This window comes from Acinonyx jubatus, chromosome E2 (assembly GCF_027475565.1).
Source record: "Acinonyx jubatus isolate Ajub_Pintada_27869175 chromosome E2, VMU_Ajub_asm_v1.0, whole genome shotgun sequence".
Classification (NCBI taxonomy): Eukaryota; Metazoa; Chordata; class Mammalia; order Carnivora; family Felidae; genus Acinonyx; species Acinonyx jubatus.
In genome coordinates this window covers 38,038,125-38,110,213 of record NC_069396.1, presented here as the reverse complement: position 1 = coordinate 38,110,213, position 72,089 = coordinate 38,038,125, and the positions used below count along the sequence as shown (strand labels likewise).

The 72,089-nt window shown below is 41.0% G+C and overlaps 1 protein-coding gene across 1 annotated transcript; it reads left to right on the top strand.

Moving 5' to 3' along the window:
- The first annotated feature begins 44,589 nt into the window (after nt 1-44,589).
- LOC106975763 (cytochrome b-c1 complex subunit Rieske, mitochondrial) lies at nt 44,590-50,022 on the top strand. Its single transcript, XM_015073099.3, has 2 exons — nt 44,590-44,878; nt 49,141-50,022. Exons 1-2 carry the CDS (start codon nt 44,665-44,667, stop codon nt 49,749-49,751), a joined length of 825 nt encoding a protein of 274 aa, XP_014928585.2. The 5' UTR covers nt 44,590-44,664; the 3' UTR covers nt 49,752-50,022.
- The last annotated feature ends 22,067 nt before the right edge of the window (nt 50,023-72,089 follow it).

Genomic DNA, 72,089 nt, shown 5'->3' with positions numbered 1-72,089 from the left:
GGGATGGGCATTAACCCTGAGCTGACTTGTACTGGGGCTTGCAAACTCTGGCTGCAGTGTCCTGGCTGTAAATAAGAGAAGTGAGGTGCCAGGTTCTACGGCTGACTGGGAAGACAGGCCAGAGCAGAGGCACAGCAGGCCCCATCTGGCCAGAAACTCATTTTACCAAAGAAGCTGAGAACTTGAATGTTTATGGTAAGTCTGCAGATATTTAATGTTGACAATGAATTCAAATTCAAAGATCCTTTATGGACCAGACATAATCCATCTGCAGACTGAATTTGGTCTGTGGGTCTCCACTGTGTGATCACTGCCTGAAGCCACATTTCACTGGTCTCCAGGACAGAAATGTAGCATAATCAGTGTAATTCATTCCAGCTAAAAAAAAAAAAAAAAAGAACCCTACTGAACAACATACCCTTTCCTCCTCCTTCGTGACCTGTGAGTAGAGGCACGGAAGGCTCTCACAGGAACTCAGAGAAAGCGACCCTGTCAATCTTTCTTTACAACACCCTGGATGCAGTGGATGGTTCAAGAATGTGACCCATTCTACCAGAACCAATGACATGTAATGAAACTTTTTCTAGGAGCCCTACAGGGGAAATTCACTTTGGACTCTGATGGGAGTCGAGAGCATTAGTAACAATCTTGCAATTCCTAGAGGACAGTTTATCTGAGAATTATGTCTGCATGACAGACGACCCTAGAGGAAAAAGCCAAATTTTGATGACATTGTTCTAGCCTCTGGATCCACCTATGCCTGAAGTCATACATCTGAACATTTCAATGACAAAAATCCTTTATTTTTTTGGTTTAAGTTCCTTAGTTTGAACTGTTTCTTAGAACCAAAAGGAATTTGACAGGTATAGAAGGACACATATCCATTCAAGAATAGCAAGAAGGTGGGCCCAGTTGGGGCTACAGACACTCGTCTAGGCACAAATAATAAACACAGAAGTACTGACAGAACTTCAACCAATGGTGAAGAATATGGCCAGCACTGGAGGCCAAAACTTGGATGCCAGTCAGACTACCAGGAGGAATAATGAGCAGGGTGTTCACACCCTGGCTCTGCCACCGATTTGTGTGCGACTTCCAAAATATCACCCTCCCTCACCGCTGGACCTTGGTCTCCTAGTCTGAGGCTAGTAAGTCATCCTTGTTGAGGGCTCACAATGTGCCAGGCACTCTGTTAAGTGTTCATTCATGTCACCTCTTTGGATCTTCGTGAAGAGTAGCAGGTACTGGGATTGTGCTTCACACACTCCTCCAAGGTTCTCCACAACAAAGGGAGAGAATTGAACTGACTGCAGGAACACATAGCTCTGAGACCTGAGGTATTTGAGGCAGGAGGCCAGGGCAGTCTTGGAGGACAGCTGAAAGCAGGGGACACGCTGGTTTGAGGGAGGAGCTCTCGTGTCAGCTCTGAAGCTCCCAGAGCTTGCTGCACAGACCTGTTCATTAAAACTGTGCTCTGACAGCATTACACTTACGGGATCTTGTGTGCTCTTTTTGGGGGGAATTTTTGGAGCTGTCACTGGGTTAAGCTGAGAAGCAAAAAGGATTTGGGGAAAATCACACCATTAAATCTTAATATTTTTTCTTTGTTTTAATTAGATTCTTTCCCCTATAGGCAGGTAGAAGGACAGAGCCTTCAGAGGGCTGTTTGTTGTCTTCAAAAACATGTCTCACAGAACCAGCACAATAATTAAGAAGCACTACTTTTTCTTAGCAAAGGAAACTAATTATTTCAGCCTGGTGCTGATTGATCCATTTTCATGAGCAGTTTTAAAATGTTAGATGCATTTTGTGAACCATTTACGAACAGTCCCAGAAATGATGTGGTGGGCACCAGCTGTTCAGGGATGCTGCCCAAATGGAGACACGAAAGATCAGTTCCAGCTTCACCCATGAGCCTTTTGACCTCAACCAAAAGGAAGTTCCTGATGAATGTAGAAAGGTGGCTGCAGAGAACTTAAGATGCTTCAGACTTAAGCCTTTCTCTTTTCCTGAACTGTGTCATGAAAATGTCCTCAGTGGGGCTAGGCCTTCCATCTGATATCCACGTGGGCAAAGTCTACCATCCTTCAATGCCCAGATAAGTGGCACCTTGGCCATAAAGCCTTCCAGGATACCAAGGTGGAGTGCTGTTTCTCCTCTGGGCCCTTACAACTCTAGGCCAAGGAAGGCAATTGTATTTGGCACAAAGACTGACCTGGGGTCCACTCCTACCCTTTGCTTGTTGAGTATCACATTGGGAAGGAAGCAGGGGAGACAGGGAGCATGGGGGCAGGGGAGAGAAGCAAGAAAGAAGGAATACGGTCTGTTATCTCCTGATATTTTAAAATCAGAGATATTTAGGCAGGGAAATATTTATTAAGCATAACCTCTCCTTTCCAGGGAGGTTAGGTCTAGGTGAGGGATGGTGTTATTTGTTGAGTGCAGTACTAGGTATGTCGCTGCAAATGAAGAAGATGAAGGAGCCCCAGATTTTCCTGACACAAGATAGGGGAATGCGGGGGCTTACTGGGGGTTTTAGGGGGGAAAGGAGATTCAAAGTGGAGAGAGAAGAGGCCCAGAGGATGCAAAGATGGGTGTGTGAAATGGAGACTCAGGCTGGCAGGTAGAGAGGGACTTGAGAAAGAAAGGACTAGTTTCAAACTTCATTTTATGAAAGCATTTCCATTATGTGTAATGTAAATTCTCTGTCTGTCTTCCCACAAAATGTCCTGCTCCTGTCTGGTGAAGACTTGGGGTCTGTGGAGGTGGGGAAGGCTGTTTGAACAATTGACGCTGACTGAAGTGGGCCCAAGCAAGACACCACACAGAAGCCTGCTGCTCTCTGTTCCCAATGCTGTCTCCCCTCATTCAGCTCCTTGGGGGCCCTGCAGTGCCCCCACATTCTAGTTGGGTACTTCTGCGCATTTGACTTACCCTCACCTACCTCATCTTTCTCATCTGCAAAGCAGGACTAAAGATAATTCCTCACCTTTGAGGTCGACACAAGGCTTAAACGTACTAATGTGTGAAGTGTTCAAACAGTGCGTGGCACAAAATAAAATGTTAGATGTTATTCTGTCGTTCTCCTTCCTTTCTAACCTGAGGAAATGTTTTAGAGTAGACAGGGCATGTGAAATATGTATGGAAATCTTTAAAACTTTCCTACTAGGGTTGGACTCCCAGTAAAATTTGAATTTCAGATAACAAATAATTTGAAATTAAGATTTAACAGAACACCCTGCATTTTTAGCTGTTAAATTTTGCAACCCTAATTTCTACCCTATGACCCTAAGATTTCACTTCTGGGAATCTATTCAAAGTAAATAATCTTTGATAAGAAAAGCTTTATGCAATTTTGAAAATATGTTGAAAAATTAGAAACAAACCATATGTTCAAAGGGAGGAAATGACTAAGGTAATTAGGAAAGATCTCCATGACTGAATATTATAGTGTCATAAAAATGATGTTTCTGAAGAATACACAATAACATGGAAGAATGCTCATGAAATAACGGTAAGAGGAAAAAAAAAACTCAGGGAATACAACCATGTAAACAGAGTGTTTACAGTTCTAAAAATTATCCTTGAACAGAAAAATACTGACAGAAAAACTGGTGAGATGTAGTTGTAGAGGCTGGTGAAATTATGACTTTTTTTTTCTTTCTACTTATATACAGATCCCAAGTTTTCTGTAATGAGAAAAAACTCTTTAACTTATAAAAGCTGCTCTTCTTTATTCATGACTTGGGGAAAAGAAGAGAGTGCCTGGACTCCAGGAATCTTGAGTTCCCATGCTGGTATCTGCTGGTAGGGTGGCCCTGCAAGAGTTACTCCAAATCTCAGGGTCTCAGTATTGTCATCTGTGAAATGTGAGACATGGTACACAGGCTGGCACAGCCCCAAACTGCTCCAGGGTTCTCTTCTCCTTCCTCCATCCTCCTTCTCCTCCTCCGCCTCCTCCTCCCCTTCTCTTCTTCTCCTTCTCCCTCTCATCTCTTCTTTCTTCCTTCTCCCTTCCTTTTCTCTTTTCTCTCCTTAGACTTTCCCATTCTCTGACTTCCTCAATGTCACAACTCTTTTTTTTTTAAGTTTACTTATTTATTTTGAGAGAGATAGAGTGCGAGCAGGGAAGGGCCAGAGAGAGAGGGAAAGAGAGAATCCCAGGCAGGCTCTACACTGTCTGGGTGGAGCCCGATGCAGGGCTCTATCCCATGAACCATGAGATCATGACCTGAGCTGAAACCAAGAGTCAAACACTTAATTGACTGAGCCACCCAGGTGCCTCAGTGTCAGAACTCTTAATGTGCAAACATTAAGCAACAGCAAAATTCCACCCAGCCTACAAAACAAACAGAATTTATTCCTACTGAAGTAAATTACTGGAATTCAAAGGAAGTACAGCTTTAAGAATGGCATGATCAGAGTACTTCATTTTCCTGCAGTTCTCTCTGGGCTCTTCTCTGGTTTTGTCACTGGGAAAGCTTCCTTTCTTTCAGCCACAGTGGCTCCCATGATTCTGCACACCACACAGTCTTGATGGTGAGAGTGTTTCTGTCTCAACATTTCATAAGAGTCCTGAGATTTGTTCTGATCGAGTAAACCTAGTTTATATGTCACCTCTCTAATAATGGCCAGCACTGGTAAGTGAGATATCTGAATTTACTTAAGCCACTCAAGATCCCAATTTGGAATTGTGAGTAGGGCCATGAGCTGAGATGGATACCTGAAGAAAAAGCTTGGTTTTGTTAGGAAGTGGACAGGAGAAAAAAATTTTAGGATGGCATACACCAAATGCCCACCACATCAATCAGCAGGCATCTTTCAGGGTCAGCTGATTTCCCAGAACAATGGTAGGTTCTGGAATATTTTGAAAAGAGACCAGATTATTACCTTCTTCAGTGGCATCTTCGTTCACCTGCTGAAAGCAAATGTTGAAGCATAAGGTGGGGAATGGCACACTTTAGGCCATTTCTGGGTCTTGAATCACATTTGGGTTTATGTGTCTGGATTCTCTGGGCAGACAGAGACTACCATTGTCTGACTGGCTTTGTGTGGTTCTAACATGATGGACTCAATGGAGTATGAATGAATAGGGATAGGGGGACTCCTAAGAACATTTATCTTCCTTTCCACATATCTGAGCTGTCCTGCCCAGTTCTTGAAGCTGCACAATCAGACAAGGGTCATGTTCTCTCTCCCCCCCCTCTCTTTTTTCTTTCATCTCTCTAATTTAAAAAATTCTTTTTTTAAAGAAAGTCTGTGTCTCCCTGATGAGACTTTGCCTAATGAAGTATTTTATAGTATTCTTTCCTTTAAAAAGAATAAGGATGAATCTTTATTAAATTAATTTTTGCTTTAATGCATTTCCTTCATATTTCATGCTGTGGACACAACTGTTTCTGCAAATGACTTTTTCCAAGATGCCTGATTTATTTTTAATTGCCTCTGTCCCTCAGTTTGATTCCAAGCTACACTTGTTATTTCTATTTGTTTAGTAGTTAAAGCCTGCAGATATAACAGGTAAAGTCTTCTGCTTTTGGCAAAGCAAGGGGAAGACTCAAAAGGGTGAGAACCTATCCATCCTGAATAGGTGGTACAAAGTACAAGTGACTTTCCTGTGGCTTCTAGGGTTGAAATACAAAGGACATTCTCTTCCATTTGTAAAACATTCTATGCTATAGAATGCCTGTTTACATGCCCTATTTCTGATGCTCCACATTTTGGTAATCATATAAAATTATTTGCATCATATAAAATTATTAAATCATGGGCTATTTCCATTTTTAGAGCTAAAAGAAATAGTGATTTACTAACTGGCAGGAACACCTCTAAACTATAAAGATAAACATCTGACCTTAAAGATAAACATCTTTCCACTATATTACTGTATTTCTCAAAGTCTAATTCCTAAATGCTTTTGTTTAAATGCTTTTGTCTTAAATATTTGTACTTTTAAAGGAAATATTTATACAGATGTAATCTGTATTCATTGTGGGGGGAAAAAGTAAACACAAAGCAGTGTCTGTGTGTGCAAACGCGCCTATGTGTACAGGTGTATACATTTTCATTCATCATCCTCTGGTCACTGGAGGTGACCAGTATCTGGAAGGACAGTGTCTGGAAGGACAGGAGTTATGCTGTGAGGCAAGCCCTAACCTGCTGGGGCCTCATCTACTTTCAGGACCTTCCACTCCCCTCCCACCTCCTGCACTGCCGTCTTTAAGCCTCACTGATGCAGACAGTGCAGGGAGTCATTACTTCCTGTCCAAATTCATTCCCTCTTCTTCTTTTTTTTTAATGTTTATTTATTTTTGAGAGAGAGAGAGAGAGACAGAGACAGAGACAGAGACAGAGGGTGAGTGGGGGAGGGGCAGACAGATAGGGAGATATAGAATCCGAAGCAGACTCCAGGCTCTGAGCTGTCAGCACAGAGCCAGACACGGCTCAAACTCACGAACTGTGAGATCATGACCTGAGCCAAAGTCCGATGCTTAACCGACTGAGCCACCCAGGCACCCCAATTCATTCCCTCTTCTTAACCCCAATTTTCCTCTGGGAAAGCACAGGCTTACCATTAAACGCAGCAGTGAGTGGCATCATTGACTTGTAACTGAATCCAGGGAGTCACGTGGCCTACGCTTAGCCAATCAGAGTCAATGATACTGAAAGGATGTTTGTGGTGCATCTTGGGAAATAGAAGGTGTTTCTGCCAGCTGTGAAGCTGAAGGTAGCCATCTGGGCACCAAAACACGTCGCCTGGGAGGGAGCCCACCTAGAGAGAGCAGAACTTGGAAGCTGAGGGCCAGGGACCACATCCTCATACAGTGCTTTTCTGTTACATAAAGAGTTCATTTTTTGCTAACTCCAGTTGGAGTCATTTTCTGACAGTAGCTCAAAGTTGGGAAATGAATGTCCATGTGCTTATCAGAGTAGAAATAGGACAGTTGAAGATAAAATTATTTTTAAGTGCCTTGGTTCAGTGCTTACTGGAAAGTTGGAGAGGATGAGACCATTACCCCAAAGTTTCTAGGGATGCTAGACAGTGTAAGATTTCTGCTACTGACTGAATTCAGTTAGAATTTTGAGTTTACTTCCTTTGTGGCCAGAGAACATACACTGTAAGATTGTGTTCTTTTGAAACTTATTGAAATTCATTTTATGACACAGTATATACTCTACTCGGTGAACATCTATTTGCACTTGAAAAGAATGTGTATTCTGCAGTTGTTTGGTGTAGTGTTCTATAAATGTCAAGTAGGTTTAAGTGGTTGATAATATTCTTCAGATATTCTATTTCCTTACTGTTTTTTTTGTTTGGTCTAATTGTTTTATTAGTTCCTGAAAGAGGTGTGCGAGAATCTCGTACTATGAATGTGACCTTGTATATTTCTGCTTTTAATTTTGTCATTTTTCATGCATATATTTTGAAGATCTGTTATTAGGCATATAGGTAGGTAAGTGTCATATCTCTTTGACTGTACTGAACATTTTATAGTAATGGAAAGCCCCTTTTTGCCTCTAGTAATACCCTTTGTTTTGAAGTCTATTTTGGCTGATGTTATTATAACACTCCCTGGGTAGCTCTTTCTTCCATAAGCACATTTCTTTCTTATCTCTGCCTGCTGTTTTTGCCAGGCTATCCAAGTCTCCATCATGTATATGTAATTTCGCTGTCATCAAGGGTTTGCTTCCAAGATTTTGCCTCTTTAAATTTTCTAGGCCTGAACTCTGACCTCTAGCACCTGTATCTGACAAGGTTTCATTTTTCTATTGCCATTTTTATTGTAGCCATGGTTGCCAGATTGACAAACAACTTCACTTTAGATCACAAAGCCACCAATTCAAAATTCTTACCTCTTACAGATACAACTTTTTGAGAGTAAATGTTTCTCAAGTTCTGTCTTTTTTAGATGATTTTCCATACTATTAAATAATTGTTTTGTTTGAATTATTTTATCAAGTTTGTATTATTGTTATCTTGGGAGAATTCATGTAATTACATCAATCCTTTATCATTATTTAAAGTAGCTCCTGGACTTCTTTTTAAACCTCCTGAGGTTATTCTGACATCTACACAGGTTTGAGAACAACAGACCAATAGACCACTTTGCCTTACTGAAACATTGGCCTTATTCTTACTCTATTCTTGCTCCACATGCTATATAATTAGGCTTAAAAATTTCCACATTCTGGGCCCTATAAAAAAGACTGAACATGAGTTCAAAATTCTGTAACAGTGGGGTTTGAATAAAATAATGTTGACAGCATTGGGAAAAAGATTTTTAGTGTTTCTCTCAGTTGTAAAAGTCAGCTATATCTGATCCTAAGCCAGATATCTAGGGCCCAGAGCTTGAAAGAATCTTCTAGAGCCAGGGAAAGTAAGCCTTGGGATACTGGCAGCCCAGTCAGATGCAGAGGGTCATTCTGGTCCCAAGTGAGAGGCCTAAGACATTGCTGTCCCTCAGAAACTGATGAAGAATGGACAGACATATCCTTGGTCCTGATTCTTCTTCACAAGACTATTTTGATTACACCACAAACAATAAAATATCTAGGAATAAACTTAACCAAAAAGGTTAAAGACCTGTACTCTGAAAACTATAAAATATTGATGAAAGAAATTCAAGATGACACAAAGAAATGGAAAGACAGTCCTTGTTCATGGTTTGGAAGAACCAATATTGTTAAAATATCTATACTACTCAAAGCAATCTACAGATTTAATGTAATCCCTATCAAAATAACAGGAGCATTTTTCACACAATTAGAAAAAATAATCCTAAAATTTGTAAGGAACACAAAAGACCCCGAATAGCCAAAGCAATCTTGAAAAGGAAAAACAAAACTGGAAGTATCACAATTCCAGATTTCAAGTTATATTACAAAGTAGCAGTAATTAAAACAGTATGGTATTGGTATAAAAATAAACACATAGATAAATGGAACAGAAACGAAAACCCAGAAATTAACCCACAACTATATGGTCAATTAATCTTCAACAAAGGGGGAATAAATATACAATGGGAAAAAAAGTCTCTGCAACAAATGGTGTTGGGGAAACTGGACAGCCACATACAAAAGAATAAAACTGGACCACTTTCTTACATCATACACAAAAATAAATTCAAAATGGATTAAAGACCTAAATGTGAGACCTGAAGCCATACAAATTCTAGAAGAGAACACAGGCAGTAATATCTCTGATATCAGCTGTAGCAACATTTTTCTACATATGTCCCCTGAGGCAAGGGAAATCAAAGAAAAAAAAAACTATTGGGACTATGTCAAAATAAAAAGGTTTCTGCTCAGCAAAGTAAACAATCAATAAAACTAAAAGGCAACCTTTTAGTGGCAGGAGATATTTGCAGATGACATATCCAATAAAGGGGTTAGTATCCAAAATAAAGAACTTACACAACTCAACACACACAAAAAACCCACATATGATCCAATTAAAAATGGGAAGAAGCCATGAATAGATATTTTTTCTAAAGTAGGCAACTAGATGGCCAACGGATACATGAAAAGATGTTCAGCATCACTCATCATCAGGGAAATGCAAATCAAAGCCACAATGAGATATCACCTCATACCTGTCAGAATGGCTAAACTCAAAAACACAGGAAATAAATGTTGGCAAGGATATGGAAAAAGGGGAATCCTTGTGCACTGTTGGTGGGAATGCAAACTGGTGCAGCCACTCTGGAAAACAGTATAGAGGTTCCTCAAAAAGTTAAAAGCAGAACTATCCTATCATCCAGGAATTGCACCACTGGGTATTTGCCCCCCAAATATGAAAGCACTAATTCAAAGGGATACATGCACCCCTATAATAGCAGTATTTTTATTATAGCCAAACTATGGAAGCAGCCCACATGTCCATCAATAGATGAATGGATAAAGAAGTGGTATACATACAATGGAATATTATTCAGCTATAAAAAATGAAATCTTGCCATCTGCCAAAATATGAACAGAGCTAGAGAGTACACTACTGCTAAGTGAAAAAATCAGTCAAGGAAAGATAAATACTGTATGATTATGCTCTTATGTGGAATTTAAGAAACAAAACAAATGAACAAAGGAAAAAAAGAGAGAGACTAACCAAGAAACAGACTCTTAACTATAGAGAACAAGCATGGTTGCCAGAGGGGAAGTGTGTGGGAGGATGAGGGAAATAGAGGATGAGGATTAAAGAGCACACTTATTAAAAACAAAGCAAACAAAAAACTACCTCTTGGATGAGGTTGTGCTGTCAGGGACCCACTCAGATGTAGGTGAGGTCATACATGTGCACTCTGTCTTAGCTCAGAACAGATACTGTGGCACCACTACCAAGAGTCTGGATAGCTACTCATTCCTTTCTTTACTCAGCCAACACTTCCTGAGTTTCAACTCCATGACAGAATCTAACAAGACTCTGGGGATGAGGGAGGGAATTGATTCATAGACACTATCCGTGAAGGTACCAATAACCCACTGTAGAGAAACACAATGTGTAGTGAATGCTTGTGAATTTTAATATAGAAACATATTTTGTTTAGTTTGAAAGGCAGTAATATGGAGAATAAAGCAGAGAACATTTTAGAAATAGGCTGTCTGGGTTTGCCTTTCAGCTTAGCCACTGACTATGACCTTGGGAAAGTCATTTAACCTCTCTGTGCCTTGTTTCCTGGAGGGTAATAATAGTACCTACTTCAAGGATGTTATACAGGCTAAATGAAGTAATATATGTGTGGCTTTTAGTACCTTTTGAACTAGGTGATTGTAATATAAAGTGTTCTCTTATCTCCTGGGAGGGTATAATATGTAAGCTATCCTTGCTTTCTAGGACACTGTTTTGTTTTGTTTTGTTTTCCATTACTAATAATTCAGGTTCTAGGGATAATAAAACATCATGGTTTACTGTGAAAGGAAAAACAGAGAGTAGGATTTGAGGCAATAATAAAGGATAAAGTATCTTTCAGAAAATTAGGGAAGAAAAGTTCTCCTAAGATGAAAAAGGACGATAGATAATGACAGAAGAGGGAGGTTACTGCAGGGGTGAGGTGTGCAGGCTCCTAGACAAACTGTATAAGAAGATTTCCCTTAATGGGAAATTACAGGGGCTTCAACCTAGCAAAGATCTTCAAGAGACCCCACATGAGTGCTTGTGAAAGGCAAGGCAGCTAATTCCTGCAGAGACTACCCAGCTGGAGAACTTCCCAACCCTGTGCTCCAAGACCATACCAGATTTACTTTCTACTTTCTTTGGTTTTAAAATCAATATTTCACAGAAGTCAGTATTTTATATTGTCATTATCCAGCACCTGGCTCTTTGGCCACCCAGTAGGGATGACATGCACACTGTCCTAGGATTCCATTTGGTCTCAGATCACAAAAAACTTCAGGACACTATAAGCCCAATAGAAGGATGTCCCCTGCCTACCCTTGGTAGGGTGGTTCTGAGTTTATACTTGAGGACCCCTGCCATTGGGACAGTTTCATTGACCTCTGCCCAGTGACATGGTGAGTTCTTGCTCCCAGTTAGATTACTGAACTCCAGTGATGACACTCCCTTCAGGAAGAGCATCTCACAGTAACCTGGAGAGGTAGGTGTTGTTTCTGTGTTAGAGAATGTAAGTGGAAGAACAGAGTTTCAAGGGCTCAGTCTCACTGCAAGTCAAGAGGTAAACCCAGGGAGTTTGGCTACTGGGCCTGTACATCTAACCCCTACACTTTCTGCCTGCACTGGAAGAACCCCGAATAGACTTTCCAAGTTCAACTCAGATTTTGTGTCTTATTTTATTTTTTAGCGTTGAGTAAAAACTGCAGCTACTACCCAGTGTGGAGTTAGTCACATGAATTTACATGCATTCCTAGGGAAACTGATTGGGCTACCCTGGACACTTTGTGGGAATGAAGGGAAGAAATGAGCCAATCCAGTAGGGTTGCCCTGGAGTTTCCTGATGGCTCCTAGGGAAGCTGCCATACCTATTTGAGAGTGTTGGCTCATAGAATGCACAGTCTGACTTGAGCCTTAATATCATGGGTGTGGAAATGAAGCTAGTGGTTGGGATGTGGCCTGTTGGCAAGCTATTGGTAGATCCAGGTCTACAACATAAGCCTCTCTGCAAGCATGCATATATCCATGCATGCATTCGTCTACTTCTACATTCATCCATTCAACAGATACTTGTTGAATACCAGGCACTCTCTTAGAAGCCAGGGATTCAGTGGTAGACAAGACAGATACTCCTGTCCTCATGTAGTCAATGTTTGGGAGGAAGAGGTTTTTGATCTGCTCTTTTCCCAACCAACCCAAAGCTGTGTCCACAGTATCCTTTGCCTTAAATTGATTCTATAAATGTTATTTCTTATAAATAGTATGAAAGCCTGTGCTTTCCCCCACTTCTGGTGTTATGAGAGCTGTGTAATGGCAGAGAAGGCCCGGGCCTAGTGTCAGGCTCACCTAGGTTCAAATCCTGGCTTTACCACTGACCAGTCATGTAGCCTTCAGCCAATCATTCAACTACTCTTTGACCTGATTTTTCACCTCTGAAGCAAAGATGACAATATCTGCCTTATAATGTTGTCATGAGGACCAGAAACACTCAACTCATGTAGATGATTAGCCCTGATGCATCTATGATGAGCAAGCAACACAGGCATGAACTTTTCCCTTGGAATGCAACTCACCAAGGGTAGGGGTGCACAGTGCCTGGCACCCAGTAGGTACCCCATACATGGAAGCTCTTTTCCATCACACTGGACAGACTCTGGTGGCACTTACTCAAAGAGACCTGATTTGGCTACGTTTTCTCTGGCTAAGCATGAACGGCTTTTGCCATTATGGCAGTTGTGTCCTTACCTCTGGTGTTGTTCACATGGGGTCTCCCTTCTGCCCTGCCTTACTTTTCAGGCATCACATCAGCTTCATTTAGTCTTCTTTCCTCAGGTGGGCAGCTGGGGGACCCTTTGGCAGGGGTCCCCAAAAATACTTTTTACTCTGAGACTCAGCACTTATGTGTGCACACATACATAACACTAAAACAAAAGTTCATGAAATGATATCCTTATAATGGTGATCCATTCATATTTTCTTTACTATTCTATTGTTTTATTTTTTTTAATACTGATTAAAAGACACAGAACTGAACTTATGACCTAATAGTGGATCCTCATTTAAAGTTTGAAAAACACTGCCTTAGTAGTTGGTATGCTTGTTGGCCCACTCTTGCCCCCACCTCTCCCTCTTCTTCCATTTCTATTTACCTCTGTTCTCCTAGCTTTGATCTCAGCTGCTCTACTCAACCTCCAGAGTGAAGGCATGAGTGACTGACCAGTGACACATCTCAACGAAGGCAGCAGTAACCACATAACATAAGGGTGGAAAGCTGAAACCCAGAAGGCCAGACACAAAACAAAGTTAAGTCCACAGGTCTCTTGTGGGTTGTGGTGTAGCAGCCAAGAATGAGGTCAGAGGGCAAGAAGTCACAAAGACTGCTGGCCAGAGCAGAGCAACAGGACCTGGAGGAGCAGCACAGGGAGCTGGCTTGGCCAGAGCTGTGAGGCCAAGGTAGGAGTCTGGAAGCTCTATAAAGGTATGAAAATGAAGCATGCACTAGAAATCAGTGTCACTGTTGTAGACCCTCTCCTGTTGGACTCTGGGCTTCTTAGACAAAGAGGGTATTCATCGCTGTGGGCCCAGGATCCGGGTCACAATGTGGAACAAACAGGGGCTCAGAGATGATGTTAAAATAATAAATAATAGTAAGCCAGAATCTCTACCTCTGAAGCTTCTTCCCACTGATCATTCATTCACTCATATTCCAACTTTAGGTCAGGCCCAGCATTGAGCTTAGGGAGTCAGAGAAGTGTCAGACTGTTCTGGGCCTGAGGACCTCACATTCTGAGGATGTGATGAGGGACTGACAGGCATACAGGCAGTTTCAGTGCCCACAGTGCACAGAGAGCTACAGTATCCCTTAAGTGACTTCCCTCATTTGTTGTTTTCACCTCCACTCATTCATTAGACAAGCATCTACTTGTTACATGCCAGGCTTAAGGTTCAACAGAGAACAAGACAAATGGAATCTATGTTTGGAGAGCTTACCTTCTGGTGGGGGGCAGACAACAAGGAGCTACACACAGTTGGGCATCTGTGATATAGTGAGTAGGGTACTCTAAGCACTGCTGATCTTGTTGCCTTCTCCCTTACTGAGTGCCCTTAGACCACATTATCTCTGGTGTGTTATTAGGTTAATGTCTTATTCCAGCCCCTCATCTCCACCTTGTTACTTGATCTCACTCCATTTTCACTGACCATCTGCCAAAGGCCCTTTCTCAACACCTTCCACACCCTGGGGGATCAGATACAGATTTGGCTGCCTAGCCCAGGCTAGGAATATCATGAACAAATTGAAGTTTGGTGTCATCTATGGCTTTTCAAATTGTAAAGACTGTGAATTTCCCATTTATATTAAATATGAAGTTATTCAAAGATGAAGGAGGAAGAGCCGACATAAACTACAAGGAACCCAGTTACTGATTTCAGGTATTGACTCTGACAAGTTGTGCCCATTCATGGAGGTCATTGCCTGTGGCCATGGATAGCCAAGCTCGCTCTTGAAAGTATAAGGGGAAGGGAGAGGGAACTCCCTGGGAAGCTCCCATTTTCTTTGTTCACTCATCCATTGACAGATACCTAGATTGTTTCTGTATCTTGACAATAAACATAGGAGTTCAGATATCTCTAAGTTTACTGATTTTGCTTCCTTCAGATATGTTCCCAGAAGTGAGATTGCTGGGTCATATGGTAGTTCTATTTTTATAATTTGGGGAACCTCCAAGCTGTATTTTATAATGGCTGTACCAATTTATTTTCCCACCAATAATGTACAAAAGTTCTTTTCTCTGCACATCCTTGCTGACATTTGTTATCTCTTATCTCTTTGATAATAGATATCCTAATGGATATGAGGTGATATTTCATTGTGGTTTTGATTTGTATTTCTCTGATGATTAGATGTTGAGCACTTTTTCATGGACCTGTTGGCCATTTGGATATCTTCCTCAAAAAAATATCTATTTAGATCCTCTGCCCATTTTTTAATTGGATTATTTGTTTGTTGTTTGCTATTGAGCTATGTGAATCCCATATATTTTTTGGGATAGCTTATTAGTTCTTATGGTTTGCAAATATCTTCTCCCATTCGGTCAGTTACTTTTTCATTTTGTTGATTGTTTCTTTTGTGTGCAGAAGGCTTTTAGTTTGATATAATCTTACTTATCTATTTTTGCTTTTGCTTTTTTTGTCTTTGCTCTGTATGTCATATCCAAAAAACTGTTGTCAAGATCCCGGTTAAGGAGCTTTTTCCTATGTTTTCTTCTAGGACTTTAATGGTTTCAGATATTGTGTTTAAATCCTCAATCCATTTTGTGTTAAATTTTGTGAATGGTGTAAGATAAGGGTCTAATTTTATTCTTGTGTATGTGAATATACAGTTTTCTTGAAACCATTTCTTGAAGAGACTATCCTTTCCCTATTGAGTATTCGTGGCCTTTTTTGTCAGATGTTAGTTGGCTGTATGTGTGGGTTTATTTTTGGGCACTGGATTCTATTCCATTAGTTTATATGTCAATTTTTATGCCAGTATCATACTATAGCTTTGTAATATAGTTTGAAATCAGGAAGTATAATGTTTTCAGGTTTGCTTTTTACTGAGGATTTCTTTGGCTATTAAGTACCTTCTGTGCTTCCATATAGAATTTTCTATATCTGTGAAAAATGCCATTGGAATTTTGATAGAGATTACATTGAATCTATAGATTACTTTGGGTAATACAGAAATATTAATATTGTTAATATTTCTGATCCACGAACACTGGATATCTTTCCATTTATTTGTGTCTTCTTCAATTTCTTTCATCAAAGTCATGTATTTTTCAGTGTAAAGAACTTTCACTTCCTTGGTTAGATTTATACCTGAGTATTTTCTTTTTTTATGCTATTGTTAATTAAATTATTGTCTTTATTTTATTATTTTTTCAGATAGTTTATTGCTAGTGTATAGAAACATGACTGATTTTTGTATGTTGATTTGGTATCCTACAACTTTACCCAATTTGTTGATTAGTTCTAACAATTTTTTGGTGAAATCTTTATATAAGATCTTAACTACAAACATAGCAATTTTACTCATTTCTTTACAGTTTGGATGATTTTTAATTTCTTTTCTTGCATAATTGCTCTGGCTAGGACTTCCAGGACTGTGCTGAACTGGAGTAATGAGTGGGGCTTCCTTGTCTCATTCCTGATCTTGGAAAAGTGTTTCCACAATTAGGGAGGATGTTACATATGTACTTGTCATATATGGCCTTTATTATGTTGTGGTATATTCCTTTTATATACCTTCTTTTTTTTTTAACGTTTATTTATTTTTGAGACAGAGAGAGACAGAGCATGAATGGGGGAGGGTCAGAGAGAGAGGGAGACACAGAATCTGAAACAGGCTCCAGGCTCTGAGCCATCAGCACAGAGCCTGACGCGGGGCTTGAACTCACGAACCGTGAGATCATGACCTGAGCCGAAGTCGGATGCTTAACTGACTGAGCCACCCAGGCGCCCTGCTTTTATATACCTTCTAATAATAATTTTTGAGAGTTTTTATCATGAAAGGATCTTGAATTTTGTCAAATGCCTTTTGTTCATTTATTGGGATGATCATATGAATTTTTATCTTTTAGTATATTAATAAGGTATATTACATTTATTGGTTTCCACGTGTTCAACTATCCTTGCATCTCAGGGATAGATTCCATGGTGTATGATACTTTTAATGTGCTGTTGAATTCAGTTTGCTGGTATTTCTTGAAAAATTTTTTATCTATATTTATCAGGGGTATTGATCTGTAGTTTTCTTTTCTTGTAGCGTTCTTACCTGGCTTTGGTATAGGGTAATGTTGGCCTTATAAAATGAGTTTGAGAGTGTTTCTTTCTCTTCAATGTTTTTTGAAGAGTTTGAGAAGGATAGACATTAGTTATTCTTTAAATGTTTGGTACAATTCTCCAGTGAAATCTTGTCCTGGGCTTTCTGTGTTGGGAAGCTTTTGATTACTGATTCAATCTCTTTACTCATTGTTGGTCAGTTCAGATTTTCTATTTCTTCATGATTCAGACTTAGTAAGTTGTATGTTTCTAAGAATTTGTCCATTTTCCATAGGTTATCCTCAAGGGAGTTTTTAAAAAGATGGCAGTTACAGCATGTTTGTATAGGGGTATTATGGCCAAAGGTAGAGGGAGAATCTGATGATGTAGGAAAGTGGAGGTAAAAGGGAATAGGACCCTTTGAAGGCACAGGGATACATCAACTTTATTAACAGGAGAGAAGGCAGAGTATGAGCACAGATAAAGGAGGTTTTTGGATTTGGTGTTGGGAAGATGAAGGGGTCTCCATTGTGTGTTACCATATTGGGTCTCTTTTGTCACTGTTTCACATCCTTGCAGCCCACCTTTTGTTGCAGCTCTGATACAGAAGTTTCATATTGGCTCTGGCCAGCATTGCGTGGATGCATTCTGACAGCATGTCACCTAGCTATATCTCTTGTTTCTGCCCCAGGATCTCTCTAGCTCTGAGATGTTAGACACCCCGGAATATGCTTGACAATTATGCATATTAAGCCCAGAAGCTCTGAGAAGTTAATGTTTGTAGGACCACACCTGGCCTATGTGGGATGGAAGCCAATGAGTAACTGTTTTGCTCTTTTATCTTCTACATTGACAGTTCTGAGGCACACTTGAAAAGGTTTCTTATCCCCACAACAGACCAACTCAATAATGTATCCTTGTACTGACTTTTTTTCCTTCCATGTTTCACTTCCTTCTCCCTATTTCCAGGGATCATATTCCCAAAATCAAGTACCTGCACATGAATCTCTGTTTAGACTCTGCTCTTGGGGAAATTTAGGTTGACAATGCCCTGCCTGACTATTCAGTCCCCTGCTCACTATTCTATTCTTTTCTTGTGCTAGTTCCTGAAAGCCCATCACCCTGGCTTTCTAACAGAGCTAACTTTATGACCACTTCAAGGCCTTTGAATATATCTTGAATATCTACCCCAGCTCTTCCTGTGCCACCTCATCTGGTCTCAGCTTACATGCCATCACAGAGAAACCCTCACTGATCATTCAGTGAAAGCAGACCTCACTCCCACCACGAGGCCTTCCACATCTCATTTCCCTGTTTAATTTCCAGTAGCACCTACCATGCTCTAAAGTGCCCCTTTTCCTTATTGTTTACTTGTGCATTATCTGGGTGATTGGATTACTCATTGGAGGTCTGCCTCCCTGGACTTCACTGTGCTTAGATTCACTTTCTGGCTCCATGGAGGTACAGATGAGGCTCTGCTTTCTCATAAAATATCCCAGTTGCATGTGCCATGGAGTTTCAAATAGATCTGGTATAAGGTGATCTATGCATTCAACCTCTGTTTCTAGAGGACAGCAGGAACTGGTAGGGATTATAGATAAGCCCTAGCATGCAGGCCCTGTGCAAGCAGGAAGGGCCTCCACATAACTTCTTGTTATTGCCAGCCTGGAATGTGGCTATGCTGTTTGACTTTATGATTTCTCAAGATAAACCAGATATCTGGTGTGTGTGTGTGTGTGTGTGTGTGTGTGTGTGTGTGTGAAACCTCCAAATTTTTAAATATTGGCCAACAGTTCCATTTTTCAACATCTTCTGGACCAAAGAAACCCAGAACCCATGCTCTGCTCCAGATGTGTCAGCTTTGGGCTGGATTTGTCCTGCCTTGCTTACCTGGATCATTCTACATTAACTCACAGTCAAGGCAATGAGAGTTGGTATTTCAAGCTCTGGACAGTAATTTGCCATAGTCAGAAACAAAGACCTGCTAACAGAGATCCACCTGATACTGGCAGAACTCAAGAGGAGAAGAGTAACTTCTGGGATATAGAAGGGAGGGAAATTGGACTGATTAACTTTCTACTGTTTATAAACATATAAATCCCAGGTGCCAAAGAAGTAGAATATGTGACCTTTAGATAAGGTACCATAAACCTGTCTTGGATAATTAACCTTTTTAAGAGCAAGCATGTTCAACACTTAATATCTGAAAAGGTGTAACATAGCAAGAATGAGCTATAAATAAAAGAGATGGAAAGCACAGTTGAGTTTCATTGTGGTGGGCTGCAGCTAATTAATTCATAATGCCAGTGAATTGATACTACATTATTTGTGTTCATTCAAATTACCTCTTAGCTCACGTTTACAGATGAACATGTTGAACGAGTTGAAATTTCAAAAAAGCAAAGATTAATAGAAGACAAACTAATAATGGTTATGGTTGGTTATTCATGCTGCTATAGATAAGATCATGATGTCAACATTTCCATTTGAAACTCTTATTTTCCACAATTTATAACTTGGTCATAAAAATAAATTCACTGTGTCCTAAGTTAGTGTTATGGTATCAGCTGGGAAAGGATTACTTTTTCTTCTCCATTTTTAAAAATAGCTTTACTATTTTAACAGCTTAAGTTAACAAGTTAACAACTTAAGATTTCCCCACATACAGAAAATGGCTTTAGTGCCTGGGTGAACCAGGCTATTGCCAGGGATGGTAGCTATCTGACCTGACTGCTCTAGGAGTCCGCCTGGGGGTGACTCTCAGTCTGGCTCAGGGCTGGGTGTTTCTTCTCACCAACCACACACCTGCTATTGTTTCTACCTGTCCAGAGACCCTTTCCTCTCGGAGGTACCCTCTTCTGCCTTCCCTTTCCTTCCCTAAGCCTTGGTAGATATGTATTCATTTGCCTATTCATTCACCAAAGTGCATTCACTGAACATATACAGTGTGACCAGCCAGGTGTTGTGGGTCACAGTGATGAGCAGAGAAGATATGGGAAAATTAAGAAACCACCAGAGTTCCTTACATTAAAATGTAGTATTGTTTAACAGCTTAGAGTCCAGAATTGTGATGCTCCAGCTTTGGTTTTCTTTTTCAACATCACTTTGGCTATTTGAGGTCTTTTCTGGTTTCATACCATTTTAGGCTTGTTTGTTCTAGTTATGTGAAGAATGCTGTGTTATTTTGATAGGGATTGCATTGAAAGTGTAGATTAGTCTGGGTAGTATAGACATTTTAACAATATTTGTTCTTCCAATCCATCAACATAGAATGGTTAAGCTGTATTATGAAGCTCTAATCATCAAGACAGTATAGTATTGGCACAAAAACAGACACATAGATCAGGAATAGAATAGAGAAGCCAGAATTGGACCTGCAAATGTATGGCCAACTGATCTTTGACAAAGCAGGAAACAGTATCCAATGGAAAAAAAAAAAGTCTTTTCAGCAAATGATGCTGGGAAAACTGGACAGTGACGTGCAGAAGACTGAAACTGGACCACTTTATTACACAATACACAAAAATAAATTCAAAATGGATGAAGGACCTAAATATGAGATAGGAAACCATCAAAATCCTACAGAAGAAAACAGGCAACAACCTCTTTGACCTAGGCCACAGCAATTTCTTACTAGACATGTCTCCAGAGGCAAGGGAAATAAAAGCAAACACGAACTATTGGGACCCCATCAAGATAAAAAGCTTCTGCACAGTGAAGGAAACAATCAACAAAACTAAAAGGCAGCCAACAGAATGAGAGAAGATGTTTGCAAATTACATATCAAATAAAGGGTTAGTATCTAAAATCTATAAAGAAACTACCAAACTTAACACCCCCAAAACAATCTAGTGATGAAATGGGCAGAAGGCATGAATAGACACTTTTCCAAAGAAAACATTCAGATGGCCAAGAGACATATGAAGAGATGCTCAACATTATTCATCATCAGGGAAATACAGATCAAAACCACAATGAGATACCACCTCACATCTATCAGAATTGCTAAAATTAACAACTCAGGAAACAACAGATGTTGGTGAGGATGCAGAGAAAGGGAACTCTTGCACTGTTGGTGGGAATGCAAACTGGTGCAGCCTGTCTGGAAAACAGTATGGAGATTCCTTAAAATTTTAAAAATAGAACTACCCTATGACCCAGAAATTGCACTGCTAGGTATTTATCCAAAGTATACAAAAATGCTGATTTGAAGGGGCACATGCACCCCAATGTTTATAGCAGCACTATCAACAATAGCCAAAGTACAGGGAGAGTCCAAATGTTCATCAATTAACTGATGAAGGGATAAAGAAGACATGGTGTGTGTGTATATATATATAATGTATACATATTACAATGGAATACTACTCAGTGATCAAAAAGAATGAAATCTTGCCATTTGCAGCAATGTGGATGCAGTTAGAGTGTATTATGCTAAGTGAAATTAGTCAGTCAGAGAAAGACAAATATCATATGATTTCACTCATATGTGGAATTTAAGAAACACAACAGCTGAACATAAGGGAAAGAAAGGAAAAATAAGATAAAAACAGAGAGGGGGGCAAACCATAAGAGACTCAAATACAGAGAACAAACTGAGGGTTGCTAGAGGGGAGACAGGTGGAGGGATGGGCTAAATGGGTGATGAGCATTAAGGAGGGCACTCGCTGGGATGAGCACTGGGTGTCGTATATAAGTGATGAATCACTGGGTTCTACTTCTGAAACCAATACTACATTATATGTTAACTAATTTAAATAAATAAAATTTTTAAAATGTAGTATTGTTTTATGTTAGATTTCATGGTGGAGTCCATGTTTTGGTTCCTCAGAGGTCCTAATCTGGTGGCAGGAGATACCCTTAGCTATCTACAGTAGTAAATAAAACAGACTATAAATGATTAGGCAAAGAAATAAGCCTCATCATTTCAGGTGGTGTTGAGTACAACAAAGAAATGAAAAAGATGCCTGATTGAGAGTGACGGGTGTTGTGGGTGAGACCAGTTTAAACTGGGTATTAATTGCAGGCTTCATGGGGAAGTGACATTTAACTTGAGAATATGGCAAAAGGGCTCAAGCTGTTTGAAGACCAGGGGAGTGGCATGTCTAGGCAGAGGGACAGCTGGTGCAAAGGCCCTGTAGCTGAAGTGAGTTTGGCATGTCAGATGACAGCAAGGTGCCCAGGAAAACTGGAACACTCAGAGCAGGTGAGGCAGTGGTCTCAATGGGGCAGGACCTCGAAGGGCAAGTGAAGGAGGCTGGCTGGAATTTTAGGTCCCCTCCCTTGGAAGCCTAGGCCCTTATCCGTAGGATTCCTTCCTGTCTGGTCTTCTTCATTCAGTTGAAATAGATTTGCTTTTTACCACTTTTCTTAATTTATATTTTAATTGTAAAAAATAGTAATATAAATTCAATGTAAAAAAAGTCAGATAATATAGAAAAGATGATACTATTTGAAGTTCATCTCACTAGAACTTTATTGTTTGCAAAATAGGTATTTACAGACACACACAAATACATTTAACAAAAACATGATCACATACATCTGATTTATAAGCTGCTTTTTTCACTTAACACATTGAATGTCATTTACCATCATTGAAATGTACTACAATGTAACTTGAAGTGATGCAAAGCCATTTTATGAGCATGCCCTGATTTACCCAATTCTGCAGTGAACATCTGTGCACATTCATCTTCAAGCACTTGTCTCATGGTTTATTTTGGACACATACCTATAACTGGTGTGGATGGGTCAGTCTTTGGGTTGTGCATGCAATTGCAGAGCCCTGTTCCTAGAAGATGTGAGGGTACTTGGTCAGGCCTCCCAGAAGAGCAAGAGAGCTTTCCTCACTCCCCTGGTGGGCAGAGCCCCAGGCCATATCTGCTGTCTCCAGCTCCATCTGTCTTGACCAAAGTTCAGAGCTCGTGTGGCCCCTGTCTTTAGTTGTCACCAGCAAGACAGGCTGGGTTCTTTTATGATCTAGATTTTCTTTCCACAGAAGTGCTGGGAAGTCATTAGTGTCTGGCAGGGTATTTGGCCTCACCATGAGACAAAGTTACAGGGAAAGGAGGTGGTGAGCCTCAGCTGGGGACGGGGTAGACAGAGGGAAGGTGAGACTTGACCTTCAGAACTTTCAGATGTTCACATCCTGTTCCTGGGAAGAGGTCTACCAAGTGTTCCCATCTCTTCCAGGCCAAGCCAGAGGGACACCTCTCACTGCAGGAGCTGATGGGGGAACCAGTGACTCCTTCCACAGAGGCATCTGCCCAGTGCTTGGCTGCCACCCATGTTTGCTCCATCCTGATTAGTGGCATTGTCCTCAGGCCTGCCTTCTCTCATGCACCCACCTGATCTTTCTTGCCTTCCTTTCCTTCCCTGCCCCACCTACCCCAAGCACCTCAGGGTTCCTTCCTCCCCCAAGTATCAGGCTCTGTCTCCAGTCAGGGCAATCACTGCCTGTACTTCTCTATCTCTGGAGCACAAGAGCCCACATAAGCATTTGCTAACTTTGCTTCAACCAGCACATATTTCTTGGGCTCCATCTGTGTGTATAACATGCCATTATAGGTTGAATAGAAGGAATTCAGTCATTCTGCTGCAGCTGTGGACAGAGCAATACTTCAGTGGGGGAAACTCTAGTACAAGACTCAATCCCCACCCTAAGGAGTCTATTTAGTGGAGACAGAATATAGGGTGGTGCCTTGGAACCTAATGAGAGTATCAACAATACATCCTACAGCAGTTCAGAAGAGGGAGATTGGTGAGAATCATAGTGCTAAAATACTAATCAGCATACAATCTGCACTGCTGACTGCCTATTGAGCCCTTGCCCTCCCTTCCTGTGATATACACTCTCTTATAATCTCCATTTTACCATGAGAAAGCTGGGACCAGGAGATATGGAATGAGAAGCAGAGGCTGGGCATTGACCCAGGTCTGCCTAAGCCTTCCAGGGCTTCCCCAGACATAGAGCTTGCACTGGACCTAGACCCAGAGGAGATGTGTGAGAGGACACTGGTGCTGCAGGTGAGCACCCACAAAGGCCAAGCCAGGGGATTGGAGTAACTCAGGCCTTTGTGCAGAGCCACCAGGTCCATGGTTCTAGCCTTTCATCTTTCATTTTCCCCATCCCTTCCAGCTCTACATTAACAAGACAAATCATCAGTTATTTGGATTCAAATTTGACAAATCAAATTGCAAAGAATTAAATAAGTTGTAGATCAATACCATCCAAATGGTCAATTAATCATTCCATGTAATTAAAACTACCAATTCTTAATACCTTTCAATTATATTTTATTGCACAATTTGTAATTCAGAGCTTGTAGGCAATTGTATTGATTGTAGGTATACTTGGTAATCAAATAATTTATTAATCAGCACACCTAGTTATGGGAGATCCGGTTTAATTACCATCACCTAGACACAGAAGGCAGGTTTAATTCTACTTGGGCTTTTCTTAAGATGTTGGAGGTTTACCATTTCATTTTGCTGTGTGTGTCACACAAAATCCCTTATTTTGTGAAAAAGAGTTATAAGAAAAATAGGCAAGGGTACTTACAGAACAGGTAAATGGACAAACTCAAGTGGTTCTTCAAAATTATGTTTTAACTTTAATCTTTTTCATGGAGGTTTTACAACTTAATTTATTCCTGGTATGCTTGTGAAACTGCTCTCAAGATTTAGGGATGAAAGGGCTTTTGGACGTAGAAATGGGTACTGCCTTCATGATTACCTTGAAATAAAAATTAAATACCAAGCACTTCACACTTCCTATGTCCATCAATTCTGAAATAACTGCAAGTAAAATTTCTTATTTAACATGTGAATTTATTATCCCAGTGGCAATGCTGAATAACTGGTGGTTTGATTTAACTTCCTCAATGTTTTCTGAGCATCATTGTAAAAGGGAAATAATAACCTTGTAATTGTGTCGTGCAGATCCTGCAGGAGCTCTGGGTGGGCCTGAGCCTCCTTCTTGCTTCACATTCAAGGTCTCAGGAATGTCTTGGAGTCTCAGGGCCCAAGATGAAGGGGCTTCTCCTGGGCCTTTTTCTGCAAACATAGGGCGCAGGCAGTAGTCTGAATCTCAGCTTCTCCTGAGTAATGGGCAAAGTTTCCACAGAGGTTTTGAGTTGAGTCCAAGCTGAGTGGGTCCAGAACTTCATGCTTGGAAACAAGATGATAGAAGGTACAGAACTCTGATACCCTGGGGCAGAGGGAGGAGACACTATGGAGGAGGGAGACACTCTACATTAATACCTCCTTTGTCCTCTACAGGCTGCCCAAGGTTTTTCAGCTTATCTGTTCACTTATGCCCCACTACTCTTCCCTCCAGAAAATGTGTTAATTCTCCCTGAAAAGAGTTTATCCTAAAACCATCTCTCCCAAGGTTCTTCCCACTCTGCAGGTAGTGGGAAGAAAGCCTTAATATGACACATGACACACGACACGTGGAAGACACAGTGGACCATGTGCCAAATGCTCCCATGTGAGAACACATTTTCACATGGGAGTTCATGTGAAAATTTTCATATTGAGTTCTTGTGGAGTCATTGTGGAGTCATTGTGGAGCTCAAGGCGAGCTGGTGAGAAATGAGACAGCACCATCCCATGCTGCTGCATGCTGTGTGCATGGCTCTTCATGATGGGATGCTGTAGTAGGCAGAACTCTAAGATGACCCCAAGATTCACACCCCCATATGCTCTGTTCACCTTGATGGTGGGCGGGCCTGACCTAATCAGGTGAGCCCTTGTCAAAGAGCATCTAGAGGTTGGGAATGGAAGAGATCAGAGAGATCCAAAGACAGAGATTCTCCTGCTAGTCTTGAAGGACAGTTGCCATGTTGTGGAGAGGGCTATGTGGCAGGGAACTGTTGTGGCTTCTAGGTAGGTGCTGACAGCCTCAGTCCAACCACAAGGAACTAGGTTCTGACAGTACAAGTGAGCTTGGAAAAGGACTCTGAGCCTCAGATGAGATCACACAGCCCTGGCTGACCCCTTGAATACAGCCAGGAGAGACTGAGAAGAGGACCCAAATGAGCCATGCTGGACTACTGACCCACAGAAACTGAGATAATAAATGGACATTATTTTGAATGGCTATGTTTGTGATATTTGCTACACAATAGAAAACAAATAAAGGACCCAGAGGTGGAGACCTCCAGGAGCCTCTTCTCTCCCACATAGCTTCTATTCTGCCCACTGGAAACTATTTCCCTCTACCGCTGCCTTCAGGCCTCTGGGGATGTGAGGTTCCCTCTGCCTGCTCCCCTTCTCCCAGAAGCTGACCCTGAGACAATTTGAGAGCATGATGTTTATCTGGGAGGTGGAGAGAACACCATTAAAGAAGGGAGGAAGTGAGACAAGGATGGGAAGACAGCCAGTAGCATTATCAAGCCAGTTACCACCATGGGCAACTGGGGCTGAATCCTACATGGAACCCCTGGGGGACAGTGTAGAACACAGTCAGAGTTACCTATTCAAAGGAAGCCAGTGAAGAAGCTGCCAGCCAGTGTTGGAGGGCTCCTGGGGATGGGATGGGCTGGACAAGAGAGAGTTTTCAGGCAGAGAGATTCAGAGGCTGGCATCTGGACGTCCAGGGAAGGGATACAGACAGGACCTTGCAACACCTGCTATACTTGATTTTCTACCTACCTCCTCCTCCTGCATCTTCATCGCTCCAGTCACATCTCCCCTTCCCAGGCAGCATCCTTTGGGCCCTCCTGTTTCATCATGCTCTGCCGTGGAGGCTTTGTTCCTTGGCCTTACTCCCTACATCTGGTGGTGTTTTCTCATTGTGTGTGATGCAACTTGGCACACAACATGGCTGTTTCCCCCTGAAACCACCGACCTTTCCAGGTCGGTGCCTGAGTCCCCAGCTTTAGCTACAGTCTTAGTATCTAATAGCTTCTCAACATTCATTCAGTGGATGGATACGTGAATCATATTTTTTCTGAGGTACATAGGTTGAACTAGGTGATTTCAGATCCCTTCAGCCATCTCCCATCATCTCAGTCCTCTCTTCCCCTCATCCTGCTCCTTCTTCTCCATGGAACACATCGCCATCTGGTATATACATTTGTTGTCTAATCTCCCCGCACCTAGAATGTAAGGTCCTAAAGGCCACTTTTATTTATTTTGTTCACTGCTGTATTGCTAGCAGTGGTCACACATCATTGCCTAGAAGTCACTGGGTAAAAATCTTTTAAATGAATGATACTCCAAGAGCCCCTAATTACAATAATATTAACTTATTGAGCAATTCCCAAACTTTATTGTATCTTGACAACAAAACTCTGAGATAACTATCCTCATCCATTCTCAGATGAGGAAGTAGACTCAGACAGATTCAGCTACTTCCCCAAGTGACTCAGGCAGGAAGTGGAGTTGGGATCAAGCCTTGTCAGCCTCACTCAGGAGCCTGGGTTCTTAGCAAGCATTCTATATACATGAGTTTAATTAACTCAATAAATTTTTCAGGGGGTACATAATACAATGAAGGTATAAAAAAGAAGGGAGTAGTTTTTGGTATTACTGCAGCAGCTTGCTTGGCAAAAGATGGATGTGTGGCTGATAGGAAACTGATATGGTTTTCAACAAAGCCTGCAAATTAATCATACTTAATGAATGTGACTAATGTGTTAAAGGAACAAGCGATTAAAATATTAGCACGTCTGAACTTCTCCTCCCTGGCTAATTTCTTCTCCTCCCTAGGGTTACCATCTTTCAAAGAGGTAGGGACACAGGATTACGGAAACAGATTTTATGGAACAGAAATGTATTTTAAATGGCTTAAATTGGGGACAGTCTGTGCAGTTCTCAAGTGGCTGTCAGTCTTCACATCTCGCTGCTCAAGTGAGGGATGTGGGCTGAGGGGAGAGGCTCAAACTGTTACAGCAACTGCAACTGGAAATGGGAAGCCAGGCATCTCCCGGGGTAATGACGTGGAAACAGGAGACAGACGTGGGGGCCCTTCAGCAGGAGGCTGATTGCCTTTCCATTTAGGCACAAGGTGAGATGAAAGTGGCTGAGGAGGCATGTCTCCTGAGGCAGGCCACAGGCGGCTCACTGGCTCTGCACACTATCCAGGATCATAGGCAGAATGGCTGGGTTATACCTGTGTTCTGAGGACGATCTTTGGAGCACCCAAGCACAGTCTTCTTAGAACACACTCCCCTCCCAGACTCCACACATACACACCCATTTCCCAGATGGAAACATCCAGACTATAGGGAACAAGACATCTCAAAAGACTAGGGATGGGGAGAGTCCCTTGTGTTTTGACATCCTACTACTCTTGGCAACAGATCAGGTTTGTTCATGGAATTATATAAACCTGAGGTCCCACACTCAGAGACCTCAGCAGATAGGAGGATAGGAGGCGATATAATTCAGTGAAGCAGATAGGGTAAGGAAGAACCCTGATCAGCAAGCAAGTCCTTACCTCACTGTTTTTCTATGTGAGGATCTGGGACTAATGTGGTGGTTAGATCTTCAGTTTGTGTGTGTGCATGTGTGTGTGTTAGTTTCTTATTGCCACTGTAACAAATTACCAAAAGTTTAGTAGTTTAAAGCAACACACATTTATTATTTTACAATTCTGGGGGTCAGAAGTTTAAAATGGGTCCACAGTGCTGTTACTTCTGGAGGCTCTAGGGAACAACCTGTGCTAGCTTCCAGAGGCTGCCCCAACTCCCTGGTGCCAGGCACCATTCCTCCATCTTCTGTCAGTAGCATAACATCTTCTCTCTCTGATAAGGACGCTGTGATTACACTGGGCCCACCCAAACAATCCAGGATAATCTCCCCATCTTGAGATCCTTAATCATATCTGCAACATCCTTTTGCCAGGCAAGGTAACATATTCCCAGATCCTAGGGATTAGGACACATGCATCTTTACTGGGGGGCACTATTCTATTACACTGGGTAGGTAGAAATACTCAGAACTTGTAAATGCTAGCAAATAATTTTGGGGTTTATATTACTGAGTATGCCATATTGTCACCAGCTGGACCCCAAGACCTGGCCTTTACTGCCCACCTGCTTGTATTCACTAACCTTCGTCTTACATTTTCCCCTAAGCTCTTCTTTTTGGCTTTCCTCTGGACTCAGACAAATGAAACCTAAAATGAAACTCAGGCAAATGAAACCTAAAACTCCCCAGATGAAGGCGATTGCCCTGATAGGACCTCCCTCAGGCTCAGACCACTCAGACCCTTTGAGTTAAACCTGTCTGTACAGATGGGTGAAGTGACCCCTGGAATGACCTACAATTACCTTTGCCTTATTATAATAGTAAAATCTCTGCCCATGAAGGAGGCTCAGCCTCATTTACATACCATACATTGTATGTGTAGGCATGTTTCCTCCCTGCGCATGTGTGACCTTACTCCCATCTCTACATAGGATAACAAGGCTTCCCTATCTAAATATTTATCCTAACCCTAAAGAAAAGGAATCCATCTACTCTCTCTGAGGGAGTCATGACTTTGGAAGCTATTCCCCATGATCTCTTTATTTCCTGCAAATAAAAGTTTTCTTTGTGGGGCAACTCCACCTGGTGCAGTTTCTGACTCACAAAGAGGGAACTCATGTTGGTTCCTTCATCTGGAAAGGACTGAGGAGGGGAGGAGAGTGTGGGTCTCCAGTCTTTGACCTCTGACCTCTGCTTTAAACAAGCCATTCATTTGTTAAAAGGAGGGCTTTGTGTCTCCTCTCCCCCTTCTGCTTCTTTCTTGTACTTTGCTCTTCAGAGTGCCTGGGGGCCAGAAGGTTACCAAACATTTACACTTCTTGGTCCCTGGCTATTTCCCCCCTATCCCAAATTCGCTCCCACACCCTGATTTATAAAAAATAACACTAGGCTCTTGCTGTGTACCAAAGATTAAGTACTTTATTCGCTTTATTTCTTTTATTCCTCACAGCAATTTCATTTTTATCCCCATTTTACAGATGAGCAATCTGAAGCTCAGCATTGCCCAAAGTCACACAACTACAAGGTTCAGAGCTGGTATGCAAACCAGGTTGTTTGCCTCTAGAGTCCTTCAAGATGTAGATTCAAGGAAAGAGAAGCTGAAGCATGAAAGCTAACAGCCCCTTCGGTTAAAAACAAAACAAAACAAAAAACTAGCAAGTGGATGAACTATATAGGTCCAACTTCCGATATACCTGCCATTCCTGGATTCTACCCTCCATCTTATGTGAGAGGATCAATATTCAGCCCCAGAGTTACCCCCTTCCCTGCTACAATTCTGGACTGGAACCCAGTGTTGGAGAAGTGAATAAAGTGTGCCAAAGATGGCCAACAGGGCTAAAACAGACTCTAGTCTCTAGCTTAGAGACCCTCTTCCGGGTTCTTCTTCCTTTGTTTGTTGTGCATGGGAAAACCCCCACAGATATGGAAGCTGATGACTATAAATTATCCTCCCCACTTGCATTCGGCACTCAGACCTTTGGAGAAACAGTCTCCTCTGAGCCCACCAGTGTTAAATAAATCTCCAATGCACCAAGATCTCTGAGTGCCGCTTGGTTTTTCCGCCAGCGTTCCAGCCTGGTTCCATGACATACTTGGTTCCCTGACAGGGAAACCCAACCGCGCTAGCCCATTGTTGCCACGGGTTTCAGAGAATGGCCAGACGGTCATGGGGCGAGGGATCGCAAGGGAGAAGGCATGTCCTGCCTGAATTTCGGCAGTCTCCTTCTCAGTTGTCACGGGCGGGCCCCACTCTGTTGTACCCTGCTGGACTCAAAGAGACCTGGTAGGTGAGGACCTGGACCCCACATTGGAACCGGTGAGCCTGGGGCCCCAGAGAAGTCAGGCCCACCCAGAAGGGTGGAAGGGGACCTGATCAATCCCCAGAGGTCCTAATAGGTCTCACAGGTAGAAAATTTTGCAGGAGGGAATGTAATAGACTCTGGTGCGTGCGTGCGTGCGTGTAAATGTGTGGCTCAGAAAGGCTTGCCAGTCGAGTTCAAGTTTGTGGCTCCACGAACAGGCACTCTTAAGGTCCCCAAAAGTCTACAGAGTCTGAATGGGCTCTCCTGTGTCGTGGTGAGAGTATAAGGTCTAAGGTGGTATTGGATCAGATTCTGATCGCAAGTCACAAAGCTGAGTCCACTACAGCCAAACCTCACCTAAAGTTTCCCTCAGGAATGCGATCAGAGGAGTATCTGATTGGTCATCTCATCCGAGGGGATACCCTTCCTTTGTCTGTCTTTGCGACACCAAACAGGACAAAGAAAGTAATAATGGGATCAAAACAGAGTAAGCCTACGATTTTAGAAGTCATGCTCAAAAATTTTAAAAAGGGATTTTCAGGCAATTACGGGGTGAAAATAACACCCAGGAAGTTAAGGACCTTTTGTGAACTAGGATGGCCCATATTTAATGTAGGATGGCCCCCAGAAGGGACATTAGATGCTCAAATAGTGCAGTGGGTTTGGCTAATGGTCACTGGGAACCCAGGCCACCCTGATCAATTTCCATACATTGACTCCTGGCTTGAAATTGCCCGAAATCTCCTGCCTTGGGTGCAATTCATCGTTAGCAAACAGAGCCAGGCAAAGGTTTTAACCACTGTATCCAGAGGCTCACCCAGGGAGCCAAAGAAGTGACCCACCACTCCTCTAATATTTAAAGGAGACACGGAGGAAGATATTGTCTTTCCACCTCCTTATGACTCGAGAAGCTTCCTCCTCACTCCCCCTGAGCTTGAAACTCCTCCCCCATCTGTGTCTCCATTGCACCCCGCCCCAGTCGTGCTGCCACAGTTGCCGCTGGGGCAGCCACAGTCGCGTGTTGGCAGTTGCCACCGCAGTAGGCGCCCATCTCCCCGTCCCTCTTGGACCTGGAGAACCCTCCCCCACAGGGGCCAGCAGCCAGACTGAACCCCAGACCCAGACCTAATGCCTCCAAATGCCTGTAAGGGAGATGAGAGAGCCTGAAAGACAGAATGAGGACAGAACAGTCCAGCCCACCCATTCCATGATGTATTATCAACTTTTCTTTACAACCAACCTCCTCAATTAGAAACACAACACTCCATCATACTCTGAGAAGCCACAAGCAATGGTCCACTTGATGGAGTCCCTCTTCCAGACCCACCGACTGACTTGGGAAGATTGTCAACAGTTACTCCATACTCTGTTTAATACAAAAGAAAGAAGAAGAATGAGAGAAACACGACAGTACCTAGATGATCACGCACCTCTGGGGATTAATGATCCTGCTGTCTGGGCTCAAGCGCCCACGCCTGAAGAACACCCAACATGGGATTTCACCACAGAAGAAGGACAGGCCCACATCTGACGATCCCAGGAAGCCCTCCTCCGGGGAGTCTGAGCTGGAGCCAAAAAGCCCATGAACATGACTAAAATATCATCAGTCACACAGCACCCTGGGGAGTCTCCCAGAGATTACTATGAAAGATTATGTGAAGCATACCGTGTATACACACCGTTTGACCCCTAGGCACCAGAAAGTCAACAGATGGTAACATCTTTCCTACCCGAAAGAGAAGCAGAGAGAAGACTAAAAAAGGCCACCCTTCTCACAGCAGCACTAAAAGAAACAGACACTGCAAAGATGGGAAGACCCCAATCACCAAAAGGGGGAAGCCCAGAGCCCCCTTAGCAAGGGACCAATGTGCATACTGCAAAGAGAAGAGACACTGGAAGAATGAATGTCTGAATCAGAAGGGGCCCTCAAAACCCAGACGATATTGGGAGGAATCTTGAGGTGAGAATCTCGTTGGTCTGGACGGGGTAGAATCAGACTGAGGGGGACCAGGCTCTTACTCTCTTGGCCCCATAAACACATGGTCAAAATGAAGGTAGGTGGCTGAACAATAACTTTCATGGTTGACACTGGGGCTGAAAACTCTTTGTTACTTCCCTGGTGGCGCCCTTCAGCCAAAAGATGGCAACCATACTTGGGGCTACTGGGACATGGGCAATGCAGCAGCCCTTCTGTCAAGCTCAACAATGTGAACTTGGGGGTCACAAGGTCCGGCATGAGTTCCTCTACTTACTTGACTGCCCGATTCCTCTCCTGGGCCAGGTTCTGCTCTCCAAACTTGGGGCCCAGAAAACTTTTGAACCCATTGGACATGTTAGCCTCTAATTAAACCCAAGGCAGAAGGAAACCCTGGTCTTGGTGATTACCCTGCCAAGGGAAGAAGAATGGAGACTATTCTGTACCCAGGCCTTACCCTGTAGCCCCTCAGAATTCAGGTTACATTCCCCTCTGTATGGACTGAAGATAACCCACCTGGACTAGCTTGGAGTCAGGCCCCCATCATTGTTGACCTGATCCCTGGAGCCCAATCTGAGACAAAGACAATACCCCCTTCCACTAGAGGCTAGAATGGGTAGACAAGAGCACCTGACCAAGTTCAGAGAAGCAGGTATTCTAATTGAGTGCCAATCAGCTTGGAATACCCCACTCTTGCCAGTCAAGAAGCCAGGAGAAGGATACTGACCAGTACAGAATTTGAGGGCCATTAAAAAGGTGACTGTTTCCTTACACCCAGCGGTTCCAAATGCTTATACTTTCCTCAGCCAAATACTGGGGTTAGCCAGATGGTTTATATGCCTCAACCTAAAGGATGCTTCCTTCTGCCTCCGCCTGGCTCCTCTAAGTCAACCACTGTTTGCCTTTGAATGGGCTGAGCCCGTTACAGGGCGCCAGATGCAGCTGATCTGGACACGACTTCCCCAAGGTTTCAAGAACTCACCCACTCTTTTTGGGGAATAACTAGCTGCAGACCTCGCCGACTTTCTGAGGGAAACCACAGGATGTGTCCTCCTCCAATATGTAGACAACCTCCTCCTTGCCAGCAACACCCAAGAAGACTGTATGAAAGGTACAAAGGCCCTCCTGCAGCTCCTATCCTACTTGGGGTACCAGGCCTCTTGGAAAAAGGCAAAGATTTGTCAGCAGCAGGTCTGATACTTAGGCTTCCTCCTCACAAAAGGAAAAAGAGAACTAGGACCAGAAAGGAAGAAAGTTATCACCACACTGCCACAGCCCCAAACAAAACGAGGCTTGTGTGAATTTTTAGGGGCCGCAGGGTTCTGTCGCATTTGGATTCCCAGATTCTCAGCCATAGTGAGGCCCCTCTATGACCTGTTGGGAGGACTAGACTGGGAGCCCCGTGCATAGACTGAGGAGGCAAGGGCCACTTTCACAGAAATAAAGTTGGTTCTGGGATGAGCCCCAGCCCTGGGTTTGCCTGACATAGAAAGGCCCTTTAACTTCTTCGTACATGAAAAGGACAAAATAGCCCTTGGAGTGCTCACTCAGAGCATGAGGCCTTGGCAATGGCCAGTGGCCTACCTGTCAAAAGAGCTTGATCCTGTGGCTGCAGGATGGCCACCGTGCCTCAGAGTGCTGGCAGCCACAGTCCTGCTCATCAAGGAGGCAGACAAACTCACACTGGGACAAAGACTTAATGTTAAGTTCCCACACATGGTCATGTCCCTCATGAGCACCCAAGGATATCGTTTCCTCTCCAATTCTCAGCTGACACAATACCAAGGCCTTCTCTATGAAAACCCAAGGGTCACTCTGAAACAGTAAGAACACTAAACCCAGCCACCTTCCTTCCCAGGGAGGAGGGAGAACCCAACCATGACTGTTTCAAAGTAGTGGATGAAGTCTACACCAGCCACCTGGACCTCCAAGACCAGACTATAACAAGCCCAGAGATCACCCTGTTCAGCGATGGGAGCAGCTATTTACAAGAGGGCAGCCGAAGAGCAGGATATGCGGTAACCACAACCACCAAAGTTCTGGAAGCCAAGGCCTTGCTGGAAGGATGGCCAGCACAATGAGCTGAACTGTATGCCTTAACCTGAGCCCTCATCCTTTGCAAAGGTAAATGAGTTAACATCTACACTGATTCCTGGCATGCCTTCGCTACTGTGCATGTACACGGGGCCATCTATAAAGAAAGAGGCCTCCTTACTGCTGCAGGGAAAACTATCAAAAACAAGGAAGAAATACTAAAGCTTCTTGAGGCCGTATGGCTGCCAGACAAGGTAGCTATCCTACACTGTAAGGAACATCAGAAAGGAGACAACTCCATAACTCAAGGAAATTACCTGGCCAAAAAAACAGCCAGAGCGGCCGCCTGTGGTGTGACCCAGGTGAAGCTTCTACCTACACTATGACTCTTGAGCCCCAGAGGGAAGCCTCCCCACCCCAGTACACTAAGAAAGAAGTAAGTTGGGCCTTGACAGAAGGGGGCACACTAAGCAAAGAGGGATGGTGGGTCACGCTAAATGGACACATCTTTCTCCTGTCATCTATGGGAAAACACCTAGTAAAGGAGTATCACCAACTCACGCACCTAGGGAAAACTGCACTAGAGGCCCTCCTCAAAAAGAACTATTATATCAGCCACCTGCTGGCATTATGCAGAGCTGTCAGTGAACAATGTGTAACATGTGCCAAAAACAATGCTTGGTCTGCCCCACAGCCCCCGCCTGGGGGTCACCACTTTCAAAGACTTAGAGGTGGACTTCACCAACATACAACCAAATAAAGGGTTCAGGTACCTTCTTGTAATAATCTGCACATATTTGGGATGGGTCAAAGCATTCCTGACCAGAATGGAACGAAGTCGCTAGGTGGCCAAAGCCCTTCTACGGGAGACTGTGCCTCGGTTTGGTCTACCCTTAACCAGACACAGTGATAACAGACCTGCATTTGTGGCAGACATTACACAAACACTGACAAAGTCCCTCAACATTACCCGGAAACTGCACACTGTTCAGCGACCCCAGAGCTCAGGGAATGTAGAGTGGATGAATCACACCCTCAAGGAAACCCTGGCTAAGTTCCACCAAGAGACTAATCTCCCACGGGCAGATTTACTACTGCTGGCCCTCCTGCATGCCCGACGCACGCCTGGGGCACTGGGATTCTCCCCTTTTGAGTTATTATATGGGTGACTCCTCATGCCCACCCCCCCCCCATGTTTAGGAAAACTCCCAGGAGACCTAAAAACCAGATTGGAGACAAAGGAATAAGAGAACAGCCCCAGACCTTGGGAGCAGTCCTAAATAAGTTACAGAGATACACCATAGAGAGGGCCCCAATTTCCTTAGGGACCCACATTCACCCCTTTCATCCAGGAGACTCTGTGTGGGTCAAAGATTGGAAGAGGGACCCTCTTAGACCAGGTGGACTGGGCCTCATACTGTTATTCTAACAACTCCTACAGCCCTTAAAGTTTCAGGTATCACCCCATGGGTCCATCACTCCAGAGTTAAGAAGGCCAACTCAGAAGAACCCACAACCTGGTGAAGTCATCCAGATCCAGTCAACCTGCTTAAACTGACCCTCAAAAGGGAAACTGACCCCTGAGACCTCCAGCCCTGCTCCAGACACACCCCAGAAACTGGCTGGCCTGCACACAGCAGAAGCTCAAGGAATCAACACATGAACCTAGCCCAGGGGTTTGGATGCAACTCTGCCAGCCCTTGCCCCTTACTGGTGTCATAGCCCTGATCTTATTTCTTACTGTTGGGCTGAGAGAGACTGCACCAACAAGCTGGACATGAGACAAAAGATGCATGCTGGGTCTCACATACCTCCTCTGGATGGGAGGATTATTAAGTATTGCCTGTATATTATGATAAACTCTCTCACCCTCACAACTGCCGCTTACCCACCTTGCCCCCAGGATTGTTATATAACAATAAGGGGGTCAAGGGCATTCAGCACCTTCACCCCCCTCCACAAAGATTGCTACAAAGGAAAACACCCACTCTCTGTCAGTCACCCGGTGCCCCAAGGACTAAGTATTGGACTGCCGAGATAACCCAAAATGTCAGGAGCCCATGTCACAACAAGGGCCTCCAGAGAGGGAAGCAAGCTTGCTACACTTACCTTCCTCAATGGGGGATCTTGGACAGGGGAAGGGTGCAAGATAGGGCCCTTCAAAAAGTTATAAAGGATACCCAGGATAGGGTAATACAAGCCATAAAGGCGACCACTCCCCCAGCAGCCTACCAAGGTTTGAACCTTTCAGCCCTCAATCAGATGCTTACCAATTCCCCACTCCAGCATTGGGCCAATACTACTCTACAAGTCCTCCATAAAATAAATAATCTCACCCAAACCTGCTGGATGTGCTTGCCCCTCAACTGGAGTGCTTACTTAGCCACTCCCATCCCTTTGACCTGGAAAGCTCCTGAAAATCTCAAAACCAATACCTCTGTCTTAATTGGACCCACTGGGATCTGTCTCACAAATGCCGACAATCTAATCGGTACAGTCCCTGAAGGTATGAACAGTACCTCTCTATGCAGAAGAAATATAACCTTAGAGAGAAATACGACCCTATGTTCAACCCCTGGGGTGTTCTATCTGTGTTCTAATTCGGACTACCGATGCTTAGAGGCCAAGTGGACTCAGATATGTTATTTCATCTTCCTAACCCCAGAGATATCCATATACACTGAAGATCAGCTTCTAACAGGTTTTAGCCCCAAGTCCCGGACTAAACAGGCAATCCTGCTACCTGTTCTGATAGGAGCAGGAATTGTGACAGGAATAGGAACTGGAATAGGGGGCATAAGTTCGTCTGTAGGACCATACTATAGACTATCTCAAGAGCTAAATGAAGGCATGGAACGAGTGACAGATTCTCTGGAAACCTTACAAAGTCAAATAAACTCTCTGGCTGCAGTGACCCTCCAAAATAGGTGAGCCCTTGACCTCCTCACTTCAGAAAAAGGAGGGACTTGCATCTTTCTGGGGGAGGAATGTTGCTACTTCGTAAACCAGTCAGGAACAGTTACAACTAAGGTTAAGGAAGTCAAGGAAAGAATTCAACATAGATGACAGGAAAGAATCAATGGAAAGGATGGGATCTCACGGATTGGGCATCCTAGCTTCCTGCCCTGGCAGGGCCCCTCCTCTCCATAATTTTATTTGTATCCATTGGCCCCTGTATACTCAAAGCCATGGTACATTTTATTGAAAACACTGTTGCTCACCAAACTACTGCACCTATCTTAGTCTTCTGAGAGACCAACTCATAAAACTGAAAGGTAATGCCTACTAAAAGTTTTTTTTTAAGGCATCAAAGGGGTAATGTTGGAGAAGTGAATAAAGTACCCCAAAAATGGCCAACAGGGCTAAAACAGACTCTGGTCTCTAGCTTAGAGACCCCTCCTCCGGGTTCTTCTTCCTTTGTTTGTTGTGCATGGGAAAACCCCCACAGATATGGAAGCTGATGACTATAAATTACCCTCCCCACTTGCATTCGGTGCTCAGACCTTTGGAGAATCAGTCTCCTCTGAGCCTGCCAGTGTTAAATAAATCTCCAATGCACCAAGATCTCTGAGTGCCGCTTGGTTTTTCCGCCAGTGTTCCAGCCTGGTTCTGTAACACCAGAACAAATGGGCTCCTTTACTTATCAATGAGGTGTCTTTGAGGGAGTGATGTTATCAAAATGACAACACAGGAGACTTCAGTATCTGTCTCCCCCACAAGATCAACAATTAGACAGTGATCTCAAACAAATACAGCTCTAGAAGAGCTCTGGGGTCCACTTAAGAAATTTTGACAATGTAGTAAACAAAAAGCCTGAGAAGTACTGCATAAAAAGAGAAGAAAGTAAGATTCATTTTACTTAAATTAACCCATCCCCCAAGCTAGCATTGCTCAGTGACAAGAGAAAATGTCCCAACTAGAAAGAGTTCTCCATGCCAGGAAAGGGAGAGCAGGGTGAACTACTGGCTTCCCCAGACTTTCAGGGGCACTTCATTGAGGTCCTGCTTCTGACTGGCAAAGTGGAGATGAACAGAGACAGCTAGGAACAGGGAAGAAAAAACAGGGGCTACCAGTGTCAGCCAAGTAGCAGGAGCACCTGTGCTTCACAGAGACCTGTTTTGCAGACAACCACAGCAGATTTCTCCACTGAAGAAATAAATGGCCAGCATGGCTGCTGTGGAGACCCTGCAGACTTCACCAGACTTTGCCCTGCAAGTATTCACTGGCTACCTGAGTAGTCCCTCCCACCCCACTCTCCTCACCCCGACTGGAGCTCAGGAACTGCATCGGGGCCAGCCAGCTCAGGCCTCTGAGGCTGTGCAAGGGCAAGATTCCAGCTTAGACCCTTGTGGCTGACCGCCTACCACCGTATGTGTGCTTGGGGCCATCCCCTCCAGCTGTACATTCACGTGATTGGCCTGAGGCCCATCACCAGCCTCTCTATAGTGCTCATGCTTGGGGAAGACCAACAGCCACAGGAGAGTATACCAACAGCCAGGACCCCACCAGCTGCCAGGGAGCTCAGAGTTGGCCCTGGCCCTTGCTGCCTGTCTTGACTCTCACCACTATGCATGTGTCTGAAACTGGCCCCTGCCACTATATCGGCACCTGCAGCTGGCCACCACATACCAGTGTGTGCACACCTCTGACTCTGGCACCACTACTGCCTGCCATGGTGCCTGGCCACTGAACTTGGGGGTGCCACCAAGGATCCCAACAGCCCTTGCAGTGACTGTGATCCTCCACAGTGTGCACCAAAGACCACAAAGTTGTTGATGCTTTTGGACCCCTGAGCCAAAGACACATCATACACCCCCAAACCTAGTGCCACCACATGCCTCCAAACTTGCTTTCCTGCATCATTTGACCTAGGGTCACAACATGTGCCCCCACCCACAGATAAAAGCCTTCCTTTCCTGAAGTCAGTCCACAAAATCTGGAAGAGGTGACTGCTTCTTCAAATGTACAGACACCGATGCAAGGCAACACAGATAACCAAAATCAGGGAAACATGACTCCACCAAAGGAATATAGTAAACCTCCAGTAACTGGCTCCAAGGGCATGGAGATCCAGGAATTGTGCAATGAATAATTCAAAATAATTATTCTATAGGTGTCCAGAGAGCTGCCACAGAACATAGACATACAAGTTAATGATACAAGAAAACAATAAAAGAACAAAGTGAGAAGAAAAAAAGAGATAGAAAACATGAAAAAGAACCAAACAGAAATTTTGAAGCTGAAGAATACAACGACTGAAGAGAAAAACTGAATAGAATGCTTCAATAACAGGCTTGACCAAGCAGAAGAAGGAATCAATGAGCTAGAAGACAGATGAATTGATATTATTCAATCAGAGGAGAAAAACTTTGAGAGACTAAAGGAACAAAGAAAGCCACAGGACTATGGAACACCATTAAGAAAAATAATGCATGCATCATTGCACATGGAACATTCTCCAGCTTAGATCATATGAAAAGTCACAAAGCAAGTTTTAGTAAATTTAATAAGACTGAAACACAAGAGACCAGAAATAAACCCTAACATATATGGCCAACTCATATTTAGCAAGGGAGTCATGAATACTAAAAGGGAGAAAAGATTCTATCTTCAATATATGGTGTTGGGAAAAGAGGATGACCACATGGAGAAGAACAAAATTCGACCCCTACTTACACCACTCACAAAAATTAACTCAAAATGGATAAAAGGCTTAAGCATAGGAAGAGAAACTATAAAACTCCTAGAAGAATGCATAGGGGAAAACGTTCCTTGACTTTGGTCTTAGCAATAATTTTTTGGATGTGACACCAAAAGCACAAGCAACAAAAGAAAACTTAATAAGTGAGAATATGTCAGATTAAAAATCCTCTGCACGGCGAAGAAAACCATTAACAAATGAAAAAGCAACCATTAGAATGGGAGAGGATTGGGGTACCTGGGTGGCTCAGTCAGTTAAGCATCCATTGTTAGCTCAGGTCATGATCTCATGATCTGTGAGTTCAAGCCCCACGTCGGGCTTTGTGCTGACAGCTCAGAACCTGGAGCCTGCTTTGGATTCTGTGTCTCCCTCTTTTTCTGCCCCTCCCCCACTCACATTTTGTCTTTCTCTCTCTCAAAAATAAATAAATATTAAAGAAAACAAATAATAGGGGCATCTGGGTGGCTCAGTCGGTTAAGCGTTTGACTTCAGCTCAGGTTATGATCTCGTGGTTTGTGAGTTCAAGCCCTGTGTCGGGCTCTGTGCAGACAGCTCAGAGCATGGAGCCTGCTTCAGATTCTGTGTCTCCCCTCTCTCTGCCCCTCCCATGTTCATGCTCTGTCTCTGTCTCTCAATAATAAATAAACAAAAAAATTAAAAAAAAAGAATAGGGGAAGATCTTTGCAAATCAGATATCTGATTAGAGATTGTCAAAATATATAAAGAGTTCATACAACTCAGTAGCAACAAAATAAACAATCTGATTAAAAAATGGGCAGGGGGGGGTGTCTGGGTGGTTCAGTCAGTTAAGTGATTCTTCGTTTAGGCTCAGGTCATGATCTCATGGTTAGTGAGGCAGAGCCCCACATCGAGCTCTGCGCTGACAGCACAGAGCCTGCTTGGGATTCTTTCTCTCCCCTCTCCCACTTGCTCTCATTCTCTCTCTCTCTCTCAAAATAAATAAATAAACATTTTTTACAAAAATGGGCAGAGGATCTGAATAGACATTTTTCCAAAGAAGACACACAAATGTCAACAGGCACATGAAAATGTGCTCAACATCACTAATAATCTGGAAAATGCAAATCAAAACCACAATGAGGTATCATGTCACACCTGTTAGAATGATTATTATCAAAAAGATAAGGTATATAACAAATGCTGGTGAGGACGTAGAGAAAAGGGAATCCTTGTGCACTGTTGGTGGGAATGTAACTTGATATAGTCACTATGGAAAACAGTATGGAGGTGTCTCAGTAATTTAAAAATAGAACTACCATATGATCCAACAATGCAACTTCTGGGTATATATCAAAAGGAAATGAAAACAGGATTTAAAGAGATGTTCATTATAGGAACATTCACTATAGTCAAGATATGGAAACAACCTAAATGTCTGTTAGTGGATAAATGGATAAAGAAGATACGGTACATACATTAAGTTGAATATTATTCAGCCATGAGAAAGAAGGAAATCCTGCCATTTGGAACAACAACAACAAAAACAATCCAGAAGGCATTATGATCAGTGAAATAATTCAGATAGAGAAAGTCAAATGCTATATGATCTCACATATATTGAATGTAAAGACTTGGAATTCATAGAAACACAGAGTAGAGTGGTGGTTACCAGGGGCTGGGGTTGTGGGAGACGGGGAGATGTCAGTCAAAGGCTCCGAACTTCCAGTTCTAAGATGAGTAAGTTCTGGGGATCTAGCACACAGCATGGTGATTGTAGTTAACAATGTATTATACATCTGAAAGTTGGCAAGAAACTAGATTGTGTTCCCACCACAAAAAAGGAAATAATTCTATGGTGTGATTGGGGTGTTAGCTAACACTATGGTGGTAATCAAGTTGCAATATATAAGTATATCAAGTTAATACACTGTACACCTTAAATTTACATGTTATATGTCAATTATATCTCAAGGCGGAAGAAAATGATGTGACTTTGGGTAGGTCATCTTTTATTTTTCACCGTTTTAAAAAAACATTTTAACGTTTATTTATTTTTTGAGAGACAGAAAATGAGTGCAGGAGGTGCAGAGAGAGAGGGAGTCACAGAGTCCGAAGCAGGCTCCAGGTTCTGAGCTGTCAGCACAGAGCCCAACATGGGGCTCGGACTCACAAACCTGAGATCATGACCTGAGCTGAAGTCGGACGCTTAACCGACTGAGCCACCCAGGTGCCCCTCATTTGTCATCTTTGAATCTCAGTTTCTTCCGGCATAAAATGGAAGGAGTTATTTTTATTGTTATCATGGACATTTCATAGCACTTACTGTATGCCAGGCATGGTTCTCTGCACTTTACACATATTAGTCCAATTCATCCTTAAAATAACCCTTTGGAGATAAACACTATTATTATCTTCATTTTATAGAATGAAAACTGAGGCATACACAGAGGCTATATATAACTCATTTTAGGGCTTACAGCTTGTGAGTATTAGAACTAGGATTAGTATTAGAACTAGGATTAAACCCAGAGTCTTGTAAAGGCTCCTTCCCTCTTTTTTTTTCCCATCCTCACCTACTCTTAACCAATTCAAAGGGCTGTTGTGATATTAAGTGCATTATTCCATGTAAAGAACTCAAACACACGGGGTGTAGTAGCTGCTCTGGAAGCATCCACTCTTACCATGAGGGTTGTTGCTGGGGTGAGCCCAGTGCCAGACCTATGGCTAGCCAAGTCAGAGTAACCCCTGAGGAGGCCAGTTCCAGTGCTGAGAGTACCACAGAGTCCCTAGGGCAATATGGATGGCCAAGACTTAGACCCTGAGAAGGGTCCAGGAGGAAGTGTTCAGTGTGCTGTGGACCTAGAGAGAGGAACACAAATGAGTCAGCAGGAATTGAAGGAATATGTCAGATAAAACAATACTAGCAAGCCTGGTGTTTAGCATGTGGGGCCCCTTGTAGGTACTGTTACACATATTAGTACATTTACTCCTTCTAGGTGGCATCATTACCACCTCCATTTTACAGGTGAGGAAACTAAAGCATAGAGGAGTCAGGAAACTCGCCAAGGTCCCAGGGCCCATGCACAGCACAGAAAAACTTCATTTACTTAATATTTAAATTAACTCATTCTGACCTAAGTAAAAGTTTTTTTCACTAAAGTCATTGGAGAATCACTAAGGAGACAAAATAAATACCATGAAAAGAAAATTATATTATTAAATCTTCCACATGCTGATTCAAGTAACCAAGGGCTTTGAAGTCAAGGCCTATTCTCTTAAAAGGAAGGTTAGCAAGTGTTAGGAATTAACAATACATTAGCACCAAACTGGGACTTTCTCATTGGTGTAATCAGAAGGATTGAAAGAAAATTAAGAAGGAAATAATTTTCTCACCATGTGATAGAAAGTGATTTAGGGACCCATCCCTGAATCCCCTAAAATCTCACTTAGGAAAACTGGTAGTGGTTAAGAGCGCTCAAAAGCCAGACTACCCCCTTTCACCCCTTGTTGGTTATCTAGTCCCGGGCACATAATCCCTCTAAACATTGGTTTCCTCATTGGAAAATAGCTGTTACCTCATAGGGATATTGACTATAAATGAAAAAATGAAGGTAAAGCACAAAATCTAATACATAGTAAATGCTTAATACACATAAATCATTACCATTATCACTATGATTGTTAAGCTTTAACCAAAAATCCCCGGCCTTTTTAAAATTTATTTTTTACTTCGATGGTGCTAATAATCATCATTATAGTACACACATGGTGGCCACTATTTGCCTGGCTCTAGGTTTTATAAGTACATAAAACCTATTATATACAATATATATGTATACACCCTAACATATATCCTTATAAGTATTACATTATATATGCACATATGTTAAGAATTACTATTTTCCCTAAACTATGATGACAACTTATTCTTATCCCTAGGTTCCTACAGATTAAGTTTTTACTCTGAGGGACCCAAAGTCGACTCGCGGGACGACTCCTGCGGGCCTGCTTTGCGCAGACACCAGGTTACACACCAAAAGATGTTGGGGAGGACAGATTGGGCGGCACCCAGACCTTCCCGCCCGGCTCCGCCCCGCCCCCTTCCGCTCTTAGCGTAAGCTCGAAGCCCCGCCTCTGACGCAGCGCCTTTCCTGGCTCTGTACCCCCACCTCTCCGGGGAGCCACCGTTGAGGCCGGCGCGCAGACGTCACGGATCGCGCGCCTCCTGTGCTTCCTCGCGCCTGCGCCGCGGCGAAAGGTCGTCCCTGTGACCGGCTCGGCGTTTGGAGCCCCTGTCGCCATGTTGTCGGTGGCCGCCCGTTCGGGCCCGTTCGCGCCCGTCCTATCGGCCACGTCCCGCGGGGTGGCGGGCGCATTGCGGCCTCTGGTGCAGGCTTCAGTGCCCGCCACCTCGGAGCCGCCAGTGCTGGACGTGAAGCGGCCCTTCCTGTGCCGGGAGTCGCTGAGTGGCCAGGCCGCGAGCCGGCCTTTGGTCGCCTCCGTGGGCCTCAATGGTGAGCCGGGCTGAGGGGTACCCCCGTTCTCGCTCCCTCGGGCCCTCGACCCATAGCGCAGCTCAGGAGGGCGGGGAAATGGAGCGGAGCCCCTTTGGGGGATTAAGTTGCCTTGCTAGGTCGACCTTGGGCAAGCTTCTACACCTCCTGGGTCTCTGCCCTCACCTGTGCGCGGACGCGGCTAGGTTGGGCGATCTCAAGTGACCTCCAGCTCTCGCTTTGCGGGCCTCTGTTTCCGTTGGCGACCAGTCTGCCTAAACCACAGGCTAATCTTGTACATCATAGGTTGAGTTCAAGAACTCTGAATGCCGACTGTTTCCAGCAAAGTCTGACAGATTTTGCTGCTTACAGGTCGTTTGACTGGGCAAATTTCTGAATGTTTTTCCTCACCAGTGAAATGGATGAATGATTATACCAATTACGTAGGTAATGTCATGAGGTTTAGATGGAAAAATTCTACTTAAAGCCATTAGCACATTTGGGGGCATTTTATTATACATGTTGAAAAAATAAGAACTATTAATATTTGGGCCCTTGTCCTGCTCACCGCCACCTAAACCGTCTAATGCCCTTGTCTTTCACGCATCCCTCTCAACAGCAACAGCAGCAAAACAATAACACAAGCCCCAAGGTCATTAATGATGTGGAGTATCGGCAATGTTTTGCTGGGCCAGAGGGTTTTTACACTGTAATCAGTTTGATGCTCAAGAAGAGCCACAAGCAGAGGTTGGTGATATTCCCATTTTACAGGTAGAAAACAAACTACAAGAAGTGAAGTGACTTACACAAGGATAAACTTTGTGTATGTGATAGAACATGGATTTGAAAGATTGATTTAGCCATGAACCAGATCCTGCACTATCTTTTGTGCCATGTCTTTTTTTTTTTTTTTTTTTTATGCTCTGTATTGGAAATCCTCAAATGGCAACCTGTGTGCCATTGTACCTGTAGTGTTCCCATCCTGCACAGTCTTAAAAGGAAGATTTTTTGCGTGTTTTAAAATGTTGGAATCTGGCAACACTGAACTTGTTTCACCATGAGAAAAGTGCTGTGCACTGGCTGCCCTCTTAGTTGGAGCAATCGCTCTTCCAGGTCATCACAGTTCTCACCAGACCTCCTCCATTGCGTTATCTGCCTGCCTGGCCCCACTGACAGTGACACTTGCCCTGCAAGCTAAGTTATTACCCCCACTCTCTTTAGTTTTCCTTCATTCACCCTATTCTCTTTACTTTAAAATAATCCTCCCACCAGTTTTCCACATTTCCGTCTTACCAAATCAATCTCCGTTCAGGGTCAGGTCAATAAAATTTTATATTTGCTGATTCCTTTATTTTTATGGTACATAACACTTCCTACTATTGGATTTCCTGGTGATTCCTCTGACCTTGAGCTTGAGGCATAGAGAAGAATCTTTATTTTTCTGTTTCCTACAACCTCAGATTTTGCATACAGGCAGTGCAGGATAGTGGCAAATGAATAAAATGGCGATTTTTGTTGTTGTTTGGGGGCACCAGTGGGTTTTGGAGACACTGTTCAGGGCGTGAGCAGAGTACACCAGCCCATCCCAAGCCTATTCTTTGGATCTGGAGGTAAGAAACAATAAAGGAGGACAAAATTTCAACAGCAAATGCAAAAAGCATCTTTGGAATTTGTCTAGTGACTAAAGGGTTTCTTCTAAAAATTAGAGGCTTACCTGACTTTCCCAAGAACAGGTAAATGATACAGAACCGTAAGGCAAACTTTTTCTATAATAATGCCTTCAGCTTGTAGTTTTAGTTCACGTTATAATCTGTCTAGATGGTTTGTAGAAAGATAGTTCTGAGGGTGTGAAATGGGAGGGTTGGATCAGAAGATCCATGATGTGAGAGGAAGATTTCCAAGGCACATCAGAGTTCATCTTAAGAAAGGAAAACCTGTTTTTTGTTATAGTCTCTTAAATTTTCTCTATTTCCAGAAGTATCTGGTTTTGCTTGAGTTTAGAACTAAATCTAGCTAGCATCTTTGTTGCTAAAGTCACACCTAATACAGTTAATGTAAATTATTTAGAAATGACTTTTGCAATATGGCAGTTAAATTTCCCAAAATATTCATGGTGGTACAATATACAATAGTACAGTATTGTACTATTGTACTAAAGTGTAACCTGCTAGGTAGAGTGGCAGTAGACAGCTGGATTTCTTTCACCACCAAATCTCTGGATGAGAATGTCAAAACCATTCTGTTTAATGTTCCTGTACATTTGCTTGTATACTGTTATATGGTTAAAGATTGTAGACACTGTTTTTAATGTAGAAGTATGGACTTTGGTTCCTTCATCTTTTAGGTATGATACACATTTTCCTTTGTAATTCCAGAGAATACCAAAGGAAGGTAATTCATACTTGATCCCAAACCCCAGTCTACACTGTTAGGTTAGCATTAGGTAGAAGTAGGGTAGTATATGATAATGTCACTTTGCCATAGTTGTAAATATTAGGTAGTCACTACCCTTGTCCTGGTCCCAGAAAAGTACATAGAGTGATTTTGATAGGTTTCACCATTGTTTGGGAATACAGCTGGCCCTTGAACAACATGGATTTGAACTGTGCAGGTCCACTTATATGTGGATTTTTTTTTTTTTTTTTATAAATATGGTACACTGCTGCAAATGTATTTTTTATGGTTTTCTTAATGTTTTCTTTTCCCTAGCTTACTTTATTATAAGAATTATATATATGAGATATATAACATACAAATTATGTGTTAATCCCACTGCATATGGGATCAGTGCCCCTAATCTCCACGTTCAAGGCTGACTTACAGCTTCCATTGTTACTGACTTTGAGAACCATGTGAAAAGTGTGGTCATGTTCTTTATTGTAATACTCAAGGAAGTATATTAGGATGAGACAGCCTGGTAGGCTGCAACTTACATGAAATTGCATTTTATAAGTACATTTTTCTTTTTGAAACAACACAGTTTTTAAGTGAGGAATTTTTAATGTCCCTTTTATAAAAAAAGAAACCTTGTGACAAATTTCCTAAAATGCGTATACAACTTGCAAAGAGATTTGCTTCCTGAAACATACTTAAAAGTGATGCCAGTAAGTTAATTTTTTGTCAGATATTTTAAAATAGTATGGACAAAGGTCATAATCTGTTTAGTTTAAAAACTACTTACATCCAAAGTACTACATAAATAGTAATTAGTTAACATTCATTTGACACAAAGATCTGGCCAGCCTGCAGTAGTAGTGTCTCAGTTGAGAAATCCACAGCACTGAAAAAGAAAGATAATGCCCTTACTCTTATAGAAGTTACTGCCCTTCACTGAAGAGGGGTATATATGAAAATTTGTCTTTTATCCTGTACTAAGTTGAAATAATTGGCTCTTTTGGAGATTTCATTTGATAGTTGTGTATTTTGACAAGGATGTCCTTTTCTGCCCATTGGTAGCTTTACTTGAAGTTAAAGTAATACTGATTTATACTCCAGAGTCTAAAATAGAAAATCTCTTCATTTTCTGCAACTAAAGTTATACTAACAGTTCACAGAATGTTTATGGTAATAAGTATTTATGAATTTTTAGCAGTTCTACTGAACTTTCAGAGAGTAAGTAGATAGTAATGTGAAGTTAGACATTTGGTTTAATAAGATGATCACAAATCACCTTTTTTTTAATGTTTATTTTGTGCATGAGAGAGAGAGAGAGAGAGAGAGAGAGAGAGAACATGGGTGGGGGAGGGGCAGAGAGAGAGGGAGAGCGAAAATCTCAAGCAGGCTCCTGAAATCAGGAGTCAGACGCTTAACTGACCGAGCTACCCAGGAGCCCCACAAATCAACTTATTGGGTGGACTTGATGAGTTTTACGGTCCCTTGTAATCCAGAGAATATGGGAGGTAGTTAACATAGTTGTATGTCTTGGCATGTTGAATTTTGGGGATTTTAAAATATTGCTGTTTACAGTACTATTTAGCTTTTTAGATTTGATGCACTAAATCGTTAGAAATTCTGAATCAACTGTGTTCAATCAGGAAGAAGTTCAGTTTACGCATATTATCCTGTGATTTCATACCAGTATGATAGGTAGTGATTGACTTCCATTTCTTTTTCAATATTTTCTATGCAGGCACTGCCAACCTGACCATTTCTGGCATTAGTGCTATATTTCACATTTTTATAACTTGATTTTTGCTTATGAATTCACAAAGGTTATTTCCTGATGTATACTTCTTTCAGGGTACTCATCTAATTGTTTTTTTAACTTTCTGTTTATCTTGCAGTCCCTGCGTCTGTTCGTTATTCCCACACAGACATCAGAGTGCCTGACTTCTCTGACTATCGACGCACCGAAGTGTTAGATGGTACAAAGTCTTCAAAAGAGAGCAGTGAGGCTAGAAAAGGTTTCTCCTATTTGATAACTGCAACAACTAGTATAGGTGTTGCATATGCTGCCAAGAATGTCGTCTCCCAGTTTGTTTCCAGCATGAGTGCTTCTGCTGATGTGTTGGCCATGTCGAAAATCGAAATCAAGCTATCCGATATTCCAGAAGGCAAGAACATGGCTTTCAAATGGAGAGGAAAACCGCTGTTTGTGCGTCATAGAACCAAGAAGGAAATTGAGCAGGAAGCTGCAGTTGAAGTGTCCCAGTTGAGGGACCCGCAGCATGATTTAGATCGAGTAAAGAAACCTGAATGGGTTATCCTGATAGGTGTTTGCACTCATCTTGGTTGTGTACCCATTGCAAATGCAGGAGATTTTGGTGGTTATTACTGCCCTTGCCATGGGTCACACTATGATGCTTCTGGCAGGATCAGGAAGGGGCCTGCACCTCTCAATCTTGAAGTTCCCTCATATGAGTTCACCGGTGATGACATGGTGATTGTTGGTTAGAGATCTGGACTCAAGTCCAAGGTTCCTTTCAGTCGTCTTGTCACCTCAGAAGACCTATGAGCAAGCCTTCTATACTTAAGTGGGTTGATTTGAAATATTTAAGAATTGCTGATAATGTATTTGAAAACATTTATGTGAAGTAAATTGAATTTAATGTTGAATGCTTTCAAGCGTTCACCTAATAAAGCCATTGTTAAACATTATTAAGTTCAAAGACTTAAAAGGTGCAGTGTCTTTGATAGTTAATTCTAATTAAAAATTACAGACTTACGTACCAGATATTTGTGAAATCTGTAATTGACTTTCTCCTTCATCTTCCTTCTTTATGTTAGGGTCAACAGATTCTGCAGAGCTAATGGTTAGACTGAGGTAAAATTAGCTGGTCATTTCCAAGTCCTGGGAGATGTTTATGGCATTGGCAGAAACAGTAGTATCCAGGTTTCCCTTTTGTTCTTTTACACATGAGTCCTGGCTGTGTGTGTCCTGCCGCACGTGGCCCCCAGCCCCCGGTCTGTATGATGATGTTGAATGTAATCTCTGGGAGAATCCTAAATGGGGTGTTAGCAGCTCTGAGGGTTTAGCCCCAGCTCTAGCTAGCTGTTTTCCTGCTAGGAAATTTTATTTTTCACTTACAGGAATAAGTTAGTAATTAGAATTCTTTAGTTTTAAGAGGCAGTGGTGGGATAGTATCTGAGAAAAGCTTTCCAAAATGGGAGTGCCACTGTTAACTCCTTCATCTGGTGAGGATATTTGTGTTCCCATTGCTTCTGCATCCACCCTATCTAGAGACAAAAGGGGAGTAGTGTATCTGAGACTACTGTAAAGGATTCTGCTGGTTTTGTTTCTGCAATGATAACATGTTGAGGTGTTTTCCTTCAGTTGGATACACAGTCCCCACTTTTCACCGTGATATGAAGGTGGTGGGCACAGGAAGACATCAGAATTGACACCCTCTTCTTTCTGCCTTCTGCCTTCAATTACACAGCTGAAATAAGACCGATCTGATATTCTCCCTGGGAACTAGGAGTAGGCTTTGACCCTTGTTGAGAATCACAGCTACTTTGATAAGTTTGCCATTTGGCGGTAAGTCAGTAATATACCACTGGGTCCATCTTTGATCACACGTGCATTTGTAAGAAAGCAAACTAAATTCAGTGGTTAGATCTTCCAAAGGGAGCTGGTCATCCAGGACTCCAGTCTTTAAAACAGTAGCTAAGTGTATCAAAAAGAAACCTTTTTGTTTATGAGCAGATATTGGTTCATTTCTTTACCATACCTTTACCATTCTAGAAAGAAAATTAGCATGGGTGATAAATGGGGCTAATAAATAATAGTATTTTATGTTCTGGTATCTAGGTGTAAACGTGAGACAAAAAGTGCCAAATATTGCTAATTTACTAAAAGTAGTGAAATTATATCATTAAGTATAAACAATATGGGTGTGTAGTATTTGATGTTAATATTTGGAGCATCTTGCATGAAGTCCATGCCCCTCCCCCCACTCCCAACCATGAGGCCATGAGAAATTAGTATGTATTTGTTGGATATTTTGCTTATCGTTGTAGTGAAGATTCCTTTTTTTCCTAATATATATGGGGAAGATCATCTTACACTTACACATGCTGCTTTTTCATGGTGCCAGTTGTCCACAACTTACTGTTTAAAGCTACACCCATATATTTATTATAAGCTGACAAAATTTGAAGTTGAATTGTTAAGTTCCTACTTTAAAATGGCAGCAGGAGCTGTTCATCACTTCCTCAAGATACGCTAATGTAGAAACTGGTATATATTTTACATTCGTAAAATTCTTACTTGGATGGGATGATAAGTAAAAATGCCAGGTTTTAATTTGAAGGTGAATTATTAAGCCTGGAATGGAAACCTCAAAGCATTATTAAATGAATCCTTAGACCCCAGTGAATCTGAGTGACTTTTGGGGGGGTGGTGTTTGTCTTCATGTGTGAAATTTAAAGGAATTTTGTTCCTTTGGACATAACTGAAGCTGCTGAGCTTTTAATATATCCATGTGTGGGTTATGTGAGTTGGGGGCATGGTGTAGTAGAAGAAGTACTGGACTAGAATTTAGGGTTTTAATTCTGGCTTAGCCATTTCCTAGCCATAGAACTATGGGCCTGTCACTTAACTTCTTTTGGACATTTTTTCCCCCATCTGTAATTTTGGAATGGTTGAACTAGATTTCTAAGAGTTCTCTGACCTTTTAGGATACTCTGACCCCTCCCCCCCCCCACCCTCTGCCCTAGTAATGGGAATGGGTTTTCTTAAATAAACATTTGTTGTGTTCTCAGTATTTGGTATTGCAACAAAGACACCCAAGCTGCTAAAAGCAGCATTTTAATCAGCTGAGCCAACCTTTTACAATAGTGGTTGGTCAACCTGGGACAGCACTACTATTCTAGGGGGTGTTTGTGGCCATTATGTGATTGTCACAGTGATGGAGCATGCTGCTGGTATTGGGGTGGAGGGATGCGGGAGTGGGATGTTCACGAAATGTTCACTTGTGAGGGAAATGCAGGTCAACGAGCTAAAAGAATACTGTGCTGCCAAAAATATCAACAACACTTCACTGAAGAAAAATGCTCATACCCTATTATTACCCCCTCCCACCCTGAAGTGACACCTCAAAATATTTCATTTTTCCATATTTGAAATGCCAGAATAACTGCACTAGTGGCTCCCAGCCTGTGGAGGACAAAATAGAAAGTTTGCAGGTTCCTAAATGTATTGCAGGTGTTCTGTGCTGGAATTGCTGGATTTGGTGGCTCATTATGGCTTTTGTGATATTTTGACTAATAACGATAAACTTAAATTCCACTCTTCCATTTATTTTTTTTTAACGTTTATTTATTTCTGAGACAGAGACAGAGCATGAACGGGGGAGGGTCAGACAGAGAGGGAGACACAGAATCTGAAACAGGCTCCAGGCTCTGAGCTGTCACCACAGAGCCCGACGCGGGGCTCGAACTCACATACCGCGAGATCATGACCTGAGCCGAAGTCGGACGCTCAACCGACTGAGCCACCCAGGCGCCCCTGCACTTTTCCATTTATTTTTTAAAGAAGGCTTGGTTCCACAAGTGATAGGACAAGTAAAATTACTTCACTACTTTGCTAAGTGGGTAGAGCAGACTTAATGTTAGCTTTTTGATTGTTTCAGTGAAACAAAATTCTGGATATTAGGGGGAAATGACTTAAAAAAAGAAGAAATTTGACCAGTTGGCATCCTGACATCAGATCATTAACATGTACTTATTTTTACTGGGAATGAAGACTGACAGTGTTGAGATTAAATGCCTTTTTATTATGCTTTAAACAAAGTGGTTATAGAAAATAACCTTTCAAAGAACTTAACATTGTTTGTTAATGTCAATTTACTTTGGTCTTTCTGGGAATAACTGTAAAATCTAGCTGACTCAAAACTGAGTGTGTAGAGGCATCTGTCCTTATTTGATATATATGGTTTAGGATCAGAATGTGCTATTAGTACTCTAATTTTTCTGAATAATGTGAATATACTATATTTGTCATAAGTCATTCTTCATTCCCACACTGCTAAAACTGATATTTTCTATATTTTCATGTCATTTAAGTACATTTTATATATTAACACAAAATAAATGTGCATATCTTTCAGAATGATATTCTTGGCCCAGTGTTCTAACACTTACCTTGTCATCTGTTTGCTAATGACTCCCCTACATCACTTCCCTGAGCCTCATACTCATGTTCAACCATTTAAACCGGTTATTTGTGCATAGATATTCCATTAATACCTTAAACTTAAAATGTCCAAAAGGAAAGGAAGTCCTCTCTGTTTTCCATAAGACATCTCCTTTATTGTTGTTGGCCTTCCTAGCTAGCCAGTAATCTAGCTGGCAGTAAAAACCTCTAGTCCCCTCTGCCTCCCTTTCCATTCCCCCCTGCCCCCAGCCTGAATCCCCAAACCCTGCTAATTGTACCTACTTAGTAAAATAGGTCCATTCCTGTCTCTGCAACTTGTAACATTCTAATAGGGGCAAACTTTGGGCACTCCTAGCCACTAGGTGAAGTGTACTTCTGTGTAGGATTTCATTTAATCCTTAAAAAATCCTGTTGGCTGGGTAATGTTGCTATTCCTAGTTTTACTGGTACTGAAACTGAGGCACATCATCATACTGCCAGTAAGTTAGTGGAACTGAAATTTTAGTTTCACCCAGGGAGTCTTAGTGCAGAGTCTATAGTCCTGATCACTATCCTATATATATACCTATATATCCTATATATATAGGATATGTGTGTGTGTGCGCTCATATGCTTTAACTGAGGCCTTGTATCTACCAAACAGGTCATCTTTCCTCCAGTCTTCTCACTTTAAAGCCCATCTTCCATATAGTCACCAAGTGGTATAGAGGTTAAGAGTATGGACTCTGCATGGAACCTCTACAAGATCCTCCTTATCTGCATCCCATCAGTAAAACCTTTGCACTGACAGTTTTCTGGGCTTGTTTTGTCCTAGTCTCTTTCCATGCTGTCTCTTCTGCCTCGTTCCCCTTTCCTTTGTCTTGTCTGGTTTGTCCTCTGCCTGCCCTTTGAGATTGTTTAGGTGTGGTATCCTGTACCTGAATTATATTCACTTTTGCAGCAAGTTTCCCCAAAATAACCAGGGCATACCCATTGGGATATCCATATTTTTCTCTATGTTAAAGTTCACTCTCGGTCTGTCTCCCAACCCACCACTAAACAGAGGGCTGGGGACCATGGCAAGTACTCAGCCATAGAGTTGAATGCTGAATGGGGGGTGGGGGGTGGGGTGGGGAGGTGAACTTCTGAGTGGTATTGTCTGAAAGAAAAGGTTTCCAGGGAATACTTTGTATTAACATTTTTAAAAAATAGAACAATCATGTAATATCTGTATCTTTCTAGGACTTTAGGTCAGAGGAGAAATGAACTATATTACAGGATGTTTTGGATTTAAGTTTACACTCCTCCCAGAAGAAAAAAAATGGAAAGAATAAGTAATTCACAGTCTTAAAAAAAATGGATTATTTTACTTTTTCCATTTGCTTCATAATGAGCATTCTCCCCAAATAAGATTTCAATGTCAAAAGGTTTGTCCTCTAGTATTTTATTTCCAACACTAAAATGCTATGGACATCATGTCATTACTGCTACCATTTTCTCTCTCTTTTACTCACATTCTGTCCTGGAATTTAGGATGGGAACATTTTGCTTAGCAGGGAAAATACTATCAAGTAGGTGCATTGACCAGTTCTCTGAGGTAGGAAGGGTGGAGGATTATTTTCTCTTTTTCAGTACTCAGCACTACTTATCGGAAGTTAAAAAGGTCCTACGCATAGTACTGACAGGAATGTGAGGTTAAGATGGTTTCTACTCCAGGTGCTTAAAGGAAACCTAAATACACCACAAAAGAAAGACTAGCCAAGTGTTATTATAGATCAGAAATCTCTGGTCAGCGGTACAAGATTAAAATTAATTTTGTGAAGGACTTCAGCAGTATCTTTGTAATAACTCCTCCATAATGATCAACATAAGACTGGTCTATCAGTGAACCAAAATCCCAAATTCAATAAACTACACTTTATACTTTTGCAGCTATTATCCTAAACTTGGGTCAATTTGAGTGCAAAAGCTTACAGTCATCTAGCTTTTGAAATCCTTATCTGATTAGAATATTTGCAAAGGTAAGAAATGAAAGTGCATAAGTAATAGGTTTTTCGTCCAGTTTTTAAGAGGGCAAACAAAACCTTGACTCCTTAATTGAAAGGGAAAAAAAGCTAATGCATTTCACATAATTGTCTGCTTTAAGATAAGTATCTGAAATTTGCTGTTTTCTTTTATCTGTTCATGGCTAAAATTTCAACTCATGCCTTTTCCTTATCTGAGGGAATACTTGCTTTCTTAGCTCTGCCTAAAATACACACTCTTCTGTGGGACCTGTTCAGCCCACTGGAGAAACAGCATTCTGAGGGCCCCAGCTGATCTCAGTATGTGAAAATCAGGTTAGGACTGTATTCCCCCTTAGTCAAGATTATCTATTAGATCCTTTTAAACACAAATCTCAAATGAGATTAAGGGTATGAAAGGCATTATAGACCTTAAAGCAAAATACAAATGCTCAAAATGTTATTTAGTGAACTATACCAGGGAGACCATACATGACATTTAGAATATGATTAGGTATGCAGAAAGGCAATTTTGGTGGAGGTATGTCCCTATTCAGACTGTGATTTATCAACTGAAAATAGGTATTAATCCTGCATTCTCATGATGCTTTGGTCCCTGGAACTTCAGGTTCACATGTACACATGGTTTCAATGTTAATAGCAAAGCTGAACTCATCCACAGTAATGGCTCATGTTGTAGGGCCTCCTCCCCTGCCAGGTTTTAACTAAGGGATTATTAATTGAATCCAAAAGCTAGTTCTCTGAAAAGAACAAGAAAATAGACACAGCTTTTGTAAGCTTGATAAAAAGAAAACAAAAGCAAAAATACATAGAGAAGGAGACGTCATCAAGTGATGGAAGATATTAATAGTAATGAAGTAACAAGAATGCAACTCTAGGGGCACCTGGGTGGTCAGTAGGTTAAGTGTCTGACTTCGGCTCAGGTCACGATCTCACGGTTCGTATGTTTGAGCCCCGCATTGGGCTCTGCTGACAGCTCGGGAGCCTTCAGCCTGCTTTGGATTCTGTGTCTCCTTCTCTCTGTCCCCCCTGCTTGTGCTCTATCCCAGTCTCTCAAAAATAAATAAACATTAAAAAAAATTTTTTTTAACGGAATGCAACTCTATGCAACAAAAGTTGTAAAGCTCAGGGGATACAGATGATTTATTAACAAAATATAAAATACCAAAATTCACCCAAGAAGTAGCAACCTTGCGTATACCATAATTATCATAGATCAAGTTAAGTATTAAAAGTTACCATAACTGGTTGGCTTCATATCTGAGTTCTGTATGACATTTTAAAGAAAAGATAGTTTCATCACTGTTTCAACCATTCTGGATCTGAGCTTCTCTAATCTTACCATGCATACAAGTCACCTGGGGATCTTATTTGTGATGCATATCCTAATTAGGATATGGGGTAGGGCCTGAGATTTTTGCATTTCTAACAAATTCTAGGAAGTGAGCTTGACATCCAGTTGATATCCATGCTGCTAGTCCATGAAGCATACTTTGGGTTAGCAAAATTCTATACCATGGCGTTGTGGGGTAAGGTGGGATATGGAAGCTCTACAATTCATTTTATGAATTCAACATAAAATTAATATTAAAACTAGACAAATATACAAAAAATACATCAATCTCATTTACTGAATAAACAAATTTTAAAAATTTTTTAATGTTTTATTTTTGAGAGAGAAACAGAGCAGGAGTGGGGGGAGGGCAGAGAGAGAGGGAGACAGAGAATCTGAAGAGCTCCAGGCTCTGAGCTGTTAGCACAGAGCCCGACATGGGCTCAAACCCACAAATTGTGACCTGAGCCAAAGTCGGATGCTTAACTGACTAAACCACCCAGGCGCCCCATAAATAAAACATTTTAAATAAAATGCCAGTAAAAGAAATCTAGCCTCTCTGTTTCTCCCTGTTGGACAGAGATAGCTGCACTATCCCTGAGATAGGATGGTGAAGGTTGGAGTGAATGGATTTGGCTATATTGTATGCCTGGTTACCAAGGCTGTTTTCAAATCTGGCAAAATGTATACTGTTGCCAATAATGACCCCTTTGTTGATCTCAACTTCATCCAGTATAATTCCACCCATGACTAGCTCAATAGCACAGTCAAGACTGAGAATGGGAAGCTTATTATCAAGGAAAAGCCCATGTTCATCTTCCAGGTATAAGATCCAGTGCTGAATATGTTGTAGAGTCTCCTGGTGCCTTCATTATCTTGAGAAGGCTGGGGCTCACATGAAGAGAAGAGCCAAAAAGTAATCATTTCTGCCCCATCTGTTGATGCCCCCAAGTATTGTGTTGAGCTGAACCATAATTATGACAACTCAAGATTGTCAGCAGTACCTCCTGAACCACCAACTGCTTGCCCCCCGACCAAGGTCATCCATGACATCTTCAGCATTGTGGAGGGACTCATGAGCACAGTCCATGCCATCACTGCCACCCAGAAGACTGCAGATGGCACTTCTGGAAGCTGTGGCATGATGGCCGAGTGGCTACCCAGAATATCATTACTATTTCTCCTGGTGTTGCCAAGGCTGTGGACAAGGACATCCCTGACCTGAGTGGGAAGCTTACTGGCATGGCCTTTATGTCCCCACCTCCAATGTATTGGATGTGGGTCTGACCTACTATCTAGAAAAAGACGTCAAATGTGACATCAAGAAAGTGGTGAAGCAGACATCGGAGGGACCCCTAAGGGCATCCTGGGCTACGCTGAAGACTTTAACAGTGACACCCCTTCTTCTACCTTTGATGTTAGTGCTGGCAATGACGGCTTTTCCTGTTATGACAATTAATTTGACTATAGCAACAGGACTTTATGAAAAATAAGTAAATTACAGGACTTTATGGGGAAAAAAAGTCAATATTTAAGCAAATTGAACATGCTCTTGAGTGAGATAGCTTAGTTTCATTAAAAAGTAAATTCTCCAAATTAACATGCATTTAGGATCTCCGTAGTGGTTTTTGTTTGTATGCTTATTTTGTTTTATTTAGAATAAAATGGGAATACAATTTATACAGAATAAAAAATATCCAAAAAGAGCCAGGAAAAGTATGAAAAAGAATGAAGATTTGCTTGAGATACAAGAACCTGTTATAACATCATTGTAGTTAAACTCATATGATATTGGCATGGGAATAGACATGTTAGTGGAACAAAATAGACTGTAAAAAGAACTAGATCTCAGGGCATATGAGAATTTAATATTAGAAAAGCAGGATTCAATTCAGTTGTAAAAAGAATGAATTGTTTAAGAAATGGTGCTGATAAAACTTACTATCCCTCTGGAAGAAGAGTGGACCCCAGCTCTCATTATGCATAAAGACAAATTCTAGGGAGATTAAAGATGCATGTAAGAGAAAATATTTTAAGAAAAATCTCAGAAACTGCATATAATATGAAGATGGAAAACACCTTCTTAATCATGACAAGGCACTTAAAATCTATATCAGAAAATATAGGGTTGTTTGTACACAAAAATGAAATCTTGAGCAAAAAAGATATTAGCCAAATCAAACCACAATAGATTTGTAAGAAACTAACAATAAATAATGAAAATGAAAGAATTAGTCAATATCTATAACATAGAGATTTTATAAATTGACAAAACTCCAGGAAAAAAGTAGGAAAAAGAAATGTACAAGTGAATACAGAAAAAGTAAATCTGAGAGACTAATAAATGAGAAGGTATTAAATATCTTAGTTGTTAGAGTAAGCACAATGGTAACGAGATATCACTTTACATCCATCAGGTGGGCAAAACTTTAAGGAGAAATAATATTTTGCTGTCAAATAAGTGTGAGAAAGGGGTACTCACATATTTCTGGCAGAAATAGGAAACAGTTTTAATATATTTCTCCAGATTGTTTTCCCAAACCTAAAATACACATACCCATTAGTGCAGCCATTAATCTTCTGAGACACTCCCCATAGAAATAAAAACTACAGAAAAATGAAGATATAAGAATATTTGTATCAGTGAATATATAGTGGGCCCAAGCTAGGAACAGAATGACAATGACACAAAATATATAAACATTTTTAATGTTTTTTGAGTGTAAGAAAAGTGTGGAAGAATACCAAGTGCTGTTAACATGGATTATCTGGGATTGAGGTGGGTGTGGGGAAGGATTCAGGGGGAGGATAGGGGTTCATAGAAACAAGTTAATAAGAAAAAAGCAAGAAAATGTGACTAGCCCTGCCTAGCATGAATGATAGCCCATTTTGCACAATTATATATGTACACACATACACATACATACATATATACATACATGTATGAATATATGCGTATATGCATCTATCTGTGTATATGCAGAAACAGGTTGGGGAAAATGAGTTATACAAATATCTATAGATGTATAGAGATGTTCATGACATATTGCTAAGTGGAAAAAAAAAGAAAATTACAAAGTAAAATGTATAATATGATTCTCTTTAGCAAAAACAAAAACATCCTCTATATTGTTGCTTTGATATGTTTGCATGAGCAAAGAGGAAGGCATGGTCCTCTAACAGGACCCCTTCTATTCTGTTAGAAGGGGTCACAAGTGTAGAGTTGAGGGGAGGGTGATGATTAGGCTTTTTCTTTGAAAAATTTTTTAATGTTTATTTTTTAACGAGAAAGAGAAAGAGAGCCACAGTGTGAGTGGGGGAGGGGCAGAAAGTGAGGGAGACGCAGACTCTGAAGCAGGCTCCAGTCTCTGAGCTGTCAGCACAGAGCCTGACATGGGGCTCAATCTCATGAAGGATGAGATCATGACCTGAGTGAGGTCAGACGCTTAACTGACTAAGCCACCCAGGTGCCCCAGGTTTTTTCTTTACACAGTTTTTAGTATTATTTTACCTGCTAAAACAAACCTGTTTTGCTTTATAATTTGAAAAACTTGAAATTATATTGTCCGTTTTCCTGACTGGGAACATCAGTTGGTCCCTCCTATTAATTAATATTAGACATTGACTAGTGTTTGCCAGTGGTCAATTTTTTGCATATTAGCCATTAGATATACACTTATATATAAAAGTCCTATGAAAGTACAGTTGTGTATATATGGGTAGAGTAATTTTTTAATTTAGTAATTGTTTTGTAGGAAGATTAAAAACAATAGATTACCACTTATTTACTTGCATCACTTATAAATCCTAAATCATAGTTTGCTTTGGTTGATTCAAACATGAACGGAAAAAGGATGGAGGTTAATTGCAGAAAATTCGTTTGCATCTTGACATATAATTATATATTAATATCTAGACCAGAGCTGTCTAATAAAATTTTCTGCATTGAGGGGCACCTGGGTGACTCGGTTAAGACTCTGACTTTGGCTTGGGTTATGATTTCACGGTTCATGAGTTCGAGTCCTGTATCGGGCTTTGTGCTGACAGCTCAGAACCTGGAGCCCGCTTTGGATTCTGTGCCTCCATTTCTCTCTGTCCCTCCCATGCTCTCTCTCTCTCTCACAAATAAATAAACATTAAAAAATTAAAAATATAATTTTCTGCAATGAAAGAAATGTTCTATAATCTGTATTGTCTAATATTGTAGCCACTAGCACATGTGGTTATTTAGCACTTGAAATGTGACTAGTGAGTGAATCTGAAGAACTGAATTTCAGATTTCACTTAATTTTAATTTAGTAAATGGCCACATGTGTACAATGCAGATCTGAAACCACTTTCCTTACTAAAACCAAACAAACATATCCCAAAGCTGTTGACTGGAATAGCAAATTTGCCTCTTTTGTCTAATAACTAATGTGTAGGATAGTGTTCTCTGTGTATAATGCTATAACAGCTTTTTAAAAACATTGTTATGATGATCTTTACATTTTAATAAACTATTTCAAACACAGAAATATGACAAAATGATAAACACTCATAAATCCACCATTGTATTTAACAAATGCTAACATTTCATTAAATTTTGCTTCAGATTTTTTAAATAAAATATTACATATCTAATTGAAGCCCTTTCCCTCCATCCTACACAACATTCCACACCATATATATATACATATACATATATATACATATATACATATACATATCTATATATATACAGATATATAGGTATCTGAAAATCTATATATAGACATGTGTCCTTCCTGTCCATTGGTCTCAGATATTTACCTCATACTTTCAAAGGTGGACAAGAAACAAGTGCCTTTATCACTGTATAAAATTTTGTCTAGGCTATATGTTTATGTGTCTCTACATGTTTGCCATAAACAATCCAAGAAAGATTAGATTTCAGAGCCATAGACAGAAGTTTAAGCAACTTGGATGAGAGTTACCTACCTCAGAAAGTGAGAGTAGATGATGTAAAATAAGAATCATACAACTCTACAGCAAAAAAAAAAACACACAAATGATTCAATTTTAAAATGGTCAAAGGACCTACACAGATATTTCTGCAAAGAAGACATACAAATGGCCAATAGGTATATGAAAAGCTACTCAACATCACTAATTACCAGAGAGAGGGGGATCAAAACCATAATGAGCTATCATTTCACACCTGTTATGTTGTCTATTATCAAAAAGACAAGAGATAACAGGTGCTGGCAAGGTTGTGGAAAATAGGAAATCTTCATACCTGTTGATAGAAATGTAAATTGGTACAGCTGTTATGGAAAATAGTATGGCTGTTCCTCAAAGAACTAAAAACGGAACTACCATATGATCCATCAATCCCACTCCTTGTTATGTATCTGCAGGAACTGAAATCAGTGTCTTAAAGAGATATCTGCACTTCCATGTTTATTGCAGCATTATTCACAATAGCTAAGATATGGAAACAAACTAAGTGCTCATCAACAGGTGAATGAATAAATAAAATGTGTATGCATATATATATATATATGCATACATATATATATATATATGCATGTGTGTGTGAATGTGTATGTGTGTGCACATAAAATGGAATATTATTCAGCCAGAAAAAGTGATATCCTGCCATCTGTGACAACGTGGATGAACCTGGAAGGCATTATGCGAAGTGAAATAAGACAGAAAAAGACAACAAATAATGTATGGTATTGCTTATAAGTGGAATATTAAAAAAATTAAAATCCAATTTCATAGAGAAACAGAGCAGAATGGTAGTTGTCTGATACTGGAGTAAGGAGGAAATGGGGTTATGTAGGCCAAAGGGTATAAATTTTTTCAGTTATAAGAAGAACAATTTCTGAGAATCTAATGCACAGCCCAGTGACTATAGTTAATAATAGATTTTGTATACTTAAAAGTTACTGGGAACAGAGCTTAATCATTCTCACCACACAAAAGAACTATGTTAACTATGTGAGGTGATGGATGTGTTAATTATCTTGATTTTGGTAATAATTTGGCAATGTATATGTATATCAAATCATCATGTTGTGTGCTTTAAATATATACAATTACATTTTTCAATTACTCTTCAATAAAATTATTTAAAAAAGAATTATTAAGGAAGAATTAAGTTTGGTGGATTTTTATGAGAAAGGACATTTGCCAATAGGTAGGGGGGGTCCAAGGGAAAGAGTCCATTTTCCTAGTCAACAATTGAGGGTCATCATAATGAGGTTTCTCTATATTTTTCATAAAGGGACTTGCCTAGAGAAGTGGTTCTCAAATTTGTTTGCTCATTAGAATCATCTGGGAGCTTCAAAAACCACTGATTCCCAGTCCACTTCCAGAGATTGTGACTTGATTAGTCAGAATTTTTAAATGATCTCTAGGTGATTGCAATATGCAGTCATGATTGAAAGCAATAACCCCAGACCAATTTTTCAAACTTGGTAGCCACTAGAATCACCTACTCAGCTTTAAAACTGCCTGGACTCACCCCTAGGCATTAGTTGTTTTAAAACTGATTTAAATGGTATGGAAGCCACCAAGAAAAACAGAGGAAAGTCAAATAAATACAACCAGAAATGAAAGAGGAAACATTCCAACTGATACCACAGAAATACAAAGGATCATAAGAGACTACTATGAACTTTACTATTATATGCCAACAAATTGGACAACCTAGAAGAAGTGGATAAATTCCTAGAAACATAAAACCTACCAAGTCTGAGTTATAATGAAATATAAAATCTGAACAGAAAAAAAAATACTCGTAAGGAGATTGAATTAGTCATTAAAAATCTCCGAACAAGCAAAAGTCCATGACCAGATGGCTTCACTAGTGAATTCTACCAAACATTCAAAAAAATTAGTATCAATCCTTGTCAAACTCTTCAAAGCAAAAATAGGAGGGGACTCTTCCAAACTCATTTTATGAGGCCAGCATTACTCTGATACCAAAACCAGACAAGGGTGCCACAAGAAAAGAAAATATCCCCGATAAACCTAGATGCAAAAATTGTCAACAAAATATTGCAAACCAAAATCAAGAATAAATTGAAAGGATCATACACCATTATCAAGTGGGATTTATTTCAGGGATGCAAAGATGTTTCAACATCCACAAATCAGTCAATGTGATATACCACATTAACAAAATGAAAGATAAAAATAATGATTATCTCAATAGATGCAGAAAAATCATTTGACAAAATTCAATATCCACTTATGGTAAAAACTGTCAACAAAATGGGCATAGAGGAAATGTGCCTTGACATTTCCACATATGTGACAAGCCCACAGCTAACATCACACTCAACAGTTAAAAGCTGAAAGCCTTTCCTCAAAGATTTAGCACACAACAAGGATGTCCACTCTTGCCATCTCTATTCAACATTGAAAGTATTTGGAAGTCCTAGCTAGAGCAACTGGTAAAGAAAAATAAATAAGAGGCATCCAAATTGGAAATAAAGAAGTAAAACTGTCACTATTTGCAGATGACATGGTATTATTTAGAGAAAATCCTAAAGATTCTTAGAACTAATAAATTCAGTAAAGTTGCAGGATACAAAATTAATACATGAAAGTCTGTTGTGTTTCTATAATAACAAACTATCAGAAAGAGAAATTTTAAAAATTCCATTTATAATGCACCAAAAAGAAGAAAATACCCAGAAATAAATATAACCAGGGAGGTTAAAAACCTATATATTTAAAACTATGAGACATTAATGACAGAAATTAAAAAGACACCAATAAATGGAAAGATATTCCATGCTCATGGATTAGAAGAATCAATATTGTTAAAATGTCCATACTACCCAAAGCAATCTACAGATTCAATTAAATCCTTATCAGATTTCCAATGGCATTTTATACAGAACTAGAACAAATAATTCTAAAACTTGTATGGAACCACAAAAGACCTCCCATATCAAATCAATCTTGAGAAAGAGCAAAGTTGGAGGTATCACCCTCCCTGATTTCAAATTATATTACAAAGCTATAGAAATTAAAATACTGTGGTACTGGCATAAAAATAGACACATAGATCAATGGAACCAAATAGAGATTACAGAAATGAACCCATACATATACAGTCAATTAATTTATGACAAAGGAGCCAAGAATATACAATGAGGAAAGGACAGTCTCTTTAATAAATCATGTTGGGAAAACAGGACAGCCAGCCACATGTTAAAAAATGAAACTTGACCACTATCTTACATCACACACAGAAATGAACTCAAAATGTATTAAAGACTTGAGCATAAGACCTAAACCATAAAATTCCTAAAAGAAAACATAGGCAGTAAGCAACTAGATATTAGTCTTGGAGATGATTTTTTGAATCTGAAACCAAAGTAAAAACAACAAAAGCAAAAATGAGTAAGTAGGACACTAAAATACTTCTGCACAGCAAAGAAGACCATCAACAAAATGAAAAGGCAACCTACTGAATGGAAGAAAATATTTACAAATCATATATCTGATAAGGGGCTAATACCTAAAATATATAAAGAACTCATACAGCTCATAGCCAAACAAATAATCCAATTAAAAATGGGCAGAAGTTCTAAATAGACATTTTCCCAAAGAAGACATACAGGTGGCCAACAGATACATGAAAGAGGCTCAACATCATTAATCATAAGAGAAATGCAAATCAAAACCACAATGAGATACCGTCTCATTGCTGTTAGAATGGCTATTACCAAAACCACAAGAAATAACAAGTGTTGGCAAGGATGTGGAACCCTTGTACATTGTTGTGGAAATGTAACTGATGCAACAACATTGGAAAACATGGAATTTCCTCAAAAACTTAAAAATAGAACTACCGTAAGATCCAGAAATTCCACTACTGGGTTATTTGAAGAAAATGAAAATACTAACTGAGAAGATTTATGCACCCTTATGTTTGTTGCAGCATTATTTACAATATCTAAGTTATGACGGAAGCTTCCATCATAAATGGATAAGAAATTGTACAAAACCATACACAAGAATGAAATCCTGCCATGTGACAAGATGGATGGACCTCAAGGGCATTGTGCTATGCGAAATAAGTCTGACAGAGAAAGACAAACGCTGTATGATTTCTCTTATATTTAGAATCTAAAACAAAAACAAAAATAACAATAGAAGGAGCTCATAGATACAAAGAAGAGATTGGTGGTGCCAGAGGTGGGGGTGGGGGGATGGGGGAAATGCGTGAAAAGATCGAAAGTCAAAAAGGTAAAAAGGGAAAAAATGCAGTTCATGTAAAACAGACACAGAAATTTTTAATCATTTTCAAAATATTGACTATATATATATATATGTTTATATATATATGCTAAAAACACTTTGTTTTGATTCATTAAAAAACAATAAATGATAAAGAAGCAATTTGGGATTGGGATATTTTAAAGCTCCCAACCAATTCTAATGTGAGGTTAAATTTGTGAATCTCTGGCCTAAGGGCCTATGTTTAGAGGAAAGAATTAGCTCAAGAACCTCAAATGAATTTAGAGCTTTATTTCTGACTTTAATGTGCTGGATTCTGTCTATAGTGGCTATATAATTGAGGAATAGGTGCACAAACACAAAATAGAACAATCTCTAGGACACCTTTTGCTTCTAGTCAGTGCCAGTATATCCAATCCAAAACACTTGGATACACAATTCCATCCATTTGTCACTAGGGACTCTCTCTTGCATAAGAATTTTAGGATCCGGCCTTTTGAAACACAGAAGTCATTTTGGATTATGAGAAAGAAAAGGATTTCAGGTTGTTTGATGGATGCAGGAACGATTATAGCGTAAGGGAATGAGGGGGCAGAGGACCAAAGGCAACTGCCATTTTTCCAGCCACTGCATTGCATTCCAGGAGTGGTTGATACTCGATGCGAAGGCCAGTATAAATCATATTATTTAAGGAAAGGGTGTATTTGTCATTTGCCCTCAACATTTACTTCATCTGAATGAAATGGTTGTTCCTAGAAAAGATAGCTCACTGCTGAGTTGAGTGAGTGAATAGGTTGCAACATCAGTAAGAAATGGAATGTGGCTTTCCCAGCACGCTGAGATGAGGGAACTGAACAGCTCTGACCCAGGAGTTGACGCTTTCTAGGGGAGGAAGGGGAAGCAATAAGAGGGCTGATTAATAAGAAAATGAAAAATCCCAACAACAAATGCTGTAGATACATATTGTGGGTACTGTACCTCTGAGCAGTTTCCTTTCATTTTTTGAACCAAAGGAAAAGGAACTGAGAGATTAATCTTTGATTGACTTGAGGGGGGAACAGGGGAAGATCTTTTAAGATCTAATATGTTCTTTGGTTGACAATTACACTTTTTATGGGAAGAAGGTAGTTCTAACATAAAGTGTAAAACATTCTTATATGTTACCTGAAAAGTTAAAGACAACATTTTATGCAAATACTATTTTTTCTAAGCATTTTTCGTACAGATGAATCTATGTGCTTTTCTTAATACAAATCATATCCCCTGTACAAAGTAATTTACCAGAAGAATATTCTTGATATACTAAAGCTGTGTACAAAACAGTCTGCACAATCTATCACAGGAAAAACTCAGCTGATCACCCTTGTGGTACCTTTAAGGCATATAATTTCGAAGGATTTAACTTGAGGTGACCAGCAGAAAATACCCAAGTCTGGTTTCAGAAAACCACAGGGAAGATTCTGATTCTAAAGACTCCAAAATTTGCCTTTAGCCAGGCCTCATGTGAAATGGGGATATAATACGGCTAACTGCCATTTTGCACTTTGTTCCCTCACCCCCTTATATTTAGTCCAGACACTCTTCTTTCCTATCACTTCTTTTTTAGAGAGCTGTCATATTAGCTTATGGAAAAGACCCTCAGCAGACAGTAATTCAACTTGATGGAGGCTTACAAGGAGTTATTGGCATAAATTATCTCTGCACAATTACCCACCAGTTCATGTCACAAGTGTGTTCCATTGCTCTCTCTCTCTCTCTCTTTTTACAAACTACTTAGCATAATTATGTTATTTTAATGACTAGTCTAGCAACAGTAATTATGAAATTACCCAACAGTCTATCAATTGGCATTGAAAAGTTCTTTTTCAGTCCTAGAACTCTCAATTTTGGTGACACTTCTCAGAATTACCAATACTTCTGCTAAAGTTTTCTATGCTATTTCTGACCGCCTCAAAGCAAAGGAACCAACCAGATGACATAGTCTTCGTCAGATACTAGTTTTCACCTGTCCATTCATAGACCTAAGTTGCTGTGGTGGAATGTTCTGAGAACCCAACAGAAAAACCAAAAGCTGGGTTAACTCTGCTGGAGGTGACTTCAGAGTCTTCTTCTCCAGTAGACAAGTGCTGCAGTTTCACGGAGTCTTTCTTGGCAATGATTGCAAACTGGGTGCCACAAAATACAAATATTTCTCAATCAACAGGACTAAGGCCTGGAAGCTGTGTGGTGACTTGTCCAGGATCTCACAGTTAATTAGCAGGTGGAATGGGACTCTGTTCTTTCCACTGCTCCTCCCATCTTGGGGCAACCAAGAAGACATGATATTTGACTGAGGACTCTTATAGGAATACTGTCACTTAGTGCCCTTAACAAGTCACAGGTGTACAGCATTCAACAATTTTCTCAAGGCCTCTGTCTTCCTCTGACTTAGATGACGCCCTGAGTTCTGACCTCATTTCGAGGTCTTCCTGATTTCCTTTGAACTGCCCATAATAGGAAAGGCTTGATGTTAGTGTTCTTGACCCCACTCTAGAATTAGCTCAAGATTTGTGGACCACTAGGCAGGAAGAGCCAGAGTTTCTCCCATGTTCCAAATGCCTCACCTCCTAGCTACTCATTAAAAGTTTCTACCATCCCAGGTAGAGCATTTACTGAGAACCTACACAGGTACACCCCAATGTACCTGAAGTTTCTATAAGAACATTCAAGCCAATGAATGAAAATTTGGGGGCTGGCTGGCTGCTTATTTGCCCTTGTTTTGTGAATGGCTGCACTTCTGCCTTCCTTTGTAATAACTTTTTGTATAATAAATTGGTGCACAACTTTGGAGGAACAAGAAGTAAAACACAACCTCAAGAGCCTTGTCAGTCATGTCATTTGGAATTGTTGGCAGTATTTTCTTACTATTCTTCTTAATGGGGTGATCCATTAAACTCATGCCCTGAGAGAGGCACTAACTGGGCCAGAAGCCACAAGAAGCCAGAAGTAATCAGAGTAATAATTATATTATTATAACAAATAATACTAGCATTTTTTCCAACATTGTATGCCAGAAAAGATTCTAAGAGCTTAAATATCCATACACCTGAGGCAGGTGGCAACTTCCCCCAGTGAGGAAGGGGATATAGAGAGGTTAAGTTCTTGCTCAAGCTCAAACGGCAAAACAACCTGACCTTAGTATATGTTCTTAATTAATTAAAATCTTTTTATTATTTTTCTTTTTCCTTAATGGGAAAAAGCACAGAGCAGCTGGGCTCAAGCTGCTCCACTTCTTCACAGTCCCTGGTGCCATCTTTGGTTCATTAACAGGCCTGCAGGAGCTTCGATAGGCCTTGGGGTATGATAGAGATCAGCGACTAAACAAAGCATATTCTTCCAGCAATCCCTATCAAAATGACATCAGCATTCTTCACAAAGCTAGAACAAACAATCCTAAAATTTTTATGGAACCAGAAAAGACCCCCATAGCCAAAGCAATCTTCAAAAAGAAAACCAAAGCTGGAGGCATCACAATCTGGACTTCAAGATGTATTACAAAGCTGTAATCATCAAGATAGTATGTACTAGCACAGAAACAGACACTTAGATCAATGGAACAGAATAGGGAACCCAGAAATGGACAAACATATGACCAACTAATCTTTGACAAAGCAGGAAAGAATATTCAATGCAAAAAGACAGTCTCTTCAGCAAATGGTGTTGGGAAAACTGGACAGTGACATGCAGAAGAATGGACCTGGACCACTTTCTTACACCACACACAAAAATAAACTCAAAATGGATGAAAGACCTAAATGTAAGACAGGAAGCCATCAAAATCCTCGAGGAGAAAACAGGCAATGACATCTTTGACCTTGACCGCAGCTACTTCTTACTAGACATGTCTCCAGAGGCAAGGGAAAGAAAAGCAAAAATGAACTACTGGGGCCTCATTAAGATAAAAAGCTATGCACAGTGAAGGGAACAATCGCAAAGCTTAAAGGCAACCAACAAAATGGGAGAAGATATTTGCAAATGACATATCGGATAAAGGGTTTGTATCCAAAATCTATAAAGAACTTATCAAACTCAACACCCAAAAAACAAATAATAGGCAAAAGACATGAATAGACACTTTTCCAAAGAAGACATTCAGATAGCTAAAAGACATATGAAAAGATGCTCACTCAACATCAGGAAAAGACAAATCAAAACCACACTTAGATACCACCTCACACCTGTCAGAAATGGCTAGAATTAACAATTCAGGCAACAGCAGGTGTTGGGAGGATGCAGAGAAAGAGGAACACTTTTGCACTGCTGGTGGGAATGCAAACTGGTGTAGCCACTCTGGAAAACAGTATGGAGGATCCTCAAAAAATTAAAATAAAACTACCCTATGACCCAGCAATTGCACTGCTTGGTATTTATCCAAAGGATATAGGAATGCTGATTCGAAGGGGCACATGTACTCCAATGTTTATAGCACCATTACCAACAATAGCCAAAGTATGGAAAGAGCCCAATGTCCATCAACTGATGAATGGATAAAGAAGATATGGTACACACACACACACACACACACACACACACACACACACACAGGATACTACTCAGTGATCAAAAAGAATGACATCTTGCCATTTGCAACAACATGGATGGAACTAGAGTGTATTATGCTAAGTGAAATAAATCAGTCAGAGAAAGACAAATATCATATGATTTCACTCATATATGGAATTTAAGATACAAAACAGATGAACATAAAGGAAGGGAAGCAAAAATAATATAAAAACAGAGAGAGAGACAAACCATAAGAGACTCTTAAAGAGAAGAAACTGAGGGTTGCTGGGGGTGGGGGGGGTGGTGTTGGATGGGCTAAATAGGCAATGGGTATTAAGGAAGACACTTGGGATAAGCACTGGGTGTTATATGTAAGTGATGAATCACTAAATTCTGTTCCTGAAATCATTATTACACTATATGTTAACAACAACAACCCAACAAAAAACAAAACAAAGCGTATTCTTCCAAAATCTTCTGCTCCATTCTTGAACTTGGTGTTCCAGGTAATTGCCTACCACAAACTGTGAGTGATGCATCTGTAGGATGCCATTTGTAGGACGCTGAGACCATCAGCACCATAAGGCAAAACTAGATTTCTCTATTCATTAGCCTTCATTAAAGGAGGCACTACCCATTTGTTGATTTGGTTTAAATGAAGAATGATTGTATGCCAGGTGCATAAATAATGAGATTTAGCCTGGAGAAGAGCATATTGATTTAAAGAAACATGAGACCTGACTTTGATTTAGAGGGCCCTTGAGGAAAAGAGGTGTGCATGTGTTATCTGTGTCCAATGGTTGACTTCTTGGGAGAAGGCAGAGGAGACATGAGAAAGGGCTCATGGGATGGTAAGGCTACACGGGTACAGAGTGGGCTGCTTATAGGCAGCAAGACCGCCATATTGGATGTGAGCGTCATATAAGGGATTCGAGAAAGAGTGGTTTTGCCTTAATAGCTGTCCTGATTCATGGACTCAGGTGTTCATTAGAACAGCTATATTTCAAGATTTGGAAAAAAACACTTAAATGCTTATAATTGGGCATTATATGAGCTAGGATGCTTTCTCTACCAAGAGATAGAAAACTGTACCAAATTGACTTAAGGAAAAAGGGAACATTTTGGTCTATGAAATGTCAAAGTTCAGGGATAGTTAGACATGGCTGGACCCAGGGATTCGGGTGAACTCATCATGACCCTGCTTCTTCTGCCCAGGTTTTTGGCTCCAGTTCCTTGGTACTGGATCATTTTTAGGCAGCTTGTCCCCTTAGGGTGTGGAAACGGCTGAACCTCATCCTTCCAGATTCAAATATGGAGGTGCCAGCATTTCCAACAAAAGAGCTACTGGGGAAATTAAAAATTCTTCTAACAATAGGAACCCCCGTCCCTACTCCATGCCAATAGGGAAGAGGGAACAAGCATCATTTTTTCTTTTTCTTTTTTTAAATTACAATATAATTAACATACTGTTATATTATTTTAAGGTGTACAGTATAATGGTTTAAATTTTTTACACGTTATTCAGTGATCATC

Coding starts and splice junctions, on each gene's coding strand:
- LOC106975763 (XM_015073099.3), top strand. CDS start 44,665: ATGTTGTCGGTGGCCGCCCGTTCGGGCCCGTTCGCGCCCGTCCTATCG. Junction 44,879..49,140: donor CGCCTCCGTGGGCCTCAATG/GTGAGCCGGGCT, acceptor TTTATCTTGCAG/TCCCTGCGTCTGTTCGTTAT.